General features: G+C 43.6%; 1 protein-coding gene across 2 annotated transcripts; it reads left to right on the forward strand.

Moving 5' to 3' along the window:
- The first annotated feature begins 11,887 nt into the window (after positions 1 to 11,887).
- Positions 11,888 to 45,191, forward strand: Inpp1 (inositol polyphosphate-1-phosphatase). 2 transcript variants are annotated; one of them, XM_036173645.1, is made up of 6 exons: positions 11,888 to 11,940; positions 34,755 to 34,990; positions 37,249 to 37,309; positions 39,692 to 39,892; positions 42,696 to 42,870; positions 44,477 to 45,191. In XM_036173645.1, exons 2-6 carry the CDS (start codon positions 34,787 to 34,789, stop codon positions 45,018 to 45,020), a joined length of 1,185 nt encoding a protein of 394 aa, XP_036029538.1. In that variant the 5' UTR covers positions 11,888 to 11,940; positions 34,755 to 34,786; the 3' UTR covers positions 45,021 to 45,191. The 2 variants fall into 2 exon arrangements, with proteins under 2 accessions (XP_036029538.1, XP_036029539.1); XM_036173646.1 differs by lacking the exon at positions 11,888 to 11,940 and adding an exon at positions 27,682 to 27,736.
- The last annotated feature ends 11,149 nt before the right edge of the window (positions 45,192 to 56,340 follow it).

Genomic DNA, 56,340 nt, shown 5'->3' on the forward strand with positions numbered 1-56,340 from the left:
CACTCAGCACTGGGACCCTGTCTGGTCTGAACCTGTGCAGGCCCTGTGCATGCTGCCAGTCTGTGAGTTCATATGTGCATCAGTGCTGCTGTGTTTGGAAGACACTGTTTCCTTTATGGCATCCGACCACTTGGTCTCTTGGAATCTTTCCACCTCCTCTTCCGCATAGCTTCCTGAGCCCTGAGGGGAAGGGTCTGATGAAGACATCCCATTTAGGACTGAGTGTGCCAAACCCTTGCACTTTCTGCACATTGTCTAGTTGTGGGTCTCTGCGTCAGTTCCTATCTACTTCAAGACAAGCCTTCTGTAATGATGACTGAGTGCGGCACTCATCTCTGGTTATAAAAAGTGTCATTGGGAGTCATTTTATTGCTATGTTCCTTTAGCAGAACAATAGTACTTGGTTTTCCCCTAGGCCAATGGTCTATCTGGTCTCTGGTTCTCTGCTGCCCAAATAGTGTCAGCCATGGGTTCCATCTCGTGGAGAGGACCTTAAATCCAGTCAGAGAGTGGCTAGTCCCACATTGTGTCACTGTTAGACCAGCATTATCATGCAGGTGTTTCCTCATTGTGGATCACAGGGCTAATAGCTGGGTTGGCAGTTTCTTTTCTCCTCTGGTAGGGCACAGAGTGCCTTCCAATACCATGGAAACTAGCCAGTAGAGGCAGAGGCTCTGTTTAGACACCAGCTCAACTTCTCTGTGTTCAGTGAGATAGGAAAGTAATTTTTTTTTAATTTTGTTCTGTTTTCAGCAATAGAGTCTTGCCATCAATTTTTAGAGAGCAACCAGTAGGCTTGACAATACCCTAAGTTACTTGGGGGTTTCCATGGGCCCCCCCTTTGGCCACCAACTCTACTAGATGTAACCCATTCCTGGCAGTAGATGTTTCACTTGGCATTATTTCCCCCATTCTTTGGTGACTTTAGATTTCTTTTATATATGTATGCATTTTAAGAAGCTTCTACAGTAGTGGATTTCCATATAGTCCTTCAAGTGGCCTTTAGTTTTTCTTTTTCTCCCCACACTTCCCTGCTTACCTTTCCTTTCCCTCCCCTCCCCTTCCCTTTCCTCCCCTCCCCTTCCCTTTCCTCTCCTCCCCTCCTCTCCCCTCCCCTCCTCTTCCCCATTTAACCCACTCTCCTCCTATCTTTCTGTAACTATCTCTTCTATTTCCTCTCCCTCAGATTTCCAAAGGCCTAGGAAGCCACCTTACAGGTATTTAAGTTGAACTCTGACATAGTCAGACTTGAACCAATCAGCCTCACTATGATACACATCCAGTGCATCAGAGGAAATCCATCTGGCTTCTTACACTCTTCCCTGTATCTTTTTGCCTTCATTCCATCTTGACTTGTAAGAGATTTTTCCTTCCCTGGTTGGACCAATATCAACTATACTTCATAACATCATCCCATGAAAGTATTTTAACACAGCTATTTCTTATTGTTTTTCATTGTTGTGCTAACTGGCCAGTTTAGTTCTCATTTTCTGAACTCAAGTAGAGCAATTTGATTGAGTCTGTTGTTGTGTCTTTTAAGATTGAGTTTTTATGAGCCTGAGTGTTTGCCTGCACACATGTCTGTGCACCACATGGTGACCTGGTCCCTCTAAAGGATATCAGATCCCCAAGAACTGCAATGCAGACAGCTGTGGGCTACTATGTGGGTGCTAGGGACTGAATGAGAGTCCTCTGGAGGAGCAACAAGTCTCCTGGACTACAGAGTCATTTCTGTAGTGCCAGAACTTGTTTTGAACTATGAATGGGCCACAGTGTCCATGAGGTTTAATCATCTGTTTGGCCCCTGGGGCTGTTCATAGGTTCCAAAGTGATGGCATCTGCCAAGCAAGGATGATTTAGTTTTCAGGTCATCGACTAATCCTCATGCTCACAGAATCACTTTCAACAGCAGCCAATATAATAGGAACATTAATAAAGTAGGGGAAACTTTTAAATGGTTTCTGTTAAATAAAAGAAATATGTATATGTCCAGGAACATTCAAGAGAAGTGAGACCCAAAATATCAACAGTGTACAACTGTGGAAATGCATGACATGCTTCTTATGCACACTTATGTGCCTTGTTCTACTTAAGAATGTGCAGTTAGCAAAAGCAAACACAGATTTAGATTTTATTTATTTATGTATTTATTTTTATGAATATAGGTTGTCTGCATATATGTCCATATATGTCCCAGTGCCCACAGAGGGCATCAGATCCCCTGGGACTGGAGTTATAGACTGTTGTGAGCTGCCATGTGGGTCCTGGCAATCAAACTCTGGTCCTCTGGGAGAGCAGCCAGTGATCCTAATAACTGAATAATTTCCCTAGCTCTTAAACTTGGATTTAGAGACAATAAGGGCTATTACATGTTATATGCCATATTTTTCCTTTTGAGTAGATAATCCCACAAGTCCCTTGTGAACGAGTTTTTTCCTCTTAGTGAGCTGCCATTCACAACATATGGTGACTATATCCCATCCATGAAAATAGAAAGACAAGTTTGTCTGTATGATAGTCCCTCTAAAACAGACTCATTAGAGAAAAAAAACTTTAATGATCACTTGATTTGCTATATGACCATGTCCAGTAATGATGATATTCTCCAGCAATTAAAATTAAAATACATCACACATTTACAACATAAAATATGACACTGACATTTTAAAGACTATACTGTTTTCAATACTAGCTTTTGTACATAGTAACAATACAATGTTCATGTGTCACAGATGGTCAATTTCATTCATTATAAAGAATATTTATGTTATGTAGACACAGTTTGCTAAGTTTATGAAGCTTGCAATGTTAGCAAGTCCCTCAGGGAACTGGGAAAGCAAGGGCCTCTGCGAACCTTCACACTAAATGCTTCAGGGTTTCTCTGGGAGTATTTGTAGGACCATATGCATAGCAATGTTATATGCAAGGCATATAATCCATATGCATAGATACATAATATAAATTTTAGAGCACATGAATGTTTCATTCTGGATTTCTAAATATCTATATTTCTTTGGGGGAGGAAAAATAAAATTAAAAATGTGTGTTGAGATGGTATGCTCTTGCCATGTACAGGAAAAACCTTGAGTACTTTTCTAAATCTTTTCATTGTTCAAGTATTTGGTATTCAGAAAGTTTCTGCTAGTCATTTGCCATTCATTCTCTTCCCCTATGGAAGATAAAGAGGTAAGGAAAGAGAAAATTATAATTATTGGTATGAATATTCTTATATTGTTATTATGTTCAGAAATCCTCCACTGAAACTCTTCCATCCAAAATCCTAAGTCAACAAAAGAAAAAAGTGACTCATCCCACAATACTGGTGGCAAAACTGATTTAAATGTGTGTGATCTCTATTTATATTTAGAGACAAAAAGAAGGCACAGCAGCAACATTGTAAGTTTGCCGCAGGTGAAAGACTTACGGAAATTGGTATCATCAAGGATCTGTTTTCCCAAGTTTTGACCTGGATATCACCGAGGATACAGATGAGAGACAGAGGCAGTGGTGCAGGACCTGCTCTTACACTGGATATCACCGAGGATACAGATGAGAGACAGAGGCAGTGGTGCAGGACCTGCTCTTACACTGGATATCACCGAGGATACAGATGAGAGACAGAGGCAGTGGTGCAGGACCTGCTCTTACACTGGATATCACCGAGGATACAGATGAGAGGCAGAGGCAGTGGTGCAGGACCTGCTCTTACACTGGATATCACCGAGGATACAGATGAGAGACAGAGGCAGTGGTGCAGGACCTGCTCTTACACTGGATATCACCGAGGATACAGATGAGAGACAGAGGCAGTGGTGCAGGACCTGCTCTTACACTGGATATCACCGAGGATACAGATGAGAGACAGAGGCAGTGGTGCAGGACCTGCTCTTACACTGGATATCACCGAGGATACAGATGAGAGACAGAGGCAGTGGTGCAGGACCTGCTCTTACACTGGATATCACCGAGGATACAGATGAGAGGCAGAGGCAGTGGTGCAGGACCTGCTCTTACACTGGATAGCACACTGGGGTCTTCACGTGTCTTTGTGAGAACAGACTGTATCAAAGAGTGGAGAGCAGAAAATCAGAGATGGGAGATCCTAGCAGGGGCTGAGAACTCATTTGCTTCTCATCTTGATGTCAAGAAGTGGTCTACAACCCTCTTTTTTATTTTTTTATTTGTTTTTTCAAGACAGAGTTTCTCTGTGTAGTTTTGGTGTCTGTCCTGGATCCCACTGTAGCCCAGGCAGGTCTCAAACTCAGAGATCCGCCTGGCTCTGCCTCCCGAGTGCTGGGATTAAAGGCGTGTGCCATCACCGCCCAGCCTACAAGCCTCTTTAAATTTATTGGGCCTGTAGAAACAACTGTGTTTGTTATTTTCAAAATAAAATTTAACTGTATAAGTCAATTAGATAATTAACTATTCTTCACAATCATTTGGAGAATAGAAAAAGGTAAAACAAAGAATAGGAAGGTAAAGAATAGGTAGGTAAAATGACTATGAAGAAAAAAAAAAACTATGTGAAGTTAGTTTTTTAAAAAAACTGACCAGTGAGGGGGTCCCTGCAGGTGTCATACAGGAAATTGAACCCTGTGAAGAGAGAAAACTGAAAACCTCCTGCAGGTTGATTTTGTCAACCTGGATCAGACTTTGGGGGGTCTAATGAGAGGAGGTTTATTCCCAATGTATTTAAGTCCAGTAGGATTTAAAAAAAAAAATGTTTCCTGGTATAACACAGTCTCCAGTGCACGAGGAAGTGTAATTACATTGAAACTCAGCTCAGGGTACGTGCCATTTCTTCCAAAAAGATGAGTTCTAGAGATAGGCTACCTGTGCTAGCTTAAGGGCTAAAGGTCTGCTCTGGTCTCAGTCATACAGATATGCAGAGGTCACTTGGGCTCTTAGCCACCTCTGGTCCTGGTTGTGGGAGCTTGATAGGCCTGGCCCAACAGATAACACAAATCACCAGGCAGTCAATAGTTTCCAATTTTCAGCTTTCTTGATGGAAGAACAGGTTTTTCATCTTTCCCATTGGAAAGACAATCCTGTGTGCTTAACATTCCTGGCTTCTCTGAAGATCGGTGGGCTCAGGGACCTACCTTAATGTTGTGCTCCCAACAGACAAGAATCAACTGTATGCTCTTCCTGATTTTCCAGTATTTTCCCCACTCATAGTAGTTAAAGGAAACACTAAATAAATCACACCTAAGCGAACATTTTTCTACCAGTACATTCGACAAAGACTGTGAAAGAGCATATAAGATCAAATATTTTATATGTATAATCATTCTGAAAAGTAACATTACTTTAAGCTCTGGGGGATCAGGGTAATGATGGTGCCCAAACATACTTATTGTGGACTCAGCAGCACTACCTCAATAACCAGGCACTTTAAAGTCCAACTTCTTAAACTGTGGGTCACAGCTGCGTATGGGGGTCGCAAAAGAAACTGGCAACAATAAAAATTTTTTTAATGCACAAAAGCCAAAAAGTAATTCAAAGTAAAATCCACAATGAATCCAAGGTGTTCCTGACAGTGCTCCCCTGTATGATGTCACCAAACCTCAGCTCAGACTTGCAAATATTGTATGCTATAAATAATAGTGTTCTCACTGGTCCTACAAATGTTTCTGCTCTTACAGAAACAATAGTTTAATTACAGAAAAAAACCAAAAAACAAAAAACCACTGTGACTACTTTTTTCCACCATTATTTCTCAGTAGATAAGTAACAATTCAGTAGATCTGTGGATTGTTTGGAATGTTTGAATTTTTTTTTTAAATCATTGTTTGAGTTGCTGACTTGAGTTTCATAAAGCAATTAAACAAATTTGACCTGTAATTATAACAGGATTTCCAGCAATTCTGAAATGGTCCCAAACATACTTATGTCATTTTATTTTCTATATATGCAAACCCCCCAGCATTCTCAGCTTTTCTGATTACAAAGTCAGAATATTGATCAGTTCTGAAAAATATTGAAGATGGATGCTCTTTGTTCTGTGTTATCAAAAATTCAGCCAAGATTTAATTCTTATATTGAAATAAACAACTACATTAATCTCATTGGTATGCACATTTGCATTATTTGGTTAAAATGGTTGCTTATGCCAAAGATTTTTTGGTATTTATGTTTTGTTTCTTCAAAGAATTATTTTAAAATATTTTTTTCTGTTTTATTGTCAGTAAATGTGTGGTTTATACACCTAGTTTATATATCTTATATATTCCCAAAGTAACATTAAAAATTTCTCAGGCAAAAAGGGTTGAAAGTAGAAAAAGCTTAAGAAACTGCTTGGGATCACAAAAGGAAGAGTTTTGGTAAATTTCAAAGTCAAAAGAACCAGCACAGGAGAGAACCCTGCCTCCCTCCACCAGCCCGATCTTCTCTTGCCCTTCCAGAATGATCTGGTGACATCCAGGCTAGAATCACCACAGGTATGGCTTAGGAAAGGAATTTGATTCAGTGTACAGATATTTTAAAGAAACCCTTTAATGTTTTATTTTTAATACTTAAGAAATAAATGCATTATTGTCTATGAAATTAATTTATGTTGATACTTACCACAAAATATCAAAACATAAACAAATTGTATACAGTTCTGGAAACAAAACTAAGGAAACTCATTTCGAAGCAAAATACATAAAAAGAGCATTTCTATTTATATTATAATTAAGGCATGAACATTCAAGATAACATACAATGCATTGAAATAGTTTTACAGACTAATGTGCACAGAAAAAAACCCACATAAGCTCCTGTTAGAGTCCTCTGTGGAAAGCTAAAATAAACAAGAAAATGTCCAGGAAGTTTAAGAAAGGAAGGAAATGACTCATTGATAATCTTCTTGCTGCAGAGGAAAACCTCTGTGCCAGACAGCAGGGAAGGTGGCCGCTCGTCAGAAGCTGGGTCAGACATTCAAAAGGGGACGTGCAGATGGCCAAAGGGGAAAGTCATCCCAACACCCCTTCCCAGAATTTTCACACTTAAATTCTGCCCTCTAATTTCCCTGAGACGCGGAGCTGGAATCCTAGGATCCATGTACTTCAAAGCTTTACTGTGTGGTTGTGAGGGAACTCAGTGAGCACTCCTGCTGTGGATGGGCAAGTGGAACACTGTAATTCCCATGTTACCAGGTCGGCATATGTACCCAAGGCCTGGTGGAAAAGAGAAAACATATTTATTTCCAGGTGTAAGGATGTGACTCTAAATGTATCTATCATGACTTGTCCATCCTCTGCTTTTGACCTTTTAATTCTTAGCTGAAATACCTCATTTGATCTCCTCTCTTTTATTCAGTTTAATAACTCTGCCCTTTTAAAACTCTAGTTTTAAATAGTCTATCTACCACAAATGTTAAGGAATCCTCTCTGAAAGTTTCTTTATTAGTAGCTCACATGAAACTGAGTTTCATGAAATTCAATCTTTTCTAAGACTGAAGATTGATTTGTTTCGTTAACAATTTAAAGGTGGCACCAAAGTAACATAGTACAACGTTCGTAGTGCATGGACTCACGATGATATCAATTCAGTCCATGCTGTGAGCATCATGCAATTATTCATGACCAAGCCTCCTATGGCAGAGTTACCTTTACATCTGCCTAACAGCAGACATTCATGAACCACAGTCAGTCACTTCCAGCGTCCAACTTGAGTTACTCGGTACAGACAGAGCCCAGCACACTATGCTGGTCTGTGTGACAACTGGTCAGTTTGATGTAAGTTTGAAGTGACAGATAGATTTTTTTTCAAAATATTTGCATATATTGGAAGTGCACATGAGTGCCTGTGCTGTGGAGGTCAGGGGCATCAGATCCCTTGGAGCTGGAGTTACAGGCAGTGTGAGTGTGGTGAACAGAACTCAAGACCCTTCCTTGAGAGAGCAGCATAAGCTCTTAACTGCAGGGCCAACTCTGAGCCCATTAGATACACTTCTATATAAAGAATATGACAGAGTCAAGAAAGCCTGAGAAGACCTGGACTGTGGCCATTGACCCTTAAATAAGATGGCTAATATGCTATTGAAAACTCTTTCAGAAATGGAGAAAATGCTCTTGTATAATGGTTAAAGGGCACTATAAAACATTCTACAGTGATTTCTTTTCATCCATATATGCACAAAGACGACTTGAAAAAACACATTCAAAATGCCAACAGCTGTAGTTTACAGGGTAAGTTGTATTTCCTTTCCTAACAGTTGGCCCAAGAAAGACCACATGTGCGACCATTGGATCCCAGCTGGTGCCACCAAACATAAGGCTGCAGGGTTTGGCATGGAGGGGTTTGGCTTTGCTTTGCTCAGTCCTTCTTTGCTATGGTTTGTTGCCCCTTTCTGGACAGATATTTTTGCCCTGTGTCATTGTATATTGAAAGTAGGTGACTTGCTTTTTTGTTTGTTTGCTTGCTTTTAGCCATTCATAGTTAAGGCAGACTGTGGACTTTCAGCTTTGAACAGTGTTGAAGCTTGTTTTTGAAATTGAACAGAATCCATTTTTCACTATGAAGTGGCAACAAGCCTACAGGGGTGGGAATGAAATACTATGGCTCAAAGATAAAATGTCCCCCCTGTGTTTGAACAGGCAATCCCCAGCTGTGGCAGCCTCCGAGTACCAATATGGCTGAACCTAATTAAACAGCTCCCTAGCTGGTTGAGTTGGAGCAGGTGCCTATGAGCTCTCCGTGTGTGGGGTCTTGTATTGAAGGAGCCTTTCCTGCTGCAGTAGAGAGCAGGGAATTCCTCTTTTAGGCTGTGCTGTTCCCTTTAACAGTCAGCAGCATTTCCAGCAGTGACTTTGTCCACAACTGAAATTTACCCCTCCTCCTTTCCTGGCCCACACGCTTATTTTCCCACACCATTGTGCTTCACTTTCTGCTCAGAGTTCTTGTTGCAAATCTGGATACAAGCAGCCAAGCAGCGAGAGCAAATCCCATGCTGCTTTAAGTTTCCTGCACAAAACCAGTTATTCCTCACATTCGAGCCCAGCTTTGCTTGCTCTTGCAGGGAATGTGGCCAGGCTCCGTGAAAATCTAACACAAATAGCTTCCAGGCCAGTTCCTTCACCTAGAGCCCTGCTCCCCCTCGGAAACCCCTTCAGAAGTTCCTTTCTGGTCCATCTTTCTGTTGTCATTCTGCCCTTCTACAGAAGGGAGGGCCTGTTAAGCTCTGTGTACAACATTCCTTCCAAGGCTCCTGTGGTCCACAACTCCGAGTTCTTCCACATTCCTGTGTGTGTGTGTGTGTGTGTGTGTGTGTGTGTGTGTGTGTGTGTGAGAGAGAGAGAGAGAGAGAGAGAGAGAGAGAGAGAGAGAGAGAGAACACAAACCAAACCAAACAAATAAAACAGACAACAAAGCAATCCCCCCAAAGATGCAGAGAGGCTGGTACTGCCAGGCTCACTCCCCAGTGCTCACTCACTCCCCACCACTCACTTCTTTCAGTGAGACCTCCCCCCACACAGTTCTATAACTCTCCAAAGGAGGACCCCAAGCTAGGGTCGAAGTGTCCAAACGTGCGAGCTTGTGGGTAACATTTTACAGTTAAACCATAACAGTCTGACAAAAATATTAAAATGAATACCATGTGAGTACTGGAGCCAAATTTCCAGGTTCAAACACTCAAATACTACATAGTTGAGCAAATTAACCCCTTTACATCTTTATTGTCATATAAATATTGCTTTATAATATTATAAACATTTTTGTAATATAATAATAATAAATACATATTCCACTATAAAATAAAAACAACTGTAATAACTACCATGAGATTGGAGTAAGAATTAAAATTTATTATGTTTATTATTGTATGTGCATGTGAGTACACACATGTACCGAGGCATGAGTAGACATCAGAGGACAAGTTTTGGGAACCGGTTCTCTCCTTTCATCATGTGGGTACCAGAAAGCAAGCCGAGGTCTTCAGGCTTGGTGGCATTTTTTTTTTTTTTTTACCTGCTCTGTCCTCTCACCAGCCGTGATAGAGGTGAGACTTACCAGTCTATCACACGGCTGTCACAACGGTCTTGCAGCCACAGGAGACTGTTCACAGCCCTCATGATGGCGTCCACAACCATGGAGTTGTGTTTATGGCTTGACTTCTAGGCCAGGTTTGGTAAATGTGAATGGCAAAGTTGACAGGTAAGAGGGGACAATGGGCCCTGGTTACCGGGAGCTTGCTGTAGTATTACCAGGGAGCAGGAGCTAAGGAAGCCATCTAAGCAAGCAAGAGACCCACTGCAACATATGTTGTAGGGTGGTCCCGCCACCTCCACCGCAGCAGGGAAGTGGGCTAGATTCGTAGCCCCGACTCTACCCCCTCTCCAATTCTGCTGCTGGATAAAATCCTTCACCTTCCATCTACTTCTCCTAAATATCAAATTTATATTCCTTTTTGATATTGCTGTCATAGATCTGATTTCATAACTAGTAAAAGCAATAACAGCAAGGAGGAACTTAAGAGAATGGATCCAAAGGACACCCTGAGAACCTGGTGGCACATGTCCGTACTCCCAGCACCCAGAAGGCAGAGGCAGGGGGAAGGACCGAGAATTTGAGGCCAGCAGGGGTTATAAAGAGAGACTCTGTACGAGAAAACAAGATAAAATAAAAAGATGATCTGAGAGAGAAGGCTGCATCCACTGAGCCTGTGAGGGAATGAAAGCTGGAAATGGGTGCGACCTACAGGGCCAGCTGTGTTACTACAGGCTCTGTTTTTCACAGTACTGCCCCAGGCTCCTGTTCCAGAGGCTCCTTGTTGCTCAGAGAGTTGAAGATACATGGCGGTGTGGGGGAAGGTAGATGAGAAAACCTGCTGTGTAAGAATGTACCTATTCCAGCCACCTCTTCTGCAGGCTTCTTTGGGGCTTTGTAGGGTTGTCCTGCCCTACTTGTTTAAAGTAAAAAGGGCTGTAAAGCGCTGCTTTAGAAGGCCCAGTGCACTCACAGATAGACCCTCAGCCCATTCTATCCCAAAGTTTTCTGTTGCCCTTTGAAATTCCCACCCTTGCTGCCCATTGCTCATCACCATTCATTCCTATTTCTACCTACCATTCCCAACCACCCTTAAGGCACACTGAGCACTACTTTCAAGGGATGCAGCGAGAAGCACCCAAGAAGCGTTTCCTGCCTGGCTGGCCCTTGGCCCACATATAAGGCGTATATGCCCAGAAGACACTGCTTTGGCTAAACGAACATGCAGCCACCTAGACACTTCTATTAGAACAGGGAGACTCCAATGACGCTAGCAGGAAGTCCAGCTTCACAGCTCCCAACCCATCTGTCAAACCCACAACACCCGGAGTCCCAATGAATGGAGGAGGAATATTCTCAGAGTTTGTGGGCGGTTCGGGAGAAATCGGCACGCCGCGAACTCTGGATGAGGCGACCCCCAGCTTCCTGGCCCTCCCATGCAATTCACCCTGCTTCACTTGTGACGTCGCGGGCGCCAGACTCCGGCAGGCGTGGGATGCCCTCGCCCGCCCCAGAAGCCAGAGGCGTCACCGCGCCTTTCCACGCCACCAGCCCCGGGGGAAGAGAGAGGGCGGGGACCTGGCAGACACTGGGCTGCACCACTCGGAGCCAAGAGAGGCAGGGCGCCTCCCCGCCTTCGCTGCGGTGACCTCCGCGGTCCTCCCGGCCGCTGCGCCCGCCCCAGGACGCCGGCGCCGGGTCCCGGCGCGACCACCTCCTGGCGTTGGCACTCCCCTCCTCCTCGCTCGCCCCTCCTCCTCCTCCTCTTCCGTTTCTCAGGGAAAGGCTGTAGCCTCCTTCTGGGCTCGGCATCCCCGCTTAGGTAATCCTCTTTCCTGCTTACGCCACCCCTCCTCGGTGTCCCCGCGCCAGCGTCTCCTCCTCCTCCTCCTCCTTCTCTGCGCATCTGGGTTCCCGCGAGCGAGCGGCAGCAAGCGGCGCGCGCTCCATCGCCTCCACGGAGGGCAGGTGAGTTGGTCTCCGGCCGAAGGCTGCTCGCCTCTGCCGCAGGGCCTGCGAGGTCCCCGGCCGCTGCAGCTAGGCCGTGCCGGCCTGGCCGTGCCTACCGGGACAGAGCCCGGAGTCTCCAGCCCGGAGGCTCCCGCGGTCCCCGTAAGCCCTGCAGGAGCCGCCGCAAGAGATCCGCGCGGGAAGACAGAGTAGCAAGCAACTCTCTTCCCCTGCTTGGTTCCTCTCGGTCCTCCCACTAGGCTCTAGGTTGAATGAGCTCATCTGAGAAAGCTGAGGCCCAGATGCCACCGTAGGTGGCGTTAGTTGTGAAGTCAGGGAGCGTTGGAGAGATGCTGCTCAGCATGGGTGTATGTGGGGAGCGGCTAGAGACCCACTCGGTGAGCGTAAAGTAAACAGACCCGGACTATATTTAGATAAATCTTCACCCCTTCGCTTGTAATTCTTTCTACATTTTGAAGTATGGTTGTGTGAGACGTGCCTAGGCAGCGGATGTGGACAGCATGGGCGGCTGTCACCTAACTCTGTACGTAGTACCTGGCTTTGGTGAAATCACATGGACTGTCAGACATGGGGTGTGAGAGGAAATCCAGGGAAAACACGCAAGCAAGCGCGGTGTGTACTTTGGAGATTTCCATCCTTAAAACTAGGGCCGAGCACGTGGAAGTTTGCCCACTGTGTGAGGGTGTTCACTCCAAAAGGACAATGTGGCTTGAGGCTGTGCGGATAGGCCACTTATGTGCACCTCAGTGCAGAATGGAACTTTTTTTTGGCTCCTTGCCCTTAATTCCCAGTTTTGATAAGTTGATAGGGCTTAGGTCCGCTCCACCTGGTAACAATCTAAGGCAGAAAACAGTCCCCTAAACTACGGTTTCCTGATGAACTAACTACTGAGTGACCTCAGCCAGGCCTCTGAAAGGGAAAATGCAGGCAATGGCAACGCCCGTTTTAACTCCTGCACACACCTGTTAGCTGTTTTACTGACTGACTTTATTTTTTAAGGACTTTTATGCTACTTGTGAGGTTAATTCTTAGTCATGATGTAAGCCACACGTTTTGAATAGAATAAATGCCTCTTCTTTGCAAGCTTTTGAACTAGGCCACCACCTGTTTGGTAACTGCACCTGTAGTGTGAAATTCATTATTGCTGATGTAAATGATAACTATTATACTTGGAAAGAAAATGCTAATTTCTTTTTAGACACAGAAGGCCAATAAAATACAGACAGGCAATAAAGGTAAATCATTCTATAGTCATTTCTTTTATTTCGACCTTGAATAATAATTTTTAAAAAATGCCTTATTCTATTTCAAGTTGTACCAAAAGTGCTTGAAAGTTAGGCACGTAATCAATTAAAAACAAACACCTTCAATTTTAAAGGCAAGACTGGCACATGTGTGAGTCCTTGTAAATGTCCTTGTTAAAAAAACTTCCTGTGTCCTAACGAGGTCAGCAGGACTCAGTGTTCATGCATGTGCCTGGGGTAATTTGGAAATAAAAGTTTTGCTTCCTGTTTCTCACAACTAGTGTGGAATCACGTTTCCTACACATGTGTGTTTATTAGCATGACCTGAGCTAAGGGCAGGTAAGGGAATGATGAACACAGTAGAAGGCTGGGGGTATAAAGTGCTTCCCCCTCCCCAGAGCCATGCAAAAGGGGGGCAGGCATAGATAGTATCCCCCAGTACTCCCCACATACGGGGCGGAGGTGGATTCTCAGGACAGACTGGGTAGCTAGAGTAGCTGGATCCAGCTTCAGATTCGGTAAGGGCCACTGCAGTAAACTGGAGAGTGACCTAAGGAGGCATCCAGCTTCAGCTCTGGGCTTCCATAGGCACATACCTGCATCTGCAAACATTGGACCATGTGTACACGCACATATACCACAGGCACAAAATGATACTCGGTTGCAACTTGGTAATTTCATTCTAGTATTTAGTAAGTTAGACAGGGTCTCGTGTATCCCACGCTGGCCTCAAACCCTACTTGATCTTCCTGTTTCCATCTCTGTAGTGCTAGTATTACAGCAGTAGTAGGTTTCTCTGCTCACTCAGTAAGCCAGATCAAGCCGAATTAAAAAGTAAAAGACCAGGTACACTGGAGCAAAGCACTCCTGGGTGAGTCCTCCATCCCAAGTGGCAGGAGAGAAATCACATGGCCCTCTGAGAGGAGGGGCTTAAATACCCTGTAGGCAGGGGGTGGGGAGATGGGGAGAGTGATGATGATCCATCCTCCACAAGCTGGATTTGGGTTCCATCACGGTAGGTGGGGTCTTGAGCAGCTAGTAGGCTGGGGAGGAGCTGCCACCATTGCTGAGAATGCAGAAGTGGGCATTTTTGGCAGGTCTCTGAGAGGGCGGGGTTTGGAGAGAGAGAACTGGGGCCTAGCTGGAGATTCCAGCCAAACATCCTGACCTTCTTGGATATATGGACACTAGTTCAAGTCTGGCTACTTCCTGCTGGCATGGGACTGTAGCATAAATCTTAGAAGTTCTTATTAAAGCTGGGCAGTGGTGGTGCACACTTTTAATCCCAGCACTCGGGGAGGCAGAGGCAGGCATATCTCTATGAGTTTGAAGCCAGCCTGGTCTACAAAGTGAGTCCCAGGAAAGGCGCAAGCTACACAGAGAAACACTGTCTTCAAAAACAAAAACAAAAACAAAACAAAACAAAACAAAAAAGTTCTTATTAATAAAATCAAACCTGAGGCCAGTTACTAGGGTAAACACTGGAAGATCAGAGAAGCAGAACAAGCCATAGCTTCCTCACCTTGCCAGTTCCTCAGCTGATCCTGTTTCTTCAGACTGGAAGCCTCTGAGTCCTTATCCAAATGAATCTCAGCTGAACTGCTGCTTAAAACCCTAAAAGCTTAACCAGCTCTAGTTCCCGGTCCTCACGCCTTATATACCTTTCTGCTACCACTTCCTGAGATTAAAGGTGTGAGTCACCATGCCTGTCTGTTTCCAGTGTGGTTTTAAACTCACAAAGATCCAGATGGATCTCTGCCTCCCAAGTGATAGTATTAAAGGTCTGAGTGCCACCATTTTCTGGCCTCCATGTCTGTCTAGTGGCTGTTCTGTTCTCTGATCTCAGATAAATTTATTAGGGTGCACAATATATTGGGGAACACAATATCACCACATGGGACGATGTGGAGAGAGGGAGCTGGGAGTCTATGGGCTCATGCTCAGCAGGAGGTATGGGTGAAAAAGCATTCAGTTAACTGCTCCTTGAGGAAGTGGAGAAGTCAAGTGGCTAGGAGAAAAAAAAATAGATTTTTTTTTATTATCATGGATGACTAATTATTAATCTGTATTTCTAAATTATCCATTACAATTTAAATGAGTTACATAAACATAATACCTTAAGAGTAGAAATATACATACAGTATAACAAAATTAACTTTAAATTTGCATCAATAAACTAAAATCCATAGCCATGTAAAACATTTTAAAGTGTTGTTCTTTTTTCCCTTTTATTTATTATTTTTATTAAGAGATTTTCTATTCATTTTACATACCAACCACAGATTCCCCTCTCTTCCCACCTCCCAGACTTCCCCCCCAACCCATCCCCCAATTCCCACCTCCTCCAAGGCAAGGTCTCCCATGGACAGTCAGTCAGCAGAGCCTGGTCCATTCAGTTGAGGCAGGTCCAAGCCCCTCCTCCCTGCACCAAGGCTGCAAAGTATCTCACCATAGGCACTAGGCTCCAAAAAGCCAGCTCATGCATGAGGGACAGGTCCTGATCCCACCACCTAGGAGCCACCCAAACAGATTATTAACACCGGCCCTATGAGCAGGGCTAGCCGTGGAAAGAGTGAAGACCGCCGGTCAGAATGGAACGGAGATGTGTCCTACTATTGAAGTTCTTCAGACGATTTGTGGAGTGACTTGCTGTTAGTTTCCACCAGGCCAGATTCGTTGGCACACAGTAGCAGCACTCTTTCCCCAGGAACATGCAGGTGTCTGTAAAACAGCTGGAACAGATGTACGCCTTGTCATAGCAAAGACTATGGCTTTGGGTTAAAAGGCAAGAACATTTTCCCCTAAGTCTAGAGAGCCTGTTTTTAGCCTAATGAAACACACCTCTTTAGGTCTGTACTTAGAAGATAACCAGAAGAAATTTAAAATCCTGAGCTGAATAGTAAATAGTCAGTGCTCTATCATATTATCAGAACTCCATTTATCAATGCTAAAACTCTGAACTTCTGAAATTCCAGTATAATAATAGCATAGAAAGGAGAAAAAGTCCAAAATATCTTTATATACCTTAGTGGAAAGTCACATCTGAAACCTAGTTATCCTTTACTATGAAACCTGTGAACGAGACAAACCTGTCTGTATTTTTTTTTTTTTTTAACAAGAAACTTAATGAACTACCAAGGTGGTTGTAGCCTTGCTGGGTGGGGAGAGGCTGTTGAACTAGCAAAGCTGATCAGTAGCCTAGTTATCAAACACCATTAGATCTGAGAAGGATAAATTCACCTGAGTAAGCAGACATGAACAACATTAAAAAAGACGGAGACTTGCTGGCTACCTAGACAGCTACCCCGGGTTCCTCCATAGTTGTTGTGGGCAGAGGTCCCAGGGCAGTATCAGTCTTCAGCTGCCAGGTCCAGAAGATCTGACAGACTTTCCTGTGGAGTAGGAATTTAGGGAGACCGGCCTGCCTTGTCTTGGCAAAGTGGGGAAATCAATTCCCGAGTGTCCTGCTTGTCTACACTCTGGACAGGATCTTGGCAGAAGGCAAGTTTTTGTTTTTGTTGTTGTTGGTTTTTCTGCTCCATAACCGGATTTGCTACATATAAAGCAAGCTCCAGGTGGAGGTTCTTCTGTGTCCATCCATCTTCTGTGGAGAAGCTGGGCTGCTGCCAGGAGCTGGTATGTCTCTATCATGAAAAACTGTTAAATGTTGTATTCTCAGATCTCTGAAGCATTTGAGCATTAGAATATCATTATCTGTTAATTATCTCTAAACTAGACAAATGTTGTTTGTTTTTAGTTTCTTGTTGTAGGGTTAACTTTGAAAATATCTGAGAAGCTAAGTCTGAACATATCAAAGAAGTTGATCCTTTATGAGGTGACTTATTGTTAACTTGTATGTCTTATAAGATTAGGATTTTATATCTTTATCTCTGATAAGTTTAGCCTTAAGAAATAACAGTTTCTGAATTGAAGCTTTTTTAATATCAAGATAAGACTTTTATCTTATAAACACAGTCCACAAAGAGGCTGAGATCTTTTCTGATCCTTTTGTAGTACACCATTCTAGAACACAGCAGTTTTCCATGTGACTTAGTTTACCAAACTAGCTACAGCTTAATAATGTTAGTAAAGGCAAGGAGGTTAGACATACATTCCTAAATCAGTCTCTGTTAGCCTGAGTAGACCTTAGGTAGAGAGACCCTTTGCCAGGTACTCAGGTCATTGTCTTGCTGTGTCATAAGATAGGAATACCTCAGTCTCTGGCCTCAGCTGTGGTCCTCAGTTTTTATTTCAAGAATGAAGGCATAGAACACAACAATAATTTGTAGAAAACAAAATCAAATTTCAACAGTGTAAATAATTTAGTATCTCTATAAGGCAAAACCAAGTTTTAACAGTGTCAACAATTTACTGTCTCTAAAATCAATACCAAATGGGCCGGCGGTGGTAGCACACGCCATTAATCCCAGCACTCAGGAGGCAGAGGCAGGCCGATCTCTGTGAGTTCCAGGAAAGGTGCAAAGCTTCACAGAGAAACCCTGTCTGGAAAAACAAAAAAACAAAACAAAAAACAAAAACAAAAACAAAAAGATCAATACCAAATGGATTACTCTTACATTACAAAATCTAGCTGCCAACAAGATACATCCCTGTATATGAATGCATGCAGGTGTAGCTTTAATACCTCATTAAACCAATAATGTTTTTAGGACAGGACAGGAATTATCACACAGAAATCTATCCTAGCCCAAAAAATCTTGGAGACTTGTTGTTGTCTCCTTGGTAGGCCCATCCCATGTGATCACCTTTAATCAAGATGGCAGTGAAGTCTCGTGACCTCCCTCTTCTCCAACCTTAGTCAAATGGTGACTGCCCACGTGGCTGTACTTAGTTAAAATGGTGGCAGACCACATGTTATTTCCCAGAAGTTCCAATTTGGAGTTACACATTTTAAGTTAACTTTTTGTTACAGATTTTTAATCATACCCAATTCCTTAGCTGTTTTTTCCTTAATGTAGAACAGCATAAAATAACTTTAATATTATTTATACCCAAATGACACATGTATTAATATCCTGACTCTACCCCTTGGTACCACCTATGTCCTGATGTAAAAGTCTCTTTTTAAGGAAAAACTCTGCCCATTGCTCCCTCTTCTCTCTTCTGCTTTCTTCCCAGGAGGTGTGCGTCTCTCGAACCCCTCCCCGCCCCCAACTCTCCCTTTCCCTCTTTCTCTGCCCCCTTTTTCTTCCCCCATGAAATAAAACACTTCACTGAGCGCTGTCTGCATGGCATCTCTGTCTCTCACCCGCCGTGGGGTACCTTGACTCTACCCACCTCAGCCCTCAGACCAGGACCTGCCGTTTACAATATCATAACAATATGAATCTCTATTTTTGCATCAGATTCAGTGGCCAGAAATCCCAGAGGCAAATTCTGAGCCAGGAGTTAGTTGCAATAGTGACAGTTGAGCTATTAATTACCAAGACATATGGAACATGTAAACTCTGGCATCCAAGACCAGTCAGAAACAAGCATGACGTGGCCACATACAGTTATACACCCAACTAGCCTGAAGTAATTCTGTATAGCTCCCATGTCGACAAGAATATATACAGGCACAAATTCATCCATCCATACAAAGTAGACAGGACTTTTCTAACAGACAAACAAACCTTTCTGTGGGAAACAGACTTGGTTATAAATCATTATAGATTTTAAACTTTGCCAGATGAGCAACTTACAAATCCTTAAATAAGAGTTTACACTATAATGCAGCATGCAAGAAACCACAGGAATAAAAGATTTTTAGGGGGCTGGAGAGATGGCTCAGAGGTTAAGAGCACTGCTTGCTCTTCCAAAGGTCCCGAGTTCAATTCCCAGCAACCACATAGTGGCTCACCACCATCTGAAATGAGACCTGGTGCCCTCCTCTGGCCTGCAAGGATACGTGGTACAGACAGAACACTGTATACATAATAAATAAATCTTAAAAAAAAAAAAATTTAGGAGTAAGGAAGTAGAGCCTTAGAGGTAAGAGATTTTGGAATGTGGGTCTGCCGGCCAAATAAGCCAAAGCCACATGGAGAATACAGAGGACTAGAGCTTAAGCTGTGGGTCTCCCAGGGTGTGGGGAGAGGGGAGTGAGCAGGAGCAATGTCCATGTGGATGCAATGCGGGAGCCAGACAAGCACACATGCATCCTGTGGAAACTAACGTAAGAAGAATCGGACTCTAAAATTTGGAATTAGATTCAGACACAGACAATGATCTGTACATACCCTACTGAGGGCCAGATCAGCAGATGCTGTAGGGGAGAACAGGCGGGTGCTAGGCAGGAAGCAGCTGGCCTCTCCAGCTGTGACTTCTGCATTGTAACAAATGCAAAGACAGGACATTTACACAGTTTAGGGTGGGAAAGCACATAGGAACAAATAAAGAGAACAGACCTGTTGTGGGTAGAATCCCAGCATGACAATAATAATAATAATAATAATAATAATAATAATAATAATAATAAATCATACCCAATTAATTAATTAATTAATAATTAGTCATACCCAATAAGAAGGCAAAGTGGTGGCGTACGCCTGTAATCCCAGCACTCAGGAGGCAGAGCCAGGTGGATCTTTGTGAGTTCAAGGCCAGCCTGGTCTACAGAGCGAGATCCAGGAAAGGCGCAAAGCTACACAGAGAAACCCTGTCTGGATAAACCAAAAACAAACAAACAAACAAACAAAAACAACAACAAATAAAAAAAGAAGGCAAAGCTTTCAGTGGGCCCTGCCAAGGTGTGCCTCTGAGAGAATGAAACGGAGTTAGTGCCAGAGGTTTATTGGGGGTGGGGACAGTGAAAGAACGAAAGGCCATCTCAAGTGGAGACATGAAACACAGGTCTGCAGAACAGGGAAGAGGGAGGGTAGGAGTGCAGGGCTCAAAGCCCTGCATGAGGGAGCGCAAACCATTTGTCATATGGTGTGTGACAGCCCTAATTTGGATAAGTTTTGTAGTAGACACCCCAGGGGTGGCTGAAGATTCAATTTAGATCTGCAGTTTCCAGTTTCCAAGTCTGTGCGGGAGACCAAAGTCTATAGCACCACTGCTCTAGCCTGGGTTGGGGGTGAGGGACGTGTGGGAGCTGCCTTTGTGTAGGACATCTCTCCACGAAGGACCCCAATGAGCAAAGACTGTCTGTGCTCCAAAAACGGATCCAGGTTGCGCTGAGCAGCTGCGGCTTGGCTTTGACTCAGAAGGGGTCTTGACTAGGAAGAGGTCTCCAACCTCTATAGGCAGTGGCTTGGAAATGGGTAATTTATCCGAGCCCCAAAGTCAATCTGGTCTGATGGAGAGGGAAATTAAAAAGAGGAGTGGCCTCTCCACGTGGCTGGGGCCCCAGGTCCTCCTAGAGCAGGAGGCTCAACTTCTCCCGGGTTTCAGCAGCCCCATGGTAGGTTTCTCCACTGATGCAGTAAGCCAGCCAGGTCAAGCCAGATTAAAAAGTAAAAGACCAGGTATATTTGAACAAAGCACTCCCAGGTGAGTTCTCAAGCCCCCCCCCCCCCCCCCCCCCGAGCTAGGCAGGGAAGGGGGCAGGAGAAAAATGACATGACTGTTCTGAAGGAGGGGGCTTAAATAAACCTGTAGGCGGGGGTGGGCCCCATCATGGTAGGCGGAGTCTTGAGCCCCTAGTAGGCTCCAGGAGGAGCTGTAGCCATGCTGAGAATGGGAATTGGGTGTTTGGTTGGTTGGTTGGTTGTTTTTGTTTTTTGGCAGTTCTCTGAGAGGGCAGGGTTTGGAGAGAGAGAACTTGGGCCTAACTGGAGATTTCAGCTGAATATTAAGGTTAATTATCAAAATGGAGATGGAATCAGAATTTATTTTCCTTTCTATGTTTTCTCTTTCCTTTCTCCTTTTTTTCAGAGAGATTAATTGCATGCTGGTTTTAACCTTAAACAACTAATTATTTTAGATCTCCTAAATTAATTTTCTAAGCTTAAGTTAATTTAGGTAACTTTACCAGTTGATATTTAAATGTCTGCTTTTAAAAATGTGACCATGGTAGGCTTCCTGTTGGTGTAAATGAGAATTACACTAATACCAGAAGGGGAAATTAAAATGACCAAACTTTAATTTTGTTTAAGGAAAACATAACTTGGTAAAAAGTGATGCCCTAATTTTTCATGTGTTTTTAAAACTTTGTATGTGTGAGTATTTGTCTCCATGTACACATGAATACCAGTGCATGTCCGGTACCCAGGGAGGCCACAGGAGAATGTCAGGGCCCCTGGAACTGGATTTACAGATATTTGTGAGCCATGTGGGGGCTTCAGATCAAACCCAGATACTCTAAAAAAGCAGCCAGCTTTCTTAACCGCCAAGCCATCTCTTCAGACCATCTCACCAACCCTGTTATCAGCCTTTCCAATGAAGATTTTGAAGTACCAAATTTCAGAACTCACCCCTACTCAACTCCTCAGAATTTACAGGACTTGTGCACAACCCCAGTTTGTTCTGGAAATGATTAAAAGCCCGTTTAATAAATATGAGTGATTATAAGCTTCATTAATAAAAAATGGGGAGATAAAAATAAGAACGAGAACAGGAAGATAAATATTAATCTGCTTATGGTTAACAATCACCAGAAATGCAAGAGTACTCAGTTCTGTGGCTTTAATGAGCCACACATATTGTTTAGTGCTTTGAGCTTTTTAGATCAATCATACTGTAAATATTCTTTTATCAGTTCCCTTTCCTTTAAGGGTAAATGTTACATTTGGAATTCTGTATCGCTCTCTTCCATATCTTGAAACACCTGTTAAAACAAGCACCTGCACTAGCAAGTGGATGAGCAAATGGAGTGTTAGGGCTGGTAGCCCAGGCCTAGCAGTGGCACCCTGACAGAATGGTGCCTAACAGAATTCATCATCTTCACCATCCAGGGGACTCTTTAAAGCGCGTTTTCAGTGGATGGTCTAATAGTTGGAAGGTTTGAATAATGAATAATCCCCTCCAGATTCAGTTCTAGAAAATCCCTTCAAACATGTTTATCTCCAACGGAATGAAAGTTGGTCAATGCTGAAAACTCTCACTGTGTGTCTGCTGGGGGGTGTTTCCTGTCTGGAAGGCATTACGAGTGAGGACCATGGTGCCCCAGGAAGTGTGCGGGTAAGGAGCTTCCTGCCTCTTATTGTCCATTAACTCCTTTACTCACACCCAAACCAGGGAATGTGACATGCACTATATTAAAAAATCAGTGTAATTGCTATGCAAAATAAGCATCAAGATCTATAACAACACTAAATATATATATGTACATATATATAGATATATATGTGTGTGTATATATATATATGTGTGTGTGTGTGTGTGTGTGTGTGTGTGTGTGTGTGTGTAATTTTTTAAGGCAGGGTCTTATTGTGTTAACCAGGCCTGCCTTGAACTCACAGAGAGATCTGCCTACTTTCTGTCTCCTGAATGCTGAGATTAAATGTGTATGCCACCATGCTCAGCCCCCAAATAATTTTTAAACCCTTATCCCAACCTCTTTTTAAAAAAAAATTCAATCAACAAATATTTATTATGCCTTCTCAGGTAGATGATAAATATCAAATGCATCTGAGATAGGCATACCTGTGGAGATATGACTCTGTTCTGTGAAACATCTCATTTCAGCCATTTTCTTATATAAATTTCGGCATCAACTACAGTCACAACATCGTGCACCCTTCAGCACTTCCCATCCCCAGAAATAGAACCTATTCGACAACAGAGCTCTGCTATCCTCCCTTGCCAGCCTGGTAACCATCATGTCCTTTGTCGCTATGAGCGCAACTATTATGGGTCCCTCATAAAAATGGAATTTTTGTACTTTTAAGATGGAGTTACCTAACTTAGCATAGTATCTTCAAGGTCCATCCAAAGGCAGCGTGTATTTGGATTTCATCCCTTTCTAAGGCTGAATGACAGTCTCCTACCTCTTTTATACAGAAAGTAGTTATAAAGATCAGGGGAGTTTTGAATTGAAACCATCCCTTCCAAACAGCTTCTTTGATATTTTCCTTTTTTATGTTTACAAAACTAAAGCCAACAAGCTGTCTATAACCTAAACCACATGGTCATAGGCATACAGTCAACAGGTAAAGGGAAAAGCAGATTGAGTTAATATAGCAGGGTGTCCCCTAGCATACTTTACCCCGTCCCTTTTGTAGAAGCAGGGAACCATGGTCCTCACTCCAGAGCCATAAACGCCTTCTAAACAGGATGCACATTCTGTATCTCCAAGACACATGCTAGGATGTGTAGACATTGACCTTATCTCCCATACCTTTGAGTGGTCCATATTGACAGTAAGAAAAAGTGCTGAATGAGTTGATACTTCCAGGCAGTGTTGGAAGAGTTCAGAAGGAAAGATAAGTTGATTTGAGAACCTTCCTTGGTGACCAAGAATGCCATACCCAGAAAGAGCCATTTAAAGTAGACTTGAAGACCAGTAGGTGCCATAGCTTCATTGTCATCCTGACACTCCTGGGCAGAGGGAGCAACAGTGGAGGGGTTGCCGTTATCAGATTTTCTTAAAGGCTGGTTTGTGGGGCATTTTATTAATTGTTAATTGATTTAGGAAGGCCCAGTCACAGTGGGTGGTGCCATCCCTGGACGGGTGGATCTGGGCTGGACAGGTGGGTCTGGGCTGGACGGGTGTGGGTCTGGGCCATGAAGGGAGGTGGCTGACCAAGCCAGAAACAGCGAGCCAATGAACAGTGCTTCTCATGGGCTCAGCTTTTAGTTCCTGCCTCCAGGTTCCTGCCTTAAGCTCTTACCCTGGTTCTCCTCGATGACTGATTTAAATCTGAAGTAAATCCTTCCCTCCTCAAGTTGCTTTTGGTCAACATTTTATCACAGCAAAAGAGAAGTGAGCTAGGATGGGAATCTAGATTTGATTAACAACGGTCCAAACTATAAGTTAAGCCAGTCGCTTGTGCCTATAATTCTAGTGCTTGGGAGGTTGTTGAAGTAGGAGGATCTCATGAGACCAGACTGAACTATATAGTAAACCCCAATGGAGGGAAAGGTAGGGGGGAGGTGGCAATGGAGTGGGGAACAGAGGCTAATATAGTCTCTTAGCCTCTCCAGAGCTACAAGTTAGACTAACCTGTTTACAAATGCTGTGTATGGTGACACCATTTGAAAGTCAGGAAGAAAGGGAAATATTCGCGTTAAATACATTAATATCTATAATCCTTTTTTGTTTACTTTAAGACAGGATGTCACTGCGTAGTCCAGGCTAACCTTGACCTCGAGCTCTCCTAGTGTTGGGATTGCAGGCATGCACCACCATGGCCAGTTAAATCTTTCTTATCTTTAATTAATTAGTTGATTAATCAATTAGTTGTGTGTTTCTGGAGATAAAACCTAGGGCTTCCCATGTGCTGAGTAAATGGTCTAACACTGAGATACATGCCCAGCCATTATACCCCATGTTTAATGTCTTTTATAACAAAAACAAGTTAACTTACTGTTTTGGTGCTTTATTAACTAAAGTAATTTTTTCAAGTATGGGTCACCCTTAAATGAGCATATAAGTACATATTCTGATTCAATGCTCACACACACACACACACACACACACACACACACATGCATACATGCATGCACGTGGAAGTTGGAGTGAATTAAATGCACATACAGCTTTCCAGAGGCTGCCTTCTTTAGTGGCAATGTCTTTGTGAGTTTCCTCTGTGCTGTTGTCTGTTACAGTCATTCTTCTCGACTGTGAGTGTGCCGCAGCTGGCTTCATGTTATTACTACCGGTGGTTACTTGAATTCTTGCCAGTGTGTTAGCTCATTGGAAGAATGGTATTTGTGAATACTCTTGAAGACATTTAAAAAAAATATATTTATTTATTATGTATACACACACCAGGAGAGGGCACCAGATCTCATTATAGGTGGTGGTGAGCCACCCTGTGGTTGCTGGGAATTGAACTCAGGACCTCTGGAAGAGCAGCCGGTGCTCTTAACCTCTGAGCCATCTCTCCAGCCCCTTGAAGACATCTTCTAATGTCTATGTGCATACATTGTTTGGTATATGTGAACAGGGCTTCCCAGGCAGCTGTGCCGCTTCATTCAGGCTACCACTGTGCAAGAGATTCTTGCTCCAGGCTGCATCCAGATGTGGACATTTCAGTCTTCCTAATGTAAGCGGTCCCGCTGGACAGGTGGTGGTATCCTGTGGAGATTTTACGTTTATTTCCCCCAACTACCTTGAAGATAGACTTTCTCACCTGTTTATCGACCATTTCTAGTCAGGGATTTGGATATCTTTTATGAGGTGTTTATTCAAGTTTATTACCCTTAGGGGAAAAACTCTAAGAGGGGCAGAAACTTAAAGGGGGCAGAGAAAGAGTGGGAAGCGTGGGAGCCAGGACGACCAGCATATGAAAATGTAGTGTTCCCAGAGCACAGAGACAGTGGACAAGAAGTCGGAAATCAGTGGCTGAAAGGTAGAACTTAGTGATATCACCAGGTCACAGTCCCAATTCTGTAATGCTGGCTCCTGAGAAGTCTCTGATGACTAAATGTCAGGAAGTTCAACCAGGAAGACTTTTTAGTTTCCAGTAAATGTAAAAGCAGGATTGCAAGTCTCTGGTAAAGCTGCTTGTTCAGTTTCTTCTGGGCCAGGTGACCAGGTGGATATCTCTGGGGGCATCAGTGCAGTTAATATTAGCAAGCTGTACACAGGATTGAACTCTGTCCTAAATTCCTGGGGACTGGATTCTGTTCTCCTCCCACCCCCCTTTTTTTAGTTTTTTTTTTTTTTTTTTTTTTTTTTAATACTTATTTTACGTGTATCTGTGTTTTGACTGCATGTATGTATGGGCACCATGTGCATACCTGGTGCCTGGGGAGGAGTGCATCAGATTCCTTGGAATTATGGAGGTCTGGTTGTAAGCCATGCTTCTGGGTGCTGGGAACTGTGGAGCATTTCTCTGGCGCCTTTCCTTCTCCTTTGCCAGAACACTAAGCCTCAAAGACAGCAGAAGGAGAGGCAGACAGAGTCCACTCCCACAGTAGCTGCATAGAGCCTTGGCCACACCTTGGCATTCATCACCTTCGGGGGACTCCTGGACGGTTGCATGTCTTGAGAGAGATTCCAGCAGACACCTTCTTCTAAAGCACCCACGTACTGTACGGTGCCTTTCCTCCTTTGATCATAGCTGTCTGTGAAGCAGGGCCACCACAGCGGGGTCACACCACCGATGCTCAGGAGGTGTTTTAAATGACTGACTAGGATGTGAGGGGGTAGGTGGGGTGCAGTCAGTGTGTAAGGGGCATGGACATGTCCTCGGCAGACTTGGATTATCTACCAGAAGGAGGGGATGGCAAGAGAAAGCCTCAACCACTCAGCTATTTGTGAGAGAGCCTATTGTTTCATTGAGGGCCCCCATCTCTGCCTTGTGCTTCTGTCACTGTGGACAACAGAAGGGCAGGCTGGGTCTTCTCACAAGAGCAGACCTGGACTCTAGAATCTATTGTTGTTGTTTGTTTTGGCTCTTTTGGGGGGCCCCACCACCCAGCTCCCAAGTAAATCACACACAGAGGCTTATTCTTTTAGTTTTTTGAGACAGGGTTTCTCTGTGTAGCTTTGCGCCTTTCCGGGATCTCCCTCTGTAGACCAGGCTGGCCTCGGACTCACAGAAATCCGCCTGGCTCTGCCTCCCAGTGCTGAGATTAAAGGCGTGTGCCACCACTGCCCAGCTAGAGGCTTATTCTTAATTATGAATGCTCAGCCTTAGCTTGGTTTAGTTTCTAGCCATCTTTCCTTATCCTAAATTATCCTGTCTAACCTTTGGCCTCTGGGCTTTTCTCATTCTCTTACTTCTGTAAATCTTACTCTTTTCTGTGGCCTACTGTGTGGCTGGGTGGCTGGCCCCTGATGTCCTCCTTCTTCTCTGGCTGCTAGGTCTTAAATCTCTCCTTCCAGTTTTCTCCTCCTATATATTCTCTCTGCCTTCCAGCCTTACCTATCCTTTCTCCTGCCTTGCTATTGGCCATTCAGCTCTTTATTCGACCATCAGGTGTTTTAGACAGGCACAGGAACACAGCTTCACAGAGTTAAACAAATGCAACATAAACAAAAGTAACACACCTTAAAATATTCTACTACAGAATCTGGAGTCTCCTGACAAAACACCCCTTCATAGGAAAGTACCTTTCCCAGGCCACACTCAGTTGGTCTGACCTGAGGCCCCAGACACCACACAGCCTCCGGAAGCCAGAGTTCCCACCCATACGCCCAGAAACTGAAGCGATCAGATCTGGCCTACATAAAGGGACTTTATTCTGGGTTGCTCACAGCATTACAAATAGTTCCCAGGCTTTGGGATTTAATGAACTAGTAAATTTTAAACGAAGGTTTCAGTGACCCACATAACTTGCCAGCCTCATACTTTCTCGAGGAAGGACATATGACTGTGGTGTTTGTGAGGTCGTATTTAACAGTCAGAGCTGCTGTTTACTGTCTGCTGCATGCAGGCTCAGTGCTAGTGCCTTTCCAGACACCTCATTTGATCCTCAGACATCGCTGAGAGGTAAGTTTTATCCTCCAATTGCAGATGAGGAGAGGCTCAGAGAGGCTGAATGAATTTCCTGATGCCACACAGCTGAACTAGGTTTAGAATCCAGGTCAGTTTGATTGCCTGTGCCTTTCATATTATATTGCTCATTGCCTCTTAAATACCTGTAAGCTATTCTGATTATATTATTTTTCTTTTCATACTGGGGATCAAACTCAGAGCTCACACATGCGAGGAGGCAAGAGCTCTATTGCTGAGTTATGTCCCTAGCCCCAGATCTGATTGTAAACTTCTGTTTTGGCTTTCTTTTGAGACTGGGTTTCATGTAGTCCAGGTTGGCCTTGAATTCAACTTGAACACTGCCCACCCACCCCAGTTGGTCTACTCCTACCTGGGTGCTGGGATCCCAGGCATGTCAACTGCCAGGTCTGGCTCACCTCCAACGCAGACAAGAAAATAGGTAGTTTAATGAGTCATGTCGTTGTAATGAGGTTTTTAGTTTTGGATTTTGGGGCGGGGGGGGTGGTGGAGGTTGTGTGTGTGTGCATGAGGAAATCAAAGATCAACTTTGGGTATCTTCAGCTGTTCTCTGCCTTACTCTTGGAGACAGGGTCTCTCACCGAATCTTGAGCTCTCTGGTTCAGGTGTCTGGCTGACCAGTGAGAATTCACTTATCACCGCTGCTTTCCCCTACACCCCCCACCCCAACCCCAAGCTGGGGTTACAGGCGTGCACCACCATGCTCAGCTTTCTGAGTGCTGAGGATCAAAACTCAGGTCCTTGTGGCTGTGTGCCAAGCACTTTACAGACAGCCATCGCTCCCCGACTCCCCAAGTCCCATCCCCAGTCTGGTTTTTTGTTTGTTTGTTGGGTTATTGTTTTGACTGCCCTACTTCATCCCCCTCCCACCCATATTTTCCAATTGAATCTTGCAAGTCTTCCCAGAGCCAGAGATCCAAGTTCTACCTGACACCGTGACACAGTTTTATGTCTGAATATGTTAATCGATATTGACGTGTACATATTATCTATGTGTGGTTTAGTCTGAAATAATGAGGAATGACGCATGTTTTGCTGCGAAGTGGCTTGGGGGCATAGTCATTCCAAACCAAGGCTATGCGGAAGCTGCTTTGACATTCGCTGTGTAGCTAGCGGGCTCGCTGCCAGGGTGGTGGCTAGCTGGAAAATCCGTCTCACAGAAGTAAACTTCTTGACAACACAAACAAGGAAGAAGACAATCTACCCCATTTTTACTATTTGGCCAGAAGACTAGAGGACAAAGGGGTGGGTTGTGTTGGCCTCTCTCAGGAGAAGTGTTAAGGGCCGGGCTGCATTCCTCCAGCATGGCGGTATTGAAGCCGTGAACCCAGGACCTCAGAATGTGACTGTGCGGTCCTATACCTTTACCCACTCCTGCCTGGATTCAATCAAACTTAAGTGGGAAATACTTGACAAAACATATGGGTTGAACACACACAGCTATTTCCCTATCATGTCCTAAATGCAGAAGAACACGCATTTATACAGCATCTACAGTGAGCTGGATCTTGTTATTAGTCTAGAGATTACTTAAAGCATCAGGGGATATGTGTGGGTTGTATGCACATCTTGAGCCATTTTACATGAAAAGTTGAGCATGCACGTATTTTGGTGTCTGTGGAGAGCCTGGAGCCAAGTCCCTAAGAATGTTGAGAAATGACTGGAAGAAGGCCCTCTGTAGGTGGCATGAGGTCACATGGGTGGGTCCTAATCTAGCCTGACTGAGTCCTTGTAAGAAGAGGGAGACAAGCCAGAGTTACAGGCTCACCAAGGCAAGGCCGGGTGAGGACACAGACAGGCGGCTGCCTTCCTCCAGGGTGGAGGCCATCCAGTCTTAAACAGCGAATCAATTAGTTATCTGTCATGATCAGAGCCCCTGTCGGCCCGCATCACCAATGTCATGCAGTTGGTTAGGAGGGATGTCACTGGACCATGAACGAGAACCTCGTAAGGCACTTTACAGTGAGTAAGAGCGCTGGCTTTTCTCACTAGGTTATGAGAAAGGGGCTTTTCTGAGAGTAAAAGGGAAAGGACTGTCAATTAAATAGTGACATGTGATTCTAAGTTTAAGGCTAGGCTGACTCAAGATCCAGGACCAGGAATGTAGCTTACTTAGTGTTAGAATACTTACCTGGCCTGCCCAGGGCTTTACTTTCTAATAATGCGTGTTTGCACATGCATACATACACGCGCCTCTAAAAATCAAAACAATCACTACCTACAACAGACTTTGCCTAACCCTGCGCATGAATCATCTTCCCTATAAGGTTCCATTAAAATCCCCACCGTCAGGTGCCCACCGGCCCGAAAGAGGGCCATATTAAGTGAGTAAGTCAAATAATGGTTGTATAAATTCAATTAGCTTTTTTCAGTAATTTGAAAGATAATTTCCATAGAAAACTGAAGAAATTGTGTGCTGGTGTTACCCCTGATTCTTTCCATAAACAACTTGTCTCAAGTATTCCAGGTAAGGGTGAAGTGCCCTAGGCAATTCTCTTACCTGCATGAAGGAGCTCAAGATAAATGGGCCGAGATGGGGGGAGGGGTTACAGAGGCCAACAACAGTGAGTGTGGGGGAAGAAATGAGATTTCCCACCAGAAAGTAGGAGGTCAGCCAGCCAATTATAAAGTTGTTCATTGAGACAAAGGGCTTTCTATGTTGTCCCAGACAGCTTCAAACCCCTGGGCTTACCTGCCTCTGTCTCCCAAAAACAAGGACTACAAGCTTGCCACACTGCAGGAGATTTGGGAAGTTTTACATGCATGCTGTAGGAAATGGCTTTCTAGATTCCTGGGACCCCAGAGAAAGGGGATGAGCTGAGAAGTGCTGTGTTGGCTAGACTGGCCGGAGAAAGTCTCAAGTGAAACTGGACAAGAAACCCAGAATTATCTGGAGCCTGACACAACGGAACAAGTGGTGTCTTGGGCCAGAAGAAAAGAGGTTAAGGTTGCTGTAGGGTGACTCAGGACCTGGAAACCCAGATGCCATACTGTGAATTTCTCAAGCTCATACCCTTGCGCACCACAGCCCACTGTTCACAGCTGACGATCTCTCCTCTTGGCCAAGTTCCTGCACTTGCTAAGTAACATCTGCCCAGGTGGGGACAATGACCATTACTAAAATAAGCTAGGACCAGGAGGGAGGAACTCCGGGTTTCCAGAGGTAACTGTGGTGCAGAAGCTTACCCAATAGTGTAACTGGTGTAGTGTTTTATTTTCAGATTTAAAAAAATGGGGGTGGGAGGACGGATAAACATTTATTTTAAAGTCATTGGATGTGATAAACATTTGATGTGTATCTTGCTCAAGTTCAAAGTGAACTTTACATCTCCATACTGCTTCTAAATAAGAAGGACCTTAGATAATGTTGGTTCATTGACTCTTCACTCTTACAATAATGTATAACAAATTGCTAATAAAAGTTGTGGTCCCTGAATTTATACCTCTGTGACTCATGAGTTATAGTGAGGATATGTATGCATCTCTCTAAATGTATTGTTTTATAACATCATTTGTGGCGAGTATTTATATAATAGAAGCCATGAATTATTTGAATTCAAATGAGTTTGCTATACGAATGCTGTTTTTATTGGTGTATACATCCACATCAAAGTACAGTGACCCTTTGAACAGGATTGAGTCTGGAAATAAAGGCATCTAAGAATCGGTGGTTGCTTGGGTTCTAACTGTATTATCCTGTTGATCTGGAAAGTTTGTTATTACCATAGGCCCATTTGCTTGGACCATTTCATCAAGGAATCCAAGAATGCTTATAGATTCATTTTTAGTTTTTTTTTTTTTTTTTTTTAAATTAATGCCATTCATTAGCTGGGCTTGTAATCCCAGGTGCTTGGGAGTCTGGGGTGAGAAGGTCAGAAGTTCAAGGTCAGCATGGACTCCATATCCCATTGAAGGCCAACATGGGCAGGTTAGTAAGACCTGTCTCAAGTATCAAAGGGCTATCAAGATAGCTCAGTGTAAAACATTGGCTAGAAAATGCCAGACCCAAGGTTCAGTCCCCAGTCACATACCCCCAGCACACAAAACACTAAATCATGTCATTTCTTATAGGATGATAATGTATAAAATAAATTGTATGTACTACCTATTTACTGTAGAATATCTGATTATGGAAAAATTGAATTAATTTATCCATAATTACACTATAAATTGACTACCTTGAAAACATCACCTATTAGTCCTCCTATACAAATTGATAACATAATGATATATATATATATATATAGATATAGATATAGATATGGTCGTAGGTCATTCTGTACTTAATATTACAGCATTCATGTTTTTCTTCATTAATCATTCCTCAAAAACAGTATTTACAGGCCACACAGGATTCTTACATTTTACCAATGTTTAAGGTTTGGGGGGGGCGGGTAGGGATGTCGAGATGGCTCAGTCAATACAGTGTTCATAAGCATGAAGACTTGAGTTTGCTCCCAGCCCTCATGTAAAACACAGTACCACATGCCTCCTGATCCCAGCATGTGGAAGCAGAAACAGGCAGATAGATCCCTGGGGTTTGCTGGCCGGCCAGCCACTCTAATCAATCTGTAGATTTCAGGTTAAATGAGATACCCTGTCTCAAGTATAAAGTGGGGAAGTGTTTAAGAAAGACACTAGATATCAACCCCTGATCTACACATGCATGCACACCCATGTGTACATGAACTTACATATACATGCACCTTCATGCACACCCACATACACAGGAAACGCCCCCAACATACATAAATTCATATGCAAGATTATCTTCAGGCCAGATGTGGTGGCCCTGGTTAATTTTTATTGTCAATTTGACATATTTAGGATGAGGGAACCTCAATTGAAGAAGAATTGCCTCCATCAGACTGGACTGTGGGCATGTCTGTGGTGCATTTTTTAAATTGCTAATTGATATGGGCCCAACCTGTTGTGGATGACACTGTCTTTACCCAGGTTGCCCTCGCTAGCTGAGCAGAAGCCAGGGAGGGCGCAGGCTATCATCCATAGTTCCTGCTTCGTTTACTGCCTTGAATTCCCTCAGGGATGGGTTATGACAGGAATTGAGATCCAAATAAACCCTTTTCTCTCCAAGTTTTATTTAGTTGTGGCAATAGAAACTAGACTAGAAACTGGTACATATCTGCAATATCCTAGTCGCAAAGCAGAGGCTGGAGCATCAAGCACTCAAGGTCATCCTCAGGTACACAGCAAGTGTGAGGCAGTCTGGACAATGTGAGAACCTACCTCAAAAAAAAAATTTTTTTTTTAGTCTACCTTGTATGAAAATATTTGAATTCTTATTTTCTTTACAGATTAAGCTAAGACCTGGAGTTGTTACTGTGACTGATGAGAGAGGGTCGGGGTTTGTTACAGTGATGTCGGCAGCTCCTTGGAAACCTGTGTATTTCCAGGTCCATTGTCAGAGTTGGCATCTGTCCTACTGCTGACCTCCAGAGATGACTGCCGAGGGGAAGGAAAGTAGAATATGAGAAGGGCTGTCTCATTGTTTTACTCACCTTCCCTTCATTTCTGTTGAAGAAGTGTTTCCTTAGGCAATGGACCATAAGAAAAAAAAAAAAAACAACAACAAAAAACGTTTTTTGAGCAAACTTAAGACAAACTAGTTATAACAGCTTGCCACACCCACGCACCAGTGTCTTCATGGCTGAGTGAGTTCTCAGCCTCAAGATTCTTTTAATAGAGGAAACTGTTGTGACAATAAAGAACCCTAGTGTTGTGTGTGAGCAACTCTGAGCCCCACCTTTTAGCCTTGTGCAACCCTTTAGAAGTTACTCAACCCACTAAGCTTCATTCTGAAACTAACACAGGGCAGATAATTCTCACAGTAGTTCTCTCTGAACGGGAGCAGGATGATTCAAACTTTGAACCAGAGTACCATTACTAAGTGGAAGCATTTCAAGGCTTCTAGTAGAAAGACATCAGCAGCTAGGTGTGGCAGTGCACGCCTTTAATCCCACATGTGGGAAGCAGAGGCAGGTGGATCTCTAAGTTCAAGGCTAACCTTGTCTACAGAGGGAGTTTCAGGACAGCCAGGGCTACACAGAAAGAAAGAAAATGAGAGAGAGGGAGAGAGGGAGAGAGAGAGAGAGAGAGAGAGAGAGAGAGAGAGAGAGGAGAGAAAGAAGAAGAAATTTATGCATACTACATGGCTCTTAGAGTTCAGAACTTCCCAAGTCCTGGCAAGGTACAAGTTTCCCCTCATGTTGCTGTGTAGGCTGCTACTTGGAGGATGGTACTCCTCACTGGAATGCTTAGTGGAATTATCTGTGGGATGCTTTATGCCACTCGCCAAAGAGTGGCCTCAGAATCCTGCAGGACACAATGCTTGCTGCTCTGCCACTTAGGATGTGGAGGTGGCAGTGTGAATGTCACCCCTCACCCTTCTCACAGAGAGAGTGCTGTTCTAATCCTCACAATAAGGCTGTGACAGAATCCCACTTTCCTTTGACATTGTGGTACTTCTGTCTCGTAGGGCTCTGGAATATAGATTTTTTTTGTTGTTGTTTGTTTTGTTTTTTGTTTTTCGAGACAGGGTTTCTCTGTGTAGCTTTGCGCCTTTCCTGGATCTCGCTTGGTAGACCAGGCTGGCCTTGAACTCACAAAGATCCGCCTGGCTCTGCCTCCCGAGTGCTGGGATTACAGGTGTGGGCCACCACCGCCCGGCTGGAATATAGATTTTTATTCAGATTTTTTTTCTTTCTTTCACTGAAAGTTCAGTTCTTTGGGTTTTTTGTTTGTTTGTTTTTGGTTTGTTTGTTTTGTTTTTGTTTGTTTTTTTTTTTGAGAGTGTAATTGTTTTGAGATTTGAGAAATAATTTTCAATATTTAGATTGTAACTCCAATCTTACACCCTGAAAATGTGGTCTTCACTAGCCATGCTGACAACTTGCTGCCTGCTGGGTGTTAGTGGGAGCGGCATCCTGACTCCACTCTGAACTGCTTTCTCTTTCACTTTCTGGTGCTTTTCCAGCTGAGAGCCAGAGGGTGGGTGAGGCTTCAGAGATGTCTGACATCCTGCGGGAACTGCTCCGTGTCTCTGAGAAGGCAGCTAACATCGCCCGGGCCTGCCGGCAGCAGGAAGCCCTCTTCCAGCTGCTCATTCAGGAGAAGAAGGATGCAGAGAAGAACAAGAAGTTCGCAGCAGATTTCAAGACCCTGGCGGATGTGCTAGTGCAGGAAGTTATAAAACAGAGCATGGAGAACAAGGTAAGAGGTCAGGGCCAAGGTGGCTGTGAGACGCTTGCCTCTGCCGCTCTGTTCCCCTCAGAATAAACAGCAGGCCTTGTACTGATTCTCAGGATATCTTGGATTCAAACAAACATCTTTTGGTTCTCCCTATTTTTATTACAGTATTAAGGGAATGGTCTTTGCAGGAAATCAATGAAGTATAGAAAAAACAAAATAAGAGCACTCAGAATTCTAACAGGAGTGCATAGAATTGGCCCTTATATTTATTGATGAGTCTCTTGTTAATAAATAATCCATGTTCTCTGAGACAGAGCACAGTGAAGGTCCCTCCCATGCCCAGTGTTGAGGAGAGTCTACATGCTGCTGAGGAATGCTGCAGTCTCTCTGTGTGTTCGTGGCCTGTCTCACTTGCTTTAACTCATTAATCCCAGCTTATCAACTTAACCATTTATCTAATGTTTGCCTTGGTTATGGGCTTGGAATTGAGTAAAATCTTCCTTTATTCTGGTATAAAAATATGACAGGCAGTGACTGTGATTCTCAGTGTGGAGAGGATGAGATAAAGCTAATATTCTGAACTGGGAACAGTAATACCAGCAGACACATGTAAATGTTTACTGTGTACCCGGCTTTATGAATTCTAGCTTGTTAACCCTGCAGCAATTTCTGCACAGTAAGAGCTATTACTCCATTGTGACTCGGGTGTCACAGAGAGCTTGAGGAAATTGCCTGAAATTGCACAGCACAGCATGACAGCTCAAGTTCTTGAACATAGGAAACGGTCCTCAAGTTGGTGTCATTAGGATCCTGCTGCCTTGTATATATGATTTCTCCCCCCCCCACACACACACTTTTTTTTAATTTGGGAGGATGGGGGTTTATGTCAGAAAATTAAAAAAAAAAATACTTTAATATTTTTAATGCTTTTTTTTTAATTTGAGGACCACCTTAGAATCAAGTAAAATCTTGACCACAGGCATGGGAAGAGAGTGAATAAATGACATGAAATCTCTACAGACTAAATTTTCTTCATGCCCTTTTACTACCTGGCTTCGGCAAACTAAATGAAGGAGGCTTGTTTTCTGTTGTTATGGAGACAGTTGGACACGGGCTGGTTGAGCAACTGGATTGGATATGTGTCAACATTACTTTTATGGGTTAATGTGCCCACCCCCTCAGCACTAGAACAAGCCCAGGCAATTATTCATGAAGTAATGCCAGAATTTATGAAACAAATACTTTCCGTTGGAGCTACTTTATTTTTATTTCAGGCCCCCTCTCTCTGAATTCCTCTGAACAGCTCTGTAAACAGGTGTGGGGCTGGCGAGCAGATTGCCTCCCATGGTAGGTCCCGTCTGTTTCACAAAAGAGAAACAAGAACAGCAGGTGGTGTGGACTTGATGATGGTTTGAGCATCTGGGAATGCACAAGTTCAAGTATGTGAAGCAGTTCCTTCCCTGAAAACAACAGGAGTCTCAGAAAAAACCTCTTCTGAGGGTCAGAAGTCAAACGTGTTTAACTGAACACTGATATGGAGATTCGAGAAAAGTCTACTTGATTCCGTCTTCACTCAGTATTTGATGCTTAAGTCACAGGTCACTACAATATTCCCCCCCCCCCCTTTGACACATCTGATAGGTGCAGAGATGTACCTGAAAATGGAAATAAAATCTAAGACTGCCTTCTAGGCTCTTTGTCCACCTTTAGAAAAATTATTTTAGAGACTATAGAGACGGCTCAGTGGTTAAGAGATGCTGTTCTTCATAGGACATGAGTTGGATTTCAAGCACCAATATGGTAGCTCACAACCATCTAGGATGGATCTGATGCCCTCTTCTGGTATGCAGACATATATGCAAAGTACCCATAGACATAGAATACAAAACAAATAAATTTTCTTTAAATGGAATTATTTTAGGGACATAGCCAATAACAAGAGCTTTCACAGGCTGGTGTTTAGGAGCAGGATTAATATATGTTCCTGTTCCTGTGGCTCTCTAGTCCTGTGTCTTTCCAGCAGAAAGCTGACAGGACATAAAGAAGCCAGACTTCAGCCATGGAGTAGGCTTTCTAGCCTGGCAAAAGAATAGGAAAATATGAGACAGCTAAGCACAGAACCAAGCTGACTTCATTTTCTATGTTCAGGCTGACTCCTCCTATGAAAGTTTTTGAGTTTCAAATCTAACTACACTCACGGAACTGATTGTGGGGCTGCAGGTAGTTCCTTCTTTGTTTGTTTGTTTGTTTGTTTGTTTTTCAAACTCTGACTCATTCAGTTTCCAGGCTTGGGGAAGAAAATTTTTGGAGAAGAATCCAATGAGTTCACCAATGATTTGGGTACGTATAAGAATCTTAATGTGTTTTGTAACTTAATCATCCTATTATTCTAATTTCTAGCTCAGAACATAAAATAAATGAATGCTAGGAAGCTTTTAGGTATAAACAGCATAACATGCTTAAATGTGAAGCTTTATTTAGGCTCTACCTCAGAATATGATGACATTTAAGTTAGAGAGAGATGAAGTGGTTTCTTGGAATAATTTAGCAGTCCATGTATCCTTCTAAATTTAAATCTCTAACATTTTAGTAATAGTTACGTAGCCTTTAGAAAAATTCTATAGCCTTTTGGCAATCTAAAATGGCTACCGATGCACCAGAAAGATGTTTGTCTACACAGTTGAACAAACCAGTGTCTGGGCAGGGATGTAAACCTGTCGGTGGACACCCTGGGCTCTACATTCTTGGCTAAGAGTGTATCAGATACCTCAGTCCTGAAATAATGCATGATGTTGCTCCAGTAACCTCTGCATTCCCTCACAAAACCTCTGTAAAGGTAGTTAGATTAGCTAGAAGTTTCCATTTTGTGCAGAGTTGTTTGTTTGTTTGTTTGTTTGTTTGTTGTTTATTATTTTCTGTTTGAGGTGGGATCTTGCTGTGCTGCACAGGCTGGTCTCGAACCCTTGGCTCAAATCCTCTTCTCACCTCAGCTCCCAGAGTATCTGAGACTACAGGCATGAACCATTCCCCTGGCTTTGTAGATACATTTCTATGGCTATAAAAGTTTTTAGACATCCCCGTGACTCCCAGAAAGAAGACATAAATCTTATTTAAACTTCCAAAAGCTAAAAATAACTATGATAATTAACTCACAATGTGCTCTGCAATACACAATACAATTTACAATCCTATATTTGACTATTTCATAAACAGTTAATTTAATGCTTCATTAGTCTAGAACTAAAGAGGCAAAAGGACAGAGAAACCGGAGTGAGGCAGCTGTACCAAATGGGACCAGTGGGGCTGGTCACAGCAGGAGTTTGGGCTCCCACTAAGTGTGATGGAGACAACTGGCCAAGCTTAAGCACGGGAACCCTATGATTTATTCATTGGCATGGTCCATGGTTTTTAGTAAGCTGGAAATAAAATGCATATTCAGTGACTGCTACTTGGTGGCTCAGAGTCACTGCTGTGGGCTGGAGATGCAGCTCTATGGTAAAATACCTGCTCAGCATTCCCAGAGACCCTGGGCCAAATCCGCAGCACCAAAAATAACAGCGGAAATTCAGTTATGGCTATGATAGACTCCCACTGGGCCGTGAACTGTGCTCATCATATCATGACCTCAGGCTTTTGGAAAATTCAGTACATCCAGGTGGTGCTTGAAGTGTTGTTTCCAACAAGCTGCCACTGGTTGGAACTGCTAGAGTAGGCAGGAGCATGGATCTGTATACCTACTTTTCTTTTTTCTTTAAAAAGGTCTCACTAGGTAGCCCAGGCTGGCCTTGAACTCATGCCTTCCTCCTGAGGGTTGGGATTATAGGTGTGTCTCACCATATTCATCTTAGGGGTCACTCTTTACTGTTTATCTGCGGTGCCTTTTGCTGTTGGGGAGACAGGGGTTCATGTGGCCTCCCAGGCTGGACTTAAAGTCCTAATTTTCCAGCATCTACCTCCCAAGTGCTGGGTTTTAGGTATGTGCCCCCATGTCCAGCTAGCTCTGCTTCCTTCCTAGCCCCTTTCTCTTCCCTTGGAGGCTGGCTGCCAGGCCAAGGGCCTAAGATGCATATTTCAAGAGTTTTTGAATCCAGTTGCCTCTTCACTCTGCTCCTGCTACAGAGGTGGCTTGTTCACATCTGGCTTCCAACAGCTTTCGCAGAGGAGAGTTTCGGTCTGTTGTTTTCAAGCCACTAAGTTTTATTGCATTCAAAGATTACTGTGTTTCACCTGATATTTTTGTTAAAAGCAGTATTACAGAAGGAAGTAGAAGCATTTCCGTTGGTGGGTAAAACCTACGTCTTTTTCGGTAACATTCCAACACGGACAGAGCAAGCCATGCACATGAAAAGGCAAAAGGCAAAACTAAGGAACAGAATAATTACTGAAGGCTGAAGAATTTCAACTTCTGTGGAGCTCCTTGAATGCAGACTTTGTCCTTGCAGAGGTTTTCCTGGGGAGCAGGCTGCGTCCCGGAAACTAACCTCTCATTGAGAGGAAGAGCACAGAACCGTTAGGAACCCCTAGTGTCCACTGCTTTGTAAAGTGCTGCAGGTGATCCTGGCGGTCAGCAGGGTTTCAGAACCACTGCTGTGGACATACTGTCCCTACCTGACCGAAGAGCTCAGCTCAGCTGCCCATTCCCCTCCCTGCCCCTCTGCCTCCTGTTGTCTGCTCTCCCCTGAACTCTCAAGAAGCAGTGGCTCCAACGTGTCTTTATTCTAGGGGAAAAGATCACTGTGGAACTACGGTCCACGGAGGAGGAGACAGCAGAGCTTCTCAGCAGAGTCCTTGATGGCAACAAGCTGGCATCTGAAGCGTTGGCTAAGGTGGTGCATCAGGATGTGGACTTAACTGACCCCACTCTGGAGTCCCTGGAGATCAAGGTCCCACAGGACATTCTGGGGATTTGGGTGGATCCCATCGGTGAGTGTGGGACTGCTCGGTGTGCGCCTTCTGCTTTGTTCTTACTCATGTGTTCTTGAGGGGTCGGGGCAGCTCCAAGAAATAGAAACCATTAGAACTGTAGATCTCCTGCAACGTTTATTATTATTTGAGAATACGTGTATACAGTGAAATATGATCATACCCCCAATTCCTCCCAGACCTCCCCAATGGGTTACTCTCCTAATTTCATGGTTTTGTTTGTTTTTGTTTCTTTTTAAACTCACAAAGTCCAATTAGTGTCCAATTAGAGCATGGGAGCCTACACCCATACACAAAGAGCTGCACCCCTCCTCCAGCAGCTCCTTATGAGTGAGCCCCAGTCTGTGCCAGAAGTCTGGCTACCTTCACGCAGGTCTTCTACAGAAGCCACTGCTATTGTGGGTTTATGGGTGTAGTAGTCATATGGTGTCCCGAGAAGTTATTGTCTTTAATTATTTTCCCTTATTTTATTTTATGTGTGTGGGTGCACACATACCCATACACAATGTGTGTGCAGCGCTTGTGGAGGCCAGAGAGGTCATCAGATGCACTGGGACTGGAGGGACAGATGGCTGTGAGGCATGCACACGTGTGTGTGTGTGTGTGTATGTGTGTGTGTGTGTGTGTGTGTGAGAGAGAGAGAGAGAGAGAGAGAGAGAGAGAGAGAGAGAGAAAGCAGGATTCCTCAGACACACATACACACACACACACACACACACACACACGTGCACTAACTGATCTTTAAATGACTTCTGACTGGTAAATCAGTGCAAATGTGAGAAGGCAATAATGTACACCACTTAGAGAGAGCTCAGCTCTAACAGGTTCATGCAAATCTGTGTTTTTAAGGGAGAGTTGCCAACTTTGAATCATTGGCTACTCATTCGGTTAGGCAACAGTCAAGCAAAGCAACTGAACGTGTCTTGGGCCACTCGCAAGTTGACATAAAGCTTACCAATTGTAACTACAGTGCATGCTTTTAAAATGCGGCCCCTTCCCTCACAGCCCTGTCAATACAAAGTCCTCAGACGAAAGTCTCCCCACTTTCCCATCTCCCTGGTAAATTCTGCTTAACCCAGCTGGTGGAAAACACTATACTGAGCCAGACAACTTTCTCACCACCCTTAGTCGACAGGCACATAACATGACACAGTGGTTTTCCTTACATCAGACAGCTATGTGACATTCAGCCAATGTATTGTATATGAACACTAAGAATTTCCCCTTCTAATCCCAGTACTTGGAGGCAGAGTTAGGCGGATCTTTATGAGTTTGAGGCCAGCCTGGTCTACAGAGCAAGATCCAGGAAAGGAGCAAAGCTACACAGAGAAACCCTGTCTGGAAAAACCAAACCAAAACAAAACAAAAAAGAATCCCCCTCCCCCACCCAGATCTCTGGTCATGTAAGGGTAAATTGACATTTGTTACAGTTCTGAGGGATGGTGGTCTCCTGTCTCAGTTCCACCCTGAATAGATGTTTATCTGACTCTCTGGGTCGTTGGCTAGACACATCCTTCACTGCGTGCTAACTCATGGGACTGGGCCGTGCAACAGCGGCTGTTGCATACTGTTGAGGCCAGTAGCTGCTCAGTCTATAGTGCTGGAAGCCTGAGCAGTCCCAGCGACACTGAAGGCCTGGGGAATCCCCGGAAACCACTGGTCTTCCGTCCATATTGGAAGTCCAGAGACACTAAGGTGCTTATGTCAGTGAAGGATGCTAGCAGCCGCTGAGGAGCAGATGCTTGCACCAGCAAGGAGGAAAGCAGGGAGGTACAATCAGCACTGCTTCTCCTCAGACCTCCTTACAGCTGGGCTCCTGGAAGGTACTGCCCATTCTGAGGGAGGATTGTGCCCGCCCCCTCGCAAGTAAAGCTTCCAGATCATACCTTCACGGACACGCCCTCACTCATTCCTCTTAGTTGATCCCAGATCCGCTCAAGCCGACAACCAAGACCAACCCTCACAAGCACACAACCTCTTCCCATTATGTCCGCTTCATTCTCTCCTTCTTCAGCTCGGGTAGGCGAATGATAACAACAGTGTTGGGCCGGTCCACGCCTGTCGGATTCCTAGAAGGAGGCTTTTCCATCTCAGATTGTTCTAGTACTCTGATTAGTAACAGTTCTAAAGAAACATCCCACTAGTTATCAGGAGTTGTTGGCCTTTTAGCTGCATTTTTAAGAGGTGTGTGTATGTGCTGCTGCTCACGTGGCACATGAGGGCCAGTGAGTGTGTCTTTCTCATTTCTGTTCTTCCTAACCTGAAGTTCACCAATTCTGTTAGACGGGCTGTTCAGCCACCCCCAGGGATCCCCGTCTCTGCCTCCTCTGCACTGGGATTTTTAAGTGTGATCCACTTTCCCCTCCATCTTCTACGGGCACTGCAAATCCAAACTCAAGTCCTCATGCCTTTGAGGCAAGCACTTTCCTCGCTGATGCATCTCCCCAGCCCTAGCTGCCCTAGAGGCCTTATCATAGGCAAGGTGCTGTGCTAGATTCAGCAGGACCGTGACTGTGTCCTCCCCCTTCAAGGATGGAGGCAGGGGGATCTCCGGTTAGAGACCCGTCTGTGCTACACAGAGGCCCTGTCTCAAGACAACACACTCCTTAAAAGTTCTCATACACTGAATGAAGTAGAAACATGATGTATGAGAGTTCAGATGATTCATTGCAGGCAACGCCCAAAGGTGAAGTTGATTGGTTTACTAGATTAGAAGGAGAACTTACACAGGACAAAATATTCCAAATGGATTCACCACTATCTTCTAAACAATCTGTACCTGTACATTTGCTTCATTTTTCAGATTCAACCTATCAGTATATTAAAGGTTCTGCCGATGTTAAGTCCAACCAAGGAGTTTTCCCCAGTGGACTTCAGTGTGTGACCATTTTAATTGGCGTCTATGACTTACAGACAGGCATGCCCCTGATGGGAGTCATAAACCAACCTTTTGCGTCTCAAAACCTGACGACTCTAAGGTAAAAGATGGGCATTTTCTGTTTCAATTATCCAGCCTCAGCCTTGCTTGTTAGGACTGTCACTCTACCTGGTATTCCCATGACTGGATTCTTTTTTCTTTTTTTAAAAAGATTTATGTATTTATTATGTATACAGTGTTCTGTCTCCGTGTATCCCTGCAGGCCAGAAGAGGGCACCAGATCTCACTACAGATGTTTGTGAGCCACCATGTGGTTGCTGGGAATTGAACTCAGGACCTTTGGGAGAGCAGTCAGTGCTCTTAACCTCTGAGCCATCTCTCCAGCCCATGACTGGATTCTGTGGGGCATTCCCACTGTGAGTCCACAGGGCTGAATTAAAATGCTTTCTCTCTTCAGCCCTGGATTTGGCAGAGTTTTGTTTGGGTTTAAGTGCACAGTGATACTTTAAAAGAAATTAACACTGTCATGGAGAAATTATGGCTTTGCAATCCTATTCCTGTTTCTAAAATCCACTCAAAACCACACATACAGATTAGCGCTCAGCGCTATCTTCTGATTCATTGGAACAGGATAGATGCCACCACTATGTTGCCAGATGTATTATGGTAGAAGAAATACAGAACCAAATGTGCAAAGTATTCGGTGGAATGATTGATAGATGTGGCCAGGGTTGACTCTAACTCCCTCCGAATACTGCCTGTATTGGTGCCCTTCCTGCCCACCACCCTCCACCCCCTGCCTTTCCACTGACCCCTGATCACAGCCTGGAGAGTGGCTAGGGGTCTCTGTGCTGGGGGAGCTGACTCCTGGGCATAGTAGAGTCTGAGCAGAGGCAGCCCCCTGTTCATTGAAAATAACTTGGAGTTTCCTTTGCGTAGGATGGCCTGTGTTCCTTAATCTTTGGGTTACTTCAGATAAGAATCCTTTGATCTTTTAAGAGTTAAAAGTTTAAGCCTCTGGAATTTTCCTCTTCTCCAGTTTTCTTCAAACCAAACATGTTTTGGTAATGTTTTAAAAGGTCATTAAAACATTAATGACCTGTAAGCCCAGCATGCCAGAGATACAAGAGGAGTCTGAGGCCAGCTTGGGCAGGGAGGGGGTGGGGGGAGTGGGGGGGTACAGATTCGGGGTGAATTTCTGGGTTTAGATGCAGGTTCCACCACTTAAGGATCCAGGTCACTTGCTTTCTCTAAGCCTAGCCTCTCCTCTGCCTTACAGGAGGGTAAGTGGATAAATGCAGTTGTTACTACTGTTGTTGCCAAAAATAACAACCCAAGACCATTTTCTTGGTGCTAGAAGACCAAGCAGGTCCGTGAGAGGAGGCCGGTGAGGGATTTATAGGTAGATTTAGGCCTGTCTCTCTTCCCTCTGCGACTCTGAATGACAGAGGTAGGATTGAGCCATTGTTTTCAGAGGTTAGAAATCCCCCAGTTCTCCAGTGCTAGTCGAGCTGGGTATGATAGTGAGATTAACTGGCCGTGCTGGCTTGCGGTCACTTAGAACTCATTAGTAGCTCGGTGTTCGTTTATAGGCTCCGGAGCATTGCAACTCGTTTTGCCCCGAGGCATTTTTCATTCTGTTCTATTTGAAAGCAGCGTGCAATAAACTAAACATGCTTCTCACCAACGGAAACTGTTTCTGGCAGGTGGAAGGGACAGTACTACTGGGGCCTTTCTTACATGGGGACCAACATCCATTCCCTGCAGCTCGCCACCTCTAAAGGTGAAAGCCAGACTGCAAACTCAGACATGGAGTTCTCCCGCCCCTGTTCTGCGGTCATCAGTACAAGCGAAAATGAGACCATCAAAGCCGTGCTGTCGCGAGTGTGCGGAGGTGGCGTCTTCCCGGCAGCTGGGGCGGGCTACAAGAGCCTCTGTGTAGTCCAAGGCCTGGTGGACATATACATCTTCTCAGAGGACACCACGTACAAGTGGGACTCCTGTGCAGCTCACGCCATTCTGAGGGCCATGGGTGGGGGCATTGCAGACATGAAAGAGTGCTTGGCGAGAAGTCCCGAGACGGGGCTGGATTTGCCACAGTTGCTGTATCACTTGGAAAACAAAGGTGCTTCTGGGGTGGACCTCTGGGCCAACAAGGGAGGACTGATAGCGTATAGGTCCAGGCATCGGCTGGACACTTTCCTGAGCTGCCTCATCCAAAACCTCGGGCCTCTGAAGACACAGACATAGGACTCTGACCTCAACTCGCCCTTGAACCGAACTGAACCTCTTCTTGTTATCTCTATCTGTCAAATATAGTTTTGTCCTGTTGGTTAATGTTCACTGTCCTCTTTGGAGGAATATTTTTCTCATTTTTGTGTTCATAATGTTGATTTCAGTAAATTAATGACATTCATGTTACAACTAAGCTGGTGTATGATATTCTTATAGTGAACGTTGTGCTGTTAATGTTTCTTGGAAACCATCAATAAAGTACCAAGGGAGCAGCAAAAATGTCCAGTTGGAGTGATGGCTAAATACCCAACTGCTAGGGGAGCCAGGCTTGAGCTGGGTTTTATTTCTTGTCCTGAAGAAGAGATCTGTGGTTTTATCCTGAGGCAGAAGATTTAGAACTGTGAATTTGAATAATGTAGCTGAGTGCATATACTTTTAATGGTTTGTGTTTCTTATTTAAAAACAAAACAAAACAAACAAACAGACAAACAAAAAAGCTGGGCGGTGGTGGCACAAGCCTGTAATCCCAGCACTCAGGAGGCAGAGCCAGGTGGATCTCTGTGAGTTCGAGGCCAGCCTGGTCTACAGAGCTAGTCCAGGACAGGCACAAAGCTACAGAGAAACCCTGTCTTGAAAAACAAAAAAACAAAAGCAAAAAAACAACAAAAAAGAAGAAGAAGAAGAAGAAGAAGAAGAAGGAGAAGGAGGAGAAGGAGAAGAAGAAGAAAGGCTGGGCACTGGGGCAGGGAGGGAATTAGAAATCAGGAAACAAAAAAGGAGAGACACACAGAGACTGGAGAAAGAGGCATATATATATATATATATGTATGTATGTATGTATACAGGCAAGTGAGAGCTGGTCCCCTACCAGAGGTAGAGCAGAAGGAGTGCGGCAAAGAGCTCTCTGTTTTGCATATTTGCTCTCCACTACACTACCGATGCAACCTTCTGTTTTGTCGTATTAACTACTTGTAGAGCTGGGCATCCACCACTTGTGCAATGCTCTTTTGCAGCCTAGGTAACACTCTGGTAGTGTCGACTGGAGGGATCAAACAAACCTTCAGCAGACTTCAGTCTCTCCTGTGCTGTCTGGGTGCTAAAGGCTGTTTCTATAGTGTTACAAGTTACTGGAAAGAGGTGAAATTTGTTTGTGTCTTGTGTTATTCTTAAACTCAAGAAATGAATTGACAAGTGATTTATGTATATTTATGTTGAACACTTATGATTCTTTGAAGTATGCATGCTATATGGAACTAATATCTCACCTTTGGTGGTGAGGAGACCTACAAGCTATTGCTAAGAATCTTCCAGCAAATGCCCTGCTGTTAACTATGGTCATCATGTTGGACAGAAGATCTCCTGAACATTCTTTCTAACTGAAATTCTGTTTCCTTTTACCAACATCTCTCCAACTCCTTCCTGCCTCAGCCCTGAGTAATCATCGTTCTTCTCTCCCACTTCTGAGTTTGAGTTTTTTCAACTGCAGTGAGAATCCAGCTCTATAAGAGCAAAGCTCGAGTCAGTCAGCCTTGCAGGACCTGGAACAGTAAAGGGCTCTCAGGATGATTCCGTTATCCTGACTGCTGTAACCCAAGGCTGTGGTAAACATGGGGGCAGATGTTTCTTTAACATGAAGTAAATGTCAGTTAGAACTCAGTTGCCCGTGACAGATCCTTTAGTGATGGAGTAGAGCGTTGAGAAGTCTACTGCAACATCCTTTAGTGATGGAGTAGAGTGCTGAGAAGTCTACTCCGTGGTCAATGACTGCAGTCCTGCAAGTTGTATATTTGTTACTAATTTTAAATGTTGGTTTGAAGATAAGTTCATTCTTCACAAAAATACATCAGAAATGAAACCAGGAAGCTTGCTCCTATATACACTAGTGTGAAGACATTGAATATGTCTTTTAAAAAGCAAGTGTGTTAGTGTGAACATCTTAAGAGTATGTAGTCAATAACATACAGTGAAAACAGCCACCTTCAAAGAGATTTGAATGGACAGTTTCTCAGATACTAAGGAGAAAAGACCCAAAGAGAAAAGAGAGACAAACACTTTTGGAAACATCTATTATATACAACTGACCTTTCATCTGTGGCTTTTGTAGCCACATGCTCAAGCAATGTTGGGTGGAAAATATTTTTTTTAGTTTAAATTGTAATGAATATGTAAGGAGTTTTCATGTCAATATTTTCCAAACAATGTGCTATAATGTCTATTATAGCCAGGCAATGGTTGCACATGCCTTTAAGCCCAGCACTCAGGAGGCAGAGGCAGGTAGATCTCTGTCAGTTTGAGACCAGCCTGGTCTACAGAGCGAGATCCAGGGCAAGCTCCAAAGCTACAAAGAAACCCTGTCCTAAAACACACACACACACACACACACACACACACACACACACACACGCACACGCACGCACACACACATCTACTATATATATATATAATTTACATTGAATTTAGGAATTAGAAGTGAGTTAGAAGTGATCTCGATACTGAAACATACAGGACAAAGTTGAACAGGTTAAATGAAAATACTCTGTCATTTTACACAAGAAATTTAAGACTGTGAACTTGAGTCTGGGGGACGTTGCTTTCGAAATTCATTTGCAGGCAGAAGTTTAAAATATTTGCAGGAAGCCTGAGGCACAATTGTTCTGTATTTTTGTCATTTTATTATTTTCTACAACTGTTTTATATTCAACAGTATTTTTTTAAGAGTCACCATTATCAATACCTACAGAAGCCTTTGATTCTTTGTTCTCAAACTCATGTTCCATTATTTTACATTTTATTTACTCCATGAACCCCCCCCCCCCGTGTGTGTGTGTGTGTGTGTGTGTGTGTGTGTGTGTGTGTGTGTTCTGTGTATTTTTGTGTATGGTGAATGCATGTGAGTGTGCAGTTATGTGTAGCATGAATATTAAAGAATCTTATTAATAAAACAAACCTGAAGCTGGGTATTGGGGTGAATGCTGGAAGATCAGAGAAGCAGAACAAGCCACAGCTTCCTCACCAATTCCTCAGTTGACCCTGTTTCCTCAGACTAGAAGCCTCTGAGTCCTCATCCAGAATGGATCTCAGCTGAACTGTGCTGCTCAAAGCCTAAAAGCTTAACCAGCTCTAGTTCCTGGTCCTCGCACCTTATATACCTTTCTGCTTTCTGCCATCACTTCCTGGGATTAAAGGTGTGTGTCACCATGCTTGGCTGTTTCCAATGTGGCCTTGAATTCACAGAGTTCCAGACAGATTTCTGCCTCTGGAATGCTAGGATTAAAGGCGTGAGTGCCACCATTTTCTAGCCTCTGTATCTAGTGGCTGTTCTGTTCTCTGACCCCAGATAAGTTTATTAGGGTGCACAATATTTGGGGGGAACACAATACCACCACAGGTATGTGTGCCCATACACACATACAGAGGTCAGGACACTGGATGTCTTTATTTACCACCCTCCTCTTATTGCTTTAATTTAACATTTTGGTGCTGAATCAGAAGGTCACCATCTTTGCTAGAGTGGCTGGCTAGACAGTTCCCATGATCTGCCTGTCTCATCCCCACAACGGTGAAGTTAGAGACATGCACAGTAGGTCTGAGTCCAGGTTTTCAAACTTTGGTCCTCATGCTTGTGTTTTTACCTCCTGAGCTGTCTCCAGAGCCTTTCAGCTTAATTATTAAGAGGAAAAACAGAACACAGCTTTTAGAAGAAGTCTTGGTACTCTTGGTACCAGATAATTCATTTGATGAGAACAGGAGTTGGCGTATCACAAAGAAGGAGCACTGTAGAGCGGCTTCTCTTGGCCACATAGGTCAGGTGGCTTATGCATTGGTCAATGTGTCTTACAGGAAAATGGGTACATTAATCTGCTAAGTCACTTATATAGACAGTGCCAAAGGCTCTTGCTGTACCCCAGAATCCCCTCTGGAGACTCAGGTCAAAGTCAATTCTCTTGTTCTCATGGCCTGTATCCAGTCCCTCAGTAACTGTCTTGGCAGACTTGAACATTTTATTGAGAATCCCTGTTATTTATCACTCCTCCCCCACCCCACCCTGCTCTGAGCCCTCTTTATGTCTGGATCATTGAAATAAACTCCTCACTTGCTCCTGTGCCCTAACTTCTCAGTGGGGCTCACCGAAGTTATCCTATCTGACCAGATCTGTTCTGTTCAAACCCTTCCATCTGACTCCTGTCATCCTCCACCTGGCTCCTCTGTCACCCTCTGCCTGGTGTAGCTCAAATTTTAATTGGTTCTAATAATAAAAACCCAGAGTCAGATATAGGGGTAAAATGTGAAAGATCAGAGAAGTAAAGGAGCCAGTCACTAGAGAGACTTCTTACCTCTAGGAATCCTCTGACTGAAAAAGGGCTGTCTACTCATACCTTATATGCCTCTCTCTGCCCAGCCATATCACTTCCTGTTTCTACCTCCCTAGAACTGGGATTAAAGGCATGAGATGCCAAGTGCTGGGATTAAAGGTGTATGCCACTAGTGCCTGACCTCTATGGTTAACTAGTAGCTAGCTCTGCACTCTGAGCTCCAGGCAAGCTTTATTTGATAGAGCACAAACAAAATATCACATTTCCCCCTTTTTGTCTAAAATAAAAAAGGTTATAACTAATATAAGAAAAACTATATACAATAACTATATATAATATATACAGGCAATAAATACATGAACAATGTCTAGTCCATTAACAATTGGCAAATTCAGAGAAAAGAATTCATTACCATTATACCTCTTCAGTGAATTCCTTTTCTGAGTTTGTTAACAAGGAAAACTATAACTATAAAGTCTTCAACTCCATCAGAGACACAAGAAGGAAATAATATTACCTGAGGTGCAAGCAAGGGACTTCCAAAAAAATGTGAGAAATGACAGAAACAGCTGGACAGTCACCCAAGGTTCCTCTGCAATGTTGAGGCATCCATCTTTGGCCTACAGGTCTAGAATATTTGACAGACTTTTGTGCGAAGCAGGATATGCTGAAGGGATGTCCTACCTTGTCTTGGCAAAGTTCTGCAGTCACATTCTTTTGTGTCTTACTTATCCACTTTGGACAGCATACTGTCAGCAGTCAAGACGAACACTTTCTTGCCCTGTGGCTTACTTTTGCACAAAGAAAGTAAACTCTATATGGAGTTTTTTCGATGCCTATCACCTTCTCTGAAGTAGGTTGGTGCTGCCAGGAGCAGACATGTCTCACTGTCATAACTAAAAAAGAACCTATGTTATTAAAACATCTTAAATGCCATATTCTGTCGATATCTAAAGTGTTTAAAGATGACCTGTCAATCTAAAATATATCTCTATCTGACCTTGAAAACATACCTAATATGACTACAATTCTGATTGTCATGAGCAACTACTAACTTGCATTTCTTTATATCCTAATTAGTTGGTAATAATAATTTTCAAGGACTAGAAATTTGCATTATATTGTTAAATGAGTTGTATAGGTATAGTACATTGAACAAGAGTAGAAATGTATGTACAGTATGTTCTAACAAAAATAACCTCAACTTTGTATCAATATACGAAGATCCATATCAATGTAAAATATTTAAAACTAGTTGCTTTTAAAAAGTAGATTCAATAATATATCCTTTTATTCTACCATATCTATACCCCCTTTTTACTTTTCAGAGTAGACTTCAATAATCTACCCTTTCATCCTATCATTTCTATACTCTCCTCTTTTTCTTCTTTTTTTCCTCAAAATAAGAACCCTGAATCTAATCTCCTTTGTTCAATTTTTTCCTAACCATTACCAATATCAGCTTATAACCAAACCCCCTAAACCATAGTAAATACCCATAATCCATTGAACAACAAAAACCTCCCACCCCACCTCTTGGGAATGTGGACATCGTGTTCTTAAATTTACTTCCTGCTGTCTGGGGGCATCAGAATCTTTAGGGGATCCTGAAAAGAAAAATTTGGGTTAATTGTCAAGTCCTGGGAGAACTAGCTGTATCATTTGATGTCCAGTCTCTGTGTAATGGGAAAGTGCAGGGCTTGTCTCAAGTCCTGGCTAGAGTAGTCTGTGAGGTTGGATCATCTCAGCCACCTTAAAATTGCCCTGAGCAGGTTGTAGTCCAAAGCTGATCTTTGGATGGTGTTTGTCAGCTTATTGGTGTTACCACAATCCAGGTGGAATCGTCATTGTGGGGCCTCACCATCCTCTGGGAGACTTCAAAGATCACTGTTAGGCATGGTTTGGGTTCATTGCAGAAAAACTTGAACGTTTTTCTAAAACTTTTATCTTATCACCCATATTGACCAACTTTTTTTTTTTTTGAGCTGAGGATCGAACCCCGGGCCTTGCACTTGCTAGGCAAGTGCTCTAACACTGAGCTAAATCCTCAACCCTGACCAACTTTTTTAGTGATAAAACAAAAAGGATAAAACTGATAATGTGTATAGTTGACAGTAGATAAATCTCATCTAGATTATTCTCTCATTTAACTGCTCCATTGTCAAACTGTCCAGCATATTATCATACAGAGACCTAACGCTCTCCATTGTAACAGTGTTTCCCACCTTTTTAACGTGGGGGAAAACTCTATCTTTTAAACCAATTCCTCCCTTTAAGATTCCCCAGTTGTCTCACCCAGTCTGCCAACGATGATGGTGAAGCGTGAGGCTCACTGCTGCTGTGTACAACAGTGGAGGCCTGAGTGGGTGTCAAGGCAGCTACCTAGTGTGGCAGCAGCCCTAGAAATGGGTCCAGGGAAAGCCACCACCCACCGGGAGAGGGGACCCACTGTCTGAAAATCGCACACAGGAGATCATGGAGGAGAAACACATGGGAGGGAGGTGCCTAAAAGCACAGCTGGCTGGTGGTGAGGGGCTAATTTCGGCAGCATATTGAGCCCACGTGCCTGTGGAGTTTGTTGCAAAGAGGCTGCAACAAAAGCATAGCCAGCAGGGTAGTGACTCTGGCATGTGCAGCTCTGGCATGTGCAGGTGGCTGCAAAGTCACAGGCAAGCAGCTTTTTCGCAAAGTCATGCCCTACAAGTTGGACACCAGATGTAGCGGGAATTCTAACTGGTCTTAAAAATAGAAACCTGGAGTCAGATATAGGGATAAGTGCTGAAAGATCAGAGAAGTAAAGGAGCCAGCCACTAGAGAGACTTCTTAGCTCTACTGAATCCTTTGACCGAAAAGGGGCTGAACTCCTGTCTCCTCCTGCCTTATATTCCTCTCTCTGCCCAACCATATCACTTCCTGTCTCCACCTTCCTAATGCTGGGATTAAAGGCATGTGTCTCCCAAGTACAGGGATCAAAGGCATGAGATCCCAAGTGCTGGGATTAAAGGTATGTGCCACCAGTGCCTGGCCTCTATGGTTAACTAGTGGCTAGCTCTGCACTCTGATCCAGGCAAGCTTTATTTGTTAGAGCACAAGCAAGTATCACCACAGTCTGGCTCTTCTGTCAGCCATACCTGGACTGTCAAGACAGATCAGTAAGTAAATGTGCTTAACAGGCAAGCCTGCAACTTGAGTTTAATCCCAGGGACCTGACATCAATGCCTGGAAAGAACAGACTCCACAGAGTTGTCCTCTGATTTACATGTACGTGTGCACTACAATCATATACACACTCGCATACAACAATAAAGTTAAAGTTCAAAGCCAAACTCTTTATAGTCCATAAACCCTGACCTCCATTCATTCTTTCTACATTCCCATTGTTTGTGAAGTTGTTCCCTCCAGGTTGGACATGAGCTGTGATCATACACAGGTCCCATAAACTATCTGGCCTGTTGATATTTCCTCATGTGAGGAGCAGAGGAAGTCCATAAGACCTCGAGGGGATTTTATAAGGTTCTTCATACAGGTTATGCAAAAAGTAAATGATGGCCTATGGCACAAGAGCATTCTTCTGTCTAATAGCTGCTCAGAGTTGCCCAGGGGATTATTCAGGGGTGTCACTTAAACTCCATCAGAGCTATCTGTCCCCTCCCATTCCATTCCCTGTCTCTAGGAACGGGGCTACTTCAGATTACCTCAGTAAAATGGAAGCAAACATGTGTATGTATTTTGTGAGTCGCTAATATTACTCAGCATATTAGCTTCGAATTCCATCCATATTACAGCAAGTGTCAGCATTTCCTTGCTTGTTAAGGCTGAGTGTTATTCCATGGCATATGTTCTGCCATTTTTGTTTATCTTTTTATTGTGTCTTTTATTTCAGTCTTTGGTGGTTATAAGTAAAGCTGTTATGAACAATGAATTCACAAATATTGGATAATGGTTTTAATGTGTAGTAATGTAGAAACGAATTACTAATAACAGTTGAAGACATGTAGAATTATATAATACTTGATCACAGAAGCAAAAATTAAAATGCTATTCTGAGCTGGGAGAAACAAATATTTTTTTCCTGAAAACAAAGTTCATGATCACTGAATATTTTATGAGCATTTCTGATAGCTTATGTTCAAATATTCCTAGAATTACATTTTTACAGGTATCAAATAATCACTGCTATCAGAAATTATTCTAAATGTGTCCTTAAAGTAGTCTAGAAAGGGCTGGGCAGGTGATGGCCTAAGGGGTAAAGTACTAAGTATGAAAACCTCAACTTGGGTCCTCAGCACTAGAGAATTCCAGATGTAGTCAAGTTAACAACCAAGGTTGTCATCACAGGGAACAATGGCAGAAGACACTTCGATGCTGGCCTCCAGTTTCCACACAAGCAAGCACTTGCACATACACAAATGTGTACACACATACACACAACCCCATACATACACAAATCCTCTAATACATGTCGCCTAGAGTACCTTTTTCTCGTACAAAATTTGGGAACCCCTCTGCCAGATCATAGTCAAGTCCCTATCCCCGACCTGAGGAATTTATTGCTCCTTGGCAATTCCTCTGCAACCAACAGACATGGTTTATAGTTTTGTTTGGAGAACTTTACTATCTTAGACAATCAACCCCCCAACAGAGCATTTAAGAACTGAATCTAACAAGGAGACATGCGCATTGCACTTGGTAAAGGTGGATGTTGTTTCATAAACTCTTTGGTTTGGTTAAATAAAGCCCAGCCGTGTGTTGAGTGTGTAGTGAATTAAAATGTGAATAGGAAGGTCTGGCCGTCTTCCTTGAGATGTAAGTGCCTCATCCTTGCACAGTTTGGGTTCCTGAACCCTGACTACAGGCAAGGCAGGAATGAAAAAAAGGTATAGCCAGAGAGGGGGGCTGGGGGGGGGCAGGGGGTAGAGTAAGATGGACTGAGCTCTTGAACAGAGAAACCACAGACCACTCCGCCCTCCAGTTGAATGTGTTTATTACATGCAGCTGAACAGAGAAGTGGTGTTATCACATATAGATACATATGGAGGCAGGCTGAGTTAATCTCAGTAGGAGCAGACTCGGTAGGGGAGCAATCTTCAGGATGTAAACATGGTGGAGTAAGAAAGCTGTCAGGGACATTTTCTGCCCACACTGTCAACATTCACACCTGGACCCAAAGAAGGCTTTGCCATCCTGATGAGGCTGACGCATTGGGGTCCTTACCGCGGTTGTGCCCACGTCAACAAAATACATTCACTCAGGACTTTATTTGCTCCCAACAAGTAAGTATTCTAAAAAACAAACAAACAAAACAAAAAACAAAAACAAACAAACAAAAATAAAACCACCTCAGTGAGCTACTTTGGATGCCTCTGAACATCTGCAAATATCCTTCCTGACATCAGGGGCAAGCTAACCTAGTGCAAAGCCATAGACTGCGAAGAAGATCCCAGAACAAGTGACGAAGGAAATAAGCATGAGAGAGGCTGTCTCCTAGCAACCTGGCGGTACTCAGCCAATCAGCTGCTCCCTCTAGCTGTCTCCTAGCAACCTGGTGGTACTCAGCCAATCAGCTGCTCCCTCTAGCTGTCTCCTAGCAACCTGGCAGTACTCAGCCAATCAGCTGCTTCCTCTCAGCATTGTTTGTCCGTTGTTAGTCTGTCATCTCCATACCTCAAATTCTGTAATGAAATGATAGTTTTCCATTTTAAAATAAGGTTGTCTTGACTGGAATGCTGACTGCTGAGACGGAAGCACTTCATTTACTAATAAACACAATTAGCACTTAGGAACAATAGAGCATTGCTGTTGTGTTTATCATATTTCCCACGTTACAGTCACCAATTTATTCCTCTTACCATGCAATAATACCCAATTACATAGTCACTAACTGATTTAAAATCTCACAGAAACATGTACAGCATAACTCTGTGCTATTGTGATTCACTAAGCCAACGTGAACCCCAGAGAAGACTTGACAAACTATTTCTCTGTGTTCCTTGGTACCAGATAAACAGTAAGCAGCGTGAATTGCAGCATTCGCCACCACACAAGGTGATCTTCTGAGGTACTGTGGTGGTCTGAAAGAAAATGCCCCCCAAAGAGAGGTGGTACTGTCAGGAGGTGTGGCTTTGTTGGAGGAAGTGTGCCATGTCACTGTGAAGGCAGACTTTGAGGTCTCCTTTGCTCAAAGTACCACCCAGTATTAGAGACCACTTCCTGCTGCCCGTAATCCAACATGTAAGACTCTTAGCTCTGTCTCCAGCACCATGTCTGCCTGCACACCACCATGACATCCCATGATGATAATGGACTCAATCTCCGAAAATGTAAGTTACTCCAGTGAAATGGTTTTCCTTTATAAGAGTTCCTTTGGTTATTGTGTCTCTTCACAGCAATAGAGACCCCAACTAAGACAGATACCAAGTTGAACACAACTTTTTTGAATTCTAGTCTCTTCATCCACTAAGAAGATCAGTGCCCATCAACCAGAAAACACCCACACACAATGTGCGCGTGCACATACATGCACACGTGTGTGCTTCTAAGGCAATAAAATTGGGGGCTAGAGATATAGCTCAGTGGTTAAGAGCACAGGTTGTTCATCCAGAGGACCTGGGTTCAATTCCTAACACCCACACAGCAGCTCAAATCCATCTGTAATTTTAGTTCCAGGAGATCTGCTGTCAGATCATTTTTCTGACATGATGCACAGACATTCTTTTAGGCAATACCCACACACATAAATTTTAAAAAGAATACAGACATTTGTACTTTTAGTTCATGTTTAAGGTACCCAGCTGAAAAATCAAGGAATGAGTCTTATTTGGGCAGTAGTTCTAGACAAATAATTAATAGGCATAATTATTTTATTGTGTCATATAATATTAACAGCTTTTATTTCGATATGGCTTCACATGGCCCAGGCAGCCTTGAACCATGAGATTCCTGCTTCTATCTTCCAAGTGCCAGAATTACAGGCTGAGTGAGTCACAACACTCAACTTTAGCAGCTAAGACATTGAGCACCAA

The sequence above is a fragment of the Onychomys torridus genome, chromosome 23, assembly GCF_903995425.1.
Source record: "Onychomys torridus chromosome 23, mOncTor1.1, whole genome shotgun sequence".
NCBI classification, from domain to species: domain Eukaryota; kingdom Metazoa; phylum Chordata; class Mammalia; order Rodentia; family Cricetidae; genus Onychomys; species Onychomys torridus.

What these genes read in the sequence shown, in the direction of transcription:
- Inpp1 (XM_036173645.1), top strand. Translation starts at nt 34,787, where the DNA reads ATGTCTGACATCCTGCGGGAACTGCTCCGTGTCTCTGAGAAGGCAGCT. An exon ending in AACAGAGCATGGAGAACAAG is followed by an intron (nt 34,991 to 37,248) that starts GTAAGAGGTCAG and finishes TGACTCATTCAG; the next exon opens with TTTCCAGGCTTGGGGAAGAA. An exon ending in GATTTGGGTGGATCCCATCG is followed by an intron (nt 39,893 to 42,695) that starts GTGAGTGTGGGA and finishes TTCATTTTTCAG; the next exon opens with ATTCAACCTATCAGTATATT.